The sequence below is a fragment of the Apaloderma vittatum genome, unplaced genomic scaffold (genome assembly GCF_000703405.1).
Source record: "Apaloderma vittatum isolate BGI_N311 unplaced genomic scaffold, ASM70340v1 scaffold20903, whole genome shotgun sequence".
Classification (NCBI taxonomy): domain Eukaryota; kingdom Metazoa; phylum Chordata; class Aves; order Trogoniformes; family Trogonidae; genus Apaloderma; species Apaloderma vittatum.
Genome location: NW_009707818.1, coordinates 2,250 through 74,338, shown reverse-complemented (window position 1 = coordinate 74,338; position 72,089 = coordinate 2,250). Strand labels below are relative to the sequence as shown.

Below are 72,089 nucleotides of genomic sequence, written 5' to 3'. Positions count from 1 at the left end.
AATTTTACGTAAATTACTAGCAAATCACTGTAAAAGGGGGGTGTATAATCTTTTAACTTTTGTATCTAAAAATAGCACAGAAATTGTCAGGTGTGCTTGATTTCTAGAAATCCACCAAGTTCCTAGGATTGTACAAACCCGAATAAATAAGCAATATCTCTCCTGAGTGTGTGACAGTTAACTTTTTGCACCGGTCAATGAATCTGCTTTTAGGATAACACTTGCATCACAGGTTGCTCATGTGCGTTCTCTTGAAAATTCCTGACAATGGTGTAGGTTCATGATGATGCTTGATTCAAAGTTCGGGTTCACAGCAAAGAGAGTCAGTAGTTTCTGTTATTAACCCCAGGGGTTAAAAAGCAACAGAGGAGCCAGTATTTAGGTTGCAAATAATTACGTCCTTCATCTCTAGTTTTAACTAGGAAAGTGGATATGCCAGAAAAATCAAGTCGCAAGAGTTTGTGACCATGAGGTTCACCACTCTGATTTTAAACAGCAGCTGCTGTCTTTCACTAAGTGACAGGAATTCTGGATTCCCCTTGAGCAATGTGTTGCGTTCTGCACCCGCTTCTTTGTGTCTGCTCTAGGGGGAATGGCAGTGGACTCCAGAGATTACTGGCTCTTAAGAAATGTGAAGAAGTGCATGGGATGAGGAGCTTGCTTTTGGAGCATGAGCTTTGAAGGAGTTGGAGGATTATTCCTTCTGTGAAACAGTAGCTTCCTATGTCTGAGCTTACTTGTGAGCATTGTAAAGTGATGACCCAGCACTGGAAATGCTGCTGAGTCAATGTGACCTGCAAGGAGAGCTAAAATTCTCATGTGATCCCAGTAGTTGCAGATTTTCACTCTGTAAGAATCTGTCTAGCATCTGACTTCACAATGTATTGTAAGTGGACAGGCACCGTACCTGTTCTGAACAGCATTAAAGACTGGTGAAATTCCAGGCTTCAGTCATCCAAAGGCTGTCCTTTTTAAAATCACAGTCTTAAATAGTATGAATCCAATTTAGGGGGAAAAAAATAGCATAACAGTAGAAAGTATTTCTCTGAACTAAGAAGTGTTTGCTTTTTCAGTAGAATTACAACTGTAGCGCTTAAGTACTTGTGCTAGGCATGCAGGGTGATGTGCAACATTCCCTGAATGAAGATCTGATTTCAGCAGCCTAGTTTCAGCCAAAATCACATACCTGCTGCCTGGTTCTGGATCCATGCTGTCTGACTGAAAGAAACTGCAGAAGTAGCTGCCTAAATTAGGCCCAAGTTTTCCCTCAAACCTATCAAGTATTTCACTTCCATACCTACATGTGGCTTATTTTTTGCAGCTCTGGGGAGGTAGTTCTTGCAGTCCTTATAATACGATGTTTTCCAGGGCCAAGAGAAATTTTTTCATCTACTTCTATAACACTGCAACTTCCTAAATTATATGTCAGAAAGTAACTGCTTTCTGGACAAGTTAAACATTTGATTTCTGTTGTTGTTTGCTTTACTTGTGGCTTACTTAAATATAATATTATATTTAAATATTACCCCTAATTTAACAAGGAGAAAAGTGAGAGGAGTCATCCTCTTCTGGATTTTACTGTTCACTTACTATTTTTAACTTGAGAACCAGTGGAAAGGAAAAGGAAATATGTTACTGTTTTACATTAAAAAAAGAAAAAAGGAAAGGAAATAGCCATGGTATGATACAGAACTTATTTCGTTTTTTATAAATAAATTGATCCTTAGCTATGATTAATGAACTTAAATGGAAAAGCACTAACTATTCTGACCTCTTGCTCAATGGGATCCTCCCAGTGGGTTTTGAAATACAGTATTTGTTTTCATAGTAGCTATGATTTCTTCTACTTTGACGCGAATTATCTTGCAATTCTTTTGCAAAGAGCTATCTTTTCTCTTGGGAGGTATATGACAAAACTGTTTTTTTCTCTGTTGATGAGATCTGCTTTATAATGTAGGGAGAAGAGAATAATGTCACTAAAAAGTTTTGCAGTTGCACAGTTTTAGGTGCAATTCTGTGATTTTTCATAGCGTATTACCCTAAAGTATTAGTCTGTGAAACTTATCTTTGTGTATCAGTTAAGCCCTCAGACTTTGTTTAGATGAAACAGCAACTGTATTTCCTGTCTTAGAGATATGCATTATACTCTGTAATCTTTACAACTGCAGAGGCTTTATTCAGTTCGTAGTGTGACTTCTTTCTTCAAAGTGGCTGCATGAGTCTTGTTCGGCCATGGCATGGGCGCTCAGGACTATAATGTTTTGGTGTAACTACCTCTAACTTCATCTTTAAGAATGATAAACTGTGGATACAGTGAGTTGTAACTACTTGATTCCGTATGCAGTAGAGGATTCTGTCCACATAGGTGTTCGTCCTGAAGTGGGCAGGTACTCTAAGATCCTGCTTAGATTTGTCTTGATAGCAGTTATTCTCCTGCTATGGATGGTGTCGTTAAAAGTTGAACATGGGTGTAGGTATTAAACGCAGATGTAAGCAGGTGTGAAGTGAGGTGACAGAACCTTAAAAAATGCCAGGAGAGATGGGGAGCTGTTACCATGAATAGAAGACCATTTTCTGTTATGGACTTCTAACTCAAATAAAAGGTTCAGAAAAGTTCTTCTAAATCATGTAATACAATTTAGGATCATTTTGCAAGTTTACAGTTGTTTCACTATGCTCTAGAGAAATGCTGGCAATAGCTTCATTTGGCTGTCTGGAGCAAATACGCCATTTCCTGTCCTTTTTCTTTATGAAGTCTTCTCAATACAAGTTCTCAGATCTGTTAGATATAATCATGCTGAGAAGAGTATGAAAACTTAGAGCTCTTAGGTCCAATTTGATTTAAGTTTTTAATACCTTTTCTTTGTTTGCAAAGAAAAATAGTTATTTTTCAACTAATTAATTTGTAGTTCTTGATGCAGGCATTTAGTGTTTTGGACTACACATCTTACTGTCTCTGTAGAACCTGAGCTTGATGGATTGACTGATGGTGCATGGAGAATTACATTTGTTTCTGAAGTTGCACTTGTGGATTGTGAAGACTAAATATTTACAGTTTGTTTTAAAATATTAAACAACGAGGAGAGACAGTTTACAAGGGCATGTAGTGATAGGACAAGGGGCACTGGTTTTAAACTAGAGCAGGGTAGATTTAGATTAGGCATTGTTCAATATCTCCATCAATGACCTGGATGAGGGGATAGAGTGCCCCCTCAGCAAGTTTGCTGATGATACAAAACTGGGAGAGGTGGCTGACACCCAGGAAGGCTGAGTTGCCACCCAAAGAAATCTGGACAGGCTGGAGAGCTGGGCAAAGGTGAACCTCATGAAGTTCCATAAGGACAGTTGTAGAGTCCTGCATCTAGAGAGGAAAAACACCAGGCACCAGCACAGATTAGGGGACGTCCTGCTGGAAAGCAGCCCCATGGAGAAAGACCTTGGAGTCCTAGTGGAGAGGGAGTTGTCCGTGGGACATCAATGTGCCCAAGAGGGCCAATGGGATCCTGGGGGACATTAAGAAAAGTGTGTCCTGCAGGTCTAGGGAGGTTCTCCTCCCCCTCTGCTCTGCCTTGGTGAGACCACACCCGGAATACTGTGTCCGGTTCTGGGTCCCTCAGTTGGAGAAGGACAGGGACCTACTGAAGAGAGTCCAACAAAGAGCTACGAGGATGCTGAAGGGACTTGAACATCTCTCTTATGAAGAGAGACTGAGAGTACTGGGGCTGTTTAGTCTTGAAAGGAGACGGCTGAGAGGGGATCTTATTAACGTACATAAGTATCTGAGGGGTGGGTGTCCAGAGGAAGGAGACAATCTCTTCTTAGTGGTGCCCAGGAATACAACAATAATGAGTTTAAGTTAGAAGATAGGAAGTTCCATCTCAACATGACGAGAAACTTCTTAACTGTGAGGGTGACAGAGCCCTGGCACAGGCTGCCCGGAGAGGTTGTGGAGTCTCCTTCTCTGGAGACATTTAAAACTTATCTGGACACGTTCCTGTGTGACCTACTGTAGGTGATCCTGCTCATGGCAGGGGGGGTTGGGCTAGGTAACTCTAAAGGTCCCTTCCAACCTAACGCATCCTGTGATTCTATGAATGAAACTTCCTTAATTTGCTATGAAACACTGCTTTGCAGGTGGATTTTATCATGCAAAAACTAATCTTCATTATCAGTTTTTTTTCTTCTTGGAAATTTTGTCTCCATGTTCAGTTAGCATGGTATCGTTCTCAATTTAATTTCCAACATATTTGAATCATTACACTTCATTAGATAAAAACAGAATATAAAAAGAATAAATGTGCTGCATTTCCAAGCCTCAATGTGCTCTGACTTATAATTAATGTTGTAACAGAAACTTGGATAGCAGTTACATATTTTCTTTTACTCCTTGATAGTCTTATCAAGCAGCATTTGTTATAATTGCCATCATCACTTTCAGCTGGCTTAAAATAAGGGGGAAGAAATTATCAAGCAATTTTGAGCACTCTTAGTTAAGTTTTATTTATTTTAATGATTGTTTAAATCATGGTCTGCCAAAAAATCTGGCAAGCTCTGAGATTGATTTGAGTGGTATTGCCTACTGACTACAGGATGGTAATCTTACAAAACATAAAATAGTATGCCTTACTTTGTGAGTCAGAAGCAGGTTATTGACATCCCACCCCACTTCTCTCTCTCTTCCCCTTCCCCTTTATTCCTTTTTTTCTCTTGTAAGTGAATTCTTACACTTTGGAGTTTGGCATTGAAGTGCTATTCCAGTGTGCTGTGTTGTTGCTCTGGTTCATCTCTCACTTGTGTTTGTGTGGGCTGGTATAGTCTCTTTACACTATTTGCCTTGTAGTCTGGGATGTTTCATGCTACTAGTCATTCCAGTTCAGCTATGTAGAGACTGAAAGCACTACTTCCATAAACTTACAGCTCAGAACAAATAATCACATCTTTTGTGTTTAAGCTAGCTGTCCCAGAATGTGAAATGGCTTCTTTTCAAAAGCTTGTTCATGTATATCCATGTGCTTTCTGTGCATAAGATGCGATTTGCCTAAAGAAGCAGTTTCATGGGTCTTACTTCTGTATACCTGAGAAAACCCGTTGGGTTATTCTAGTGGGAAGTAATTTCAGTGATCAGTTTGGTAGTTTCTGAAATAGTGGTGGATCTTTTCTTTGCTCTTTCCTCAAGCAGGAATAGAACAGGTTTTATTTAGGGCCGACAAGTTTTTGCAAATCTGTAGCTGACCACACAGTGAACCAGACTGCTGAGAACCTCAGTGAAGTTATATTTGGCAGCTTGGAGATAACTGCTTGCCTGAGGAGAATTCAGACCATGTAAGTACTTGGTTTAGCCTAGGGGAAAAAGAACCAACATGCAAATAACAGGTCCCATTTAACTTGGGACATTCCATTGTCTCACTGAGCACTGTCCTTTTGGCAGTGGAGTACTGATGGAAAATGGAATAAAAATTATAAAATTAAGATTTTTATTATTTCTCCTTGTGCAGGCCCCTATGTTAGGCCCTTGTCTGTGTAGGGTGATCTTAGAGTCAGTTATTCCATAACAGCTTCCTGGCAAGACATGGATCACCAAGTCACCAAAATCAGAACCCTGCTTTGAAAAATGGTTGAGTTTTCAGTAGTACTGTGGTTCTTCATGGACACATTGTCTTCATAGATCTTGTTTTACCCATGTATTAGTATATTGATTTTTAGTGTTTATAACTGATGGTTAACATGTGACATTAAGAGACCTTCTAAGCTTTAAGGCAAAAATTGCCTCTCCATCTGCAGCTATTGCTTGTATTTGCTGCTGTGTATGTTCTTTTCCACTATATGTTTTGGGATTGTTTTTTTGGTTGTTGATCATGTTAAATAGCACTGGCCCAATTACAGTTTCTTTAGGGTACTCCTTTACTATTAATTTATTATTCTGGAATAGGTGGGTGTGAATGGGAGTTTAAAAATCAAACTATAACAAAGCAAAAACCAAATCAAAGCCCTCACCATTTTCTGATTTTAACAGAGCTTTATTATACTACTGTAGACTTGTGGGTTTCAGAAGATCAATGAATTTTTCCTTTTGCACCGGTGGCTGACATGTAAAAATAAAGAAAGCAAAAGAAATAAAACAGACTTGAGAAATGCTGTTTTCCTCTACTGAAATTACAGTTCAGATGAGATTAAATTATTTGGCTCTTTGCCACATTGAGCCATTTCTGCAATAAGTAGAGCATACTGCTAATGGCCTTTGAAATGTCTGGCAAACAGCTTGGGCTGTTCGAAAGGGCTCTGTCCATGCCTCCAGATTTGAAGGCACATTGCTCCTGTTTTCTAATTACTTTGTAATATAAAGGAGACTCTGCTTTTTTGCTGGGTCCCAGAAAATTTATGCCTCTGTTTTGTTGCGCAAATAATTTGATGTGGTTTGTGACCTGTGGATCCAGATAATGTAGCTTTTGGGGGCTTCACCAGAGCTCATAGCCCAACCAGCTGCCTGGAGTGTGTCCTGCTACCTGGCTGAGCAGTTGTCAGAGAGGAAACCGTGCCACCAGTGCTCAAACCCAACAGCGCAGGGGTGGGAACATTAGGTGGTCTGCCCTGCTCTTTCATAGCACTGTTGGTTGAAACCTTAGTAATTATCTCAATTACTTGTACTACTGCCACTTGTTTCTAATGATTTGTAACCATCCTGGTGGTGATGTACTGATCGAGGTACAAAATATATTAACTGTTATCTTTTGCTACAAATATAATGAAAGAACCTATTTCACTGACTTGCCTGAAAAGCAGAAAGAGCTTTCAGAAGGAAGTAGTGTGCAGAACTTGTGCAAGAGTGATTCAGGAACTCAGATCCTAGTGAATTAAAATGCTGCAGCTTCAATGAGCTGTATATTAGTATGTCATAAAACACCATCCCTTGAAGTAGTCAGTCGTGCGCTGTAGAATTCTAATTGTGAGAAAGAAATGCCTTCCTTCTGCCAGGATTGCCTTGGCTTCAGAAAAGATTGATTCACAAACCACTTTGTAAAAAAAACTTTTGAAAATAGTATCATGTGGAAAAAAAGTAAATGTTTTGTTTGTGTTGCTAGCAACCACTTTAGTCTAACATTTTTATTTGTTAACTGTATTTCTTTTGTGGGTGAGAATTTACAGTATTTCAGGGAAAATATTTTCTAATTGAATCTGATTCAGTTTTTGATCTCAGTAAAAACTTTTTTTATGAAAAGACACCTAGTATAATTGCATTTATTTTAAGCATTAGGTTGTTTGTAGGTAAGGAATTTTTTTGTCATGTTATATATATGTATATGTGTGTGCATGCATATATATATATAAATTGTTTGATTTTTAAGAAGAGCATTAATTTTATTTGACTTTATTAGACTATTATGAGTTTCTTGAATGCAAAATCTTTGATGCCTTTTATCATGGTGATAATTCATATGGAAAAATTTGCTAGGTTTGAGTTTGAAGTAACAACGAATGGTTCTGATGCATCAGCTTTGTAATTACCCTGCATCAGTCAGAGTATGAAATGACATTTGATCAGTTAAAGTGACCTATTCTGAGATGACCTTTACCTATGGAATAAAAATGTCATATTTTAATTATTCATATGTAGTAGAATATATAATATGTAGTACTTACTCTTAAATCCTTCTCTACTGTAATGAATCTGAGTAGTGCTAAACTTGAGAAACCTTAATTTCATGCCCAGAGCATAAACAAGACTAGTAAATTCCCGTTTGTTCTTTTTTTACCTCTGAGAAATAAACTGTCCTTTTTTTCTGTCTATTAATTTGTTCCTTTAAGGAGCGTGAGAGCAAAACAATATATATGAAATGTAGCAATGCTATAGAATCATAGCATCATTTTGATTGAAAAAGACCTTTAAAATCGTTGAAACCAGCAGTTACCTAGCACAACCAGGTTCGCCACTAAACCATGTCCCTGTGGACCTTGTCTACACTTTTTTTCCAGGTATCGTAACTCCACCACTTCAGTGAGAAGCCTGTTCCAAGGTTTGACAGCCCTTTCAGTGAAGAATTTTTTCCTAATATCCACCCTAAACCTTCCCTGGCAGAACTTGAGGCCATTTCATCTTGTCCTACTACTTGTTACTTGTGAGAAGAGCCTTACCTCCACCTCATTACAACCTCCTTTCAGGTAGTTGTAGAGAGTGAAGATGTTTCCCCTCACCTTCCTCTTCTCCAGGCTAAACAGCCCCAGATCCTTCAACCACTCATCGTAAGACGTGTTCTAGACCCTTCACCAGCTTTTTGTTGCCCTTCCTTGGACACACTGCAGCACCTCCATATCTTTAGATCCTCCTTGAAGGCCAAAAACATGTAGTGAGCTGCTGCTTAGCCTGCACAATGTGAAATATGATATTTTCCTAAGTCCTTCCTATACATAAATATTTGATGTTGAACGGCTACTGGCCTAGAGCAGTTACAGCTAATGACTTTTAATAGTAGCATCTTAATTCCTTAACTTCCCAGGTCATCTGCAGCTGCTGTTTCATTATATCCCTCTGTTTAAATTACAGAATTGTAGAATGGTTTGCGTTATAAGGGAGCTTAAAGATCTGGTTCCAACCCCCCTACCATGGGCCAAGACACCTCCCCACCAGACCAGGTTGCTCCAAACCCTGTCCAGCCTGGCCTTGAACACCGCCAGGGATGGGGTTGCCACAGCTTCTCTGGGCAAGCTGTCCCGGTGTCTCACCACATTCATAGTGAAGAACTTCCTAATATCTAATATAAATCCGTGCTACATGTGTATATCCTACACTATATCCCATATATCCAATCTAACTGGATAGAAAGCTGGGAATTGTATTTCTAAATGGAGTCACACAGTGGTTCTTGCAGAGATTTTGACAAAAATGGTTCAAAGGATGTTATGTCCCCCATCTGCTTGGGGTTAAAGATCTGTGCTACTGAACCTGTAAAAGGTTCATGCTCCAGTTGTCTTCCTTGCGTTATAGTTTCATGCAAGAGTTGATTTTGCTTGCTGAGTCCTTGTTAGGGTAGTACCATCTGGAACTGTGGTCCCGAACACTTTACTGTTGTTGGAGGGAGTGTTCTTATGACAAAAGAAGAGGGAAAACACACACACACCCAACAAAGTAAAAAGCCACACCTCTCTAACAAAGTGAAAGTCTCTGCTTACTGTAAAAATTTCAAGGAAATTCAGATGAATACTCGATTTGGTTTTTTTAAGTAGTCCTTTGTGGGGTTTTTATGTGTTTTGAGTTTTTTTGTGTATTTTTTTTATACTTATATAAAATAACGATGTCACAAATGCAGTTTACAATAGTGTAGATTCCTGCATGAAGGCAGAAGTGTTCACTGAGGAGGGCTGAAAGGGCTTACTGTCTGTGTGTGGGACTTCACTCTGTGCTGTCTGTGGAGTAATTTAAGTCTTAAAGGGGCTGGGAGAAGTCTCTTGCTAGTGACGAAATCAAACAGTAAGGAAAGGGACATAGATGTAGATGGATAAAACTCAGTCAAGTTTATTTCACACACATTGCATTACTGAATCTGAGATGATGCTTCTTCCTACATTGAAACAGAAGTTTGGCATTTTTGTTTGGTTTTTTTAGACTCTTTGGTGGAAAGAAATATGCTATTCATATCAAGATAACTTACGGAATTGTTTATGACCCTCTATGTACTTAACAATGCTTGGAATTTTGGCCTTACTGGAGATTTGTCATATTCACTTACCTATATCTTGTGATGCATTGAGTATTTTCATGTTTGTGGGTGAGGCAGTGTACGCAGATGTTTACCACATAGCTCAGATAGGTTAGTTTAGTATGACAGAGGAAAACCTCCAGTCTCTTCTTGAATAGGATGAAATAGCTCAATTTAATGAAGTTTTTATTAAGTCGTCAGATGTTTGGATCTTGAAGATTTTTACAAGTGTCTGTCAATATCTCAAAAGGATGTTGTAAACAAAGGGTGAAAAACCACCCTGAAAACAGTCAGTGGTTGTTCTAAATTAATTCTGTGTTATTACTCACACTGGAAAATTGTTTGTAGTACTTAGTTAGTAACACTTTTATATTTTGCCTTGGTCTAGGCATTATCTCATGCTTATTCGTGTGGTTATACGTTTACTTTCCAGGCAAAAAAATCGTGCAATCATTGAGCTGTTAACTGTCAGAGTACAGCGTATTCAGGTGGAGTCAGACTTAAATTACTGCAAAATGTTGGCATGTTAGTTCCAAGGGTGTATTCAAGAAGCACTTTATAGTTTCCATTACTTTCAAACCTAAAGGTCAATGTTTGAAGCGACATAGCTCCCAAGACAAGTTGTCTTCATATCTGACAGTTATTACTCCAGACATTTCAGTTATGTTTTATTAATTTTTTTAAGAAAGTTGCAGTCTGGGTTTCATGTGTAGGAATATGGTCAGTTGACAGGTAATTTGACAATACTTCCATTATGCAGCCGCTAACAAATAAAGTGGTGAGGTTTTTTTCAGTTTTGGAAGTATTAATCGTTCATATTTTGCAACCTTGGAACTTTTACAGACCATAATATCACAGGCACTCCTGCAAGACTTGCTTTTATTTTGGAGATTTCTGCTAAAAGCAAATTTAACTGGATCTACCTTTCATAGAATTTGTAGAAACTTTCTGGTGGTTTTCAGAAATGTTACATGAGGTCTTTTTTTCATTGTTACGGGGTCATGCAACGCATGCCTTGTGATTAACTGTTCAGAGAAAGAGCTTTATACTCCTACCTTAAAGATTTTTCTTCAGTGAACTTTGGAATAATTTTTGAGGGAAACATGAACATGAATGCAGAATATTTGACAAAATATGCCAACAGGTTAGGTAAAAATTCATTGGCAGGCATCCTTTCATACTTCTGGGACTGTCAAGCCTGAAAGGCAAGTAAGTTGCTATGTGATACTTTTATATGGTAATGACTCATGTTCTTAGCCTCTGTGAAATTCTTTTTGATTTAAGCTATCTTACTAGGCTTTCCCTCTGAAATCTGAATTGTTGTGAACTGTTCATGTGTTTAAGCCCTGATACCTGAATCCAGACGTTAGATTCAGAGTCTATTTTATTAATGCCATAATATAAGTTACATGAAAATCAAGGAAGAAAATGAGTTTAGATTTCTAAGTAAAGCTCATTTCCTAAATCATTTAGGACAGTTTTTTAAAATAATGTGTGTTTTACCCTGCCTTTTAAGGAAACAAAGCTTATGTGATCATGCTGTGTGCCTCTGCTGACTGCTAGTCTCTTACCTGCTTCCCCTTCCCCCCAATAACTTTTGAAACTACTGGCCAATTTCAAACAGATTTGACAGGAGTAAAGCTTGAAGATATCGGGTTCCTACTAGTTTCATGGAAATAGGTGGCTGGATGGAGAAGAGAGCCCCTATTCATATGTCTGCTTTGGAAAAAAAATGTGGAATGAGATCAACTGCATTGTTAGACACTAGCAAATCCTCATGGGAAAGAGAAGTTATGAATGCACTAAATAAGGGAAAAGCTTTGACTGGATTTCTCAGCTTCTTAGACATTAGAGATACAGCACAAGTCATAACCATAGGAAGCCAGCCTTCAGCAGTTCCATTGCTCACAGGCCTGCTTGCTACCCAGTGAGGTAGGAAAGTACCTGATTGTTCCTGGAGCCATTGAATTAATGAGAAAACAGATGAAATAAAGATAGATCTTTTAAGGATATCCTGCTTCAGTTGACTTTGTAAGCTCACTTCAGTAGCAGACTGGTAGCAGAAAGCTGAATGGACACAATTGCCTGAAGTACAGAAGGGAGTGATAAAAGAGGAGCAGCATAAAAGAAGATAAAGTGCTTGGATGTATGCATAAAATGCAAACTTGCCAGGTTTTGCATTTTGAAGTTGTAATTTCATTGCAAATTCAATAAGCTGCTTGAATTGTTTGTTCTTTACATAATCATGACTCTCTTATCACTGTTTGTGGTACTATAACGAATAGTTTCCTGTTCCATATTTATTATTCTAACAAGTAACTAGCACACCTGATTTTTCTGGAACTTTGCCTTTTACTTTTTTGTTCCAATTGTTCAGATGTTTTTAGTGAAGTGGAGCATTTTATCTGATTACCATTGGGAAAAAATTGGAAGAAATACCTAATACTGCAAGTGCTGAGTGCATTTTAATATTCAGTGGATTTTTAGTTTTAAGGCATTCATTTGCATAGTGGTCAAGCACCTTGAGAGATGAGCCTTGCAAATGCTCTGTAGCTTTAGTGAGTTCATGCCTTTTTTGAAATGCATCTCATTTTTACAGAGATATGATTTCATTCTTCTTGATATACATGGCTTTATGTTTGAAGGAGGAGGTGATCTTACGAGTGACGTTTTTAGAGTAAGTTTGGGAAAATGATTACAAAGCACTTCAGGGTAGTGAATCATAGCCTGGACAGATCTTGACCAGACCATATCCCAGCTGTCAAAATTCAGTAGCTAAAGACTACTTAAGCATGGGTGGGATTAAGCTTCTCAGAAGTAGTGAATTGTGTAGATATGTGAAACATGATGTTTCTGAGGAGCTGTAGAGATTAAACAAAGAACTTTTTTAAAGGCTTTAAAGACAGACATATAGATATAATGCCATTCATAATATAAATCAATTTCTTTCTTGCTAAGTAGGTGTCTTCCTGGCATCCACACAACTACTTTTACCTAGCTTACATAGCTCGTGTTTTCATCTTTCTTTTTTTTTTTTTTTAATAAAAAAGGGGGGGGAGGATATTTAAACCATATCTGATGTGCTTGCTATTTTCAATTACTATTTTAAATTCAAAAATTATTGGAAGAATGGTGATTATTGCAGGGTAAGTGTAGTGGAGTGAAATAAAGAAATGAAACATGCAGGTAGACTCAACATTGATGACCTACAAATGCCACGTAAGTTCTATGTCTGTTTTCTGTGTATTTGCAGTCTACCTAGTCATGCTATATATTCAGAATTGCTTGTATATAGTTCTAGTAATTCACAATCAAGAAATGCGAGTTAAAATTAGATAGAAGGTTGTATGATATGAGGAATGGAGAACCTAACATATGTGTAGCCAAAGCTACAACATTGAGCTTTAGTTCAACAGACTAAATACTTACAGAGAAAAATATGTATCTGTGAATAACTGAGTCTAAGCTCCGGAGAAGAAGAGTACCATAAGCTAAGGAAGTGTCTGTCCAAGAGCAAATGGATACAAGTTGGATATGGGTACAAGGAGGCAGCTTAGAAAACAGCTTTCCAATCACACTAGTGAGATAAAGAAATTCTTTTTAAAAAACTCCTATTAATTTGTGAGAGAGTTTATGTGACTTTTTGCAAAGAATTGGCCTTAGAGAGGTCTCAGGAAAATGATATTCATATTTTGGTACAATATCAAAGTCTTCAAAGAAGTCTTCCTCCTCTCTCCCTTGAACAGTGCAGTGGGATTTCAAGTCAAGAGTTTCTTCCTGGAAGGATCTCAAATACGGGGAGCAGAATTACCACCTAGATTGTCCAGACTGAAGGACCAGGCTGACAAGAGTCATATGAAAGTCAGGGCAAAGCCTTGCCCAGGGCCAGGGAAGCCCCTGCAAGAGGATGGGCTGGGGAGCAGCTCTGAAGGTAAGGCCCCGGGTCCTGGTAGGCAGAGAGCTGAGCCCTGTCTGCAGTGGAGGCGAAGCATGCCCTGGGCCGTATCGACCCAAGCACAATTAGCAGAGCACATAAAGGTTATGTCATTATTTATCTGGCAGTTTAATCAGTTTGATACACATCTAGTTTTGGCTTCTCAGCACAGTGGGGACACTGATCAGCTGCAATGACTCCAGTGGAGGACTGTCAGGCTGGTCAGGGGCTGGAGCACTTGCTTTGTGAGGAGAAGATGTGGGACTAGGGCTGCTTTAGCCTGCAAATGAGTTAGCTTCAGATGTAGCCACATGGTCCCTCTAAGAAACTTGTTGAGAAGACAAGGACAGGCAATTTGCAGTGGTGAATGTTAGGAGAATGAGGGACAGCAGGCATAAATTGAAACCACAGTACCTTGTCCAAGAGGATAAAGTGGAAATTTTTTCCAGTGTTGGGACAGGTTGTCTGGAGAGGTTGTGTGGTCTCAGTACTTGGAGGTTTCCAAGACACAACTAGATAAAGCCCTGAGCAACCAGACGTGACCCTGAGCTGGCCCTGCTTTGGGCAAGAGGTTGAATTGGAGACCTCCAGAGGTCCCTCCCAATTAGTGACTCCATGAAGAGTTTTCAGGATGGAAATCTGCTTCAAGTCTGGCCCACACTGCAGTGTACAACTTGTTGAGGGATGGATGGAATAACTTGTAAGTAGCAGAGCCTTCTTCAGCTTTATTTCTGGCTCTTTCCCCCAGATCCAGATATTGCACCAAAAAGGAAACCTGAGACCTCCTTGTGCAGTGTGCCTTCGTCCTTCTCAACCTAGTAAAATACAGCAGCTTCTGTTGCAAACCTGATATAGTGGTATTCCAGCGACTACTGTGGTTGCCCCTGCACAAGTAAATTAAATTTTCCTGGGAACATTCCCAGGCACAGAAGCCAAGTGGTAGGGAGGCAATCTGCGTTCATGCTATTAAACTCTCTCAGCTTCCAGAAGAGAGTGGCTGCATGCAAACTGCCTCTTGGGAGCGGTCCCAGGAGTTCTCCGACTCCTGCGATGTGCTTGAGGAGTGTTTGCTGAGGTGGTCGCTGGCATGGGCCAAGAACACGCTGAGGCCATTCTAATGCTTAGACATGTATGATACTAGTGTGTATTCTAGTACCTGGCGATGTTCCCAATCTCTGCTTTGTTTACTGTACAGATATGACATTCTTGCACTGCAGTTGTTAAGGGGGCCACAGTGCGACGAATCTGTGGGTTTTAGGGTGTGAGAAACAGCAAGGCGCTCTCCAAAATATTTGGGAACCTCTGCCACAGAAAATAAACCAGATGAAATTTCATCAGTCGATGTGGAGCTTAATATGATGGCAGTTAATGTGGGAGGTTTCTGCAGCATGTAGTAAAAACATGAGAAAAATAGCAATCACTTATGTCAGCCGTTTTGCTCTAAAATAGATGTAATGCCTTCACCAAGAAGGAAGACACTTTTTGAGGAGGATGAAGTAATACTTTCCTCATAAATAATATTTCAGGAGGGAAAAGCAAGAGTGGAGAAAGGCAGAATTTTTATCTTAAACTTGATTTTTGTAATTGGTGATCATATTTTTATACTGACTGATGTAACCAACAATATTTCTTGGCTTCCATATTACTTTGTAATTTTTCTAGCTTCCTAGAGTTTGCTGTTACAAAAGCAACTTCTGCTTTCACATTGTCATCACTGTATTGTGCAAGTCTAATGTACTCGTTTTATTACCACACCCAGGGATGTCATGGTTACTGTTGAATGATTTCCCTGGAGATAATAGTGGCACAGCTTTAAAAAACCAAGACCACTCACTGATTGATTTAAGAAATAAAAATGGTATAATGCTTTCCAGATTTAAGCTTGTAACAATACTTTCTTTGTTTAAGTGTCAGCATCATTCATTGGTAGGTCATATTCTTTAACCCTGTACATGAATTTTCATTAACATTTTCCTCTTTTAAGCTCATAGGTATTTTCACAGTGAAAACTTATTTTTGTCAAAGTATTGACTTTATCTTAGCTCAGAGTCTGTTCGCATGTGGAGTAGAAGTAGCAGCTAATATTTAATCTTGAGTAACAAGGCTGGTTCTGGAAATCAGTGTCTGTCTGTCTTGCTAGAGTTCTAGGTCCCAGCTGAGAAAAGAGAGTTGCTGTGTGTATGTTCCACTGCCTGCTATAATGCAAGCATGTAAGGGACATCTTTTTGAACTAATACAACATTCAGTGTTCTTCTTCTCTAATTCTGTGGTAAAATTTCAGTACCAGTCATCACTAGGATAATTTACCTGATAATTTTTAATATCTTGTCCTAGCAGGATTTTCTAGATATAAATTTGTGCAAGTGTTGAAAAATGAGTAAAGCATTTGTTTTGTTTTAGCTGTTGAGATTATTATGATGGCTTTTTGAGCATTGAAAACATATGGTTTCAGACTGTGAGATTTTTATTCATGAAAAACACCCTGGTGGCTCCTCCATCCTCCTCAGTTCCCAAGGATCTAGTTGAACTGGCATTAATAGGTAGCATGGAAAGACCATGTTCTAGTAAGACTGAGCTCTGTCAGAGAAGTATCCCTGCCAGCATAGGTCCTTTCTGGCGTAGGGAAGACATTGAGAGATGCTCAAGTTAGAGCAATGACAAAAGGATCTATTGTTACATGGGTCTGCAGGGCTTTCCTGCTTCAACACGAGGTTCACATCTGCTGACACAAGGTGCACGTCTTGATAAAGACAGAGAGGGACAACACAGCTGCTCCGTGCTCTTGGGCTGCTGTGGAATTTTTTTTACTTCCCTATTGAAAAGACATTGTCTTAGACAATACCTTGCAGGAGGAAGGCTCTGTCTGCAGGGATGTAGATGTTACTAACTGTGCTAATCTGGCTGATGGTTAACACAGTTGGAAATACTATGATTAGAAGCAGAGTGTCAGGATCTCCGAATCCTGCTCTGAAGCTGTAGGAAAAGTGGAAGATGAGTTGTAGATGATTCTGTTATAGACAGTAGGTATTAAAACTCTATTAAGCAGTTTACACATTAAGAATATTTACATTTTAAAATCAGACATGTGTCTGTAAGTGTACTCTCTGTAAAAATTATTTGCTAAATCATTTTCAAAATAGGGAAGGAAAAAACAAAATACCATAGGTTAGGATTTAAATAAAATATAAGTAGAAGAGAGAGATACTACATAGCTACAATAGCCTGTCAGGACAAGAAAGGATAAAAACTGTCTAAGTATGAAATTCCTTAAATATATTTTGGTTAGCAAATATTACTATAAAGGATCATCAGGGTACTTAAATAATACAGAGAGAACTCATGACCAGCAATGCAGATGCAATGAGAGTTTCCAGCATGAATGTTCTTTTTTTCTTATAGACTAGTATGTCATAATGTAAAATTGTTGTTGTTGGAAATTAGCTCACTGTTAGTGTCTAGGTTTGGATTCTGCCTCAGAGGAGAGAGCAGGCACAGCTGTGTAAATGGCTTCTTTCAGCGTCTACCTTTGATACCTACTGCCTTAGATGTGATAACTCTCATTTCTAGTGGAATGTAGTAATGCATAGATTATATAGTTTGATGTTTTAAATGAAAAATTGAAATCCACCACCAGAATAAAGTAGCTTTTATGTAATTTTAGAATTTTCCATAGAAAAATGGGTTGGCTCATATTTTAATGATTTTTTTTTTCCTATATGAAGCATCTTCCTGTAAACATCAGTTACTAGAAGAAAAATTAGTTGGGAAGCTTTTCAGTTTACTTCCAAAAGATTTTCTGTCTTATGGTTGAGATCACTTCTTTCTTCATCTGTAGAAGACAAACAGTGGGCAGGGTGAGAGGTGGTAGAAAAAATGACAGTTTTAAGCTTCTAATTCTTGTTTTTATTTCTAAGCTTAAAAACTGTTCTGATGGATGAGTGTTGAGTGTGATTTCCGATTAAGGGAGCACAAGTTTCTGAATGATTCTGTAATCATCTTCATGTGTCTTTAAAAAAAAAACAAATGAAAAAAACCCCAGTAAACAATAAAACAGATACTGAAGGGCAGGAGTATATCAGTCAGTCTGTTGTCCACTGAGACCTCTAGCAAATCTGCTCATTCTCTGTATAAATGTTTAGTGCTTCAATGTTTTAATGTTTTCTTGAATGATTTGAAAGACAAAGTAGAAAGCACATATGACATCTGCAGATAATACAAAGCTAGAGTGCTGCAGCAGCTGGAAGAATATCGAGAATTATGAATTGATCTAGAGAGCAGCAATGTGCAAGTATTTACAAAATGTAGCTCACCTTGGAAACTATAGTTGTGTTATATGTAAAATTAGGTTGGTGAGATGTTAAATTTTGTAATTATGTAGTAAGCAAATTCTATTTCTCTGGATAGCTAATCCAGTTAACTGTTTCTTAACAGTATCTTGGTCTTTAACCACTTCTACTGAATCTTCCTAGAATTGTTTCCAGTTTCAGTACTGTGGTTTTGGAGATGACGGACAAATAACTGGACTATTTCTTGGTGTGCAATATGTGGAAAAACTAATGGCCCATTTTTTTATTACTTCCCCCCCCGCCCCAACATTCATTTTTAATAGAATTCTGCCTTAATCAGTGCTGCAAATTACATGTCTACTCCAAATTCCAGACCCTTGGATGTAAAAAGTCCACTATTTTGTGCATCTGCTCCTTCAACAGTTTGCTTTGCATTTTGGGATTGCAGCAAGACTCCAGAGCAAAACCATCCTGAGATTTCATTTTCTTTACCTTGTTTTATGAATGGCTTGTGCTTTACCTTGGTGCTTGGAAATTAAATGTATCTGGCTGCCATTAGGGCTTATCAGCACTAAGCACTGGGCTGTTTAAAAAGGTGAATGCCTATCAGTTGTAATTTGCTCAGATAACAACGTTACTATTGTTAGTGCTAACTTTTCTGTTTGTTAAATAGGCAGTGTAATAGCTTGTTCTAACAAATAATACCATGTTGAAGAAACAGCCTAAGAAGACTTTATGGTGCACTTTGTATAGCATTCCCTGTGAAGGAGAAAAGACAAAACTACATATCTGATATCATGTTAATTTTGGTTTAATTAGGGCTGTATCTAAACATCCCATGTTTTTTCTGCACTGAGGTGCTGCAGATAGCTGCAATGTAACCTGGATAATTCATTCCTACAACTATTCTAAGTTAAGACTAGATGACTGGGTGAGGGGAAAAGATACAGATGAATACTTGTTTTGCAGGAGCCTTATGATTTTTTTTTCTTTTCAGTTGATATGTGAGCACTCACCTAATAAATTTAAGCGTTCTAGTGATGGGATTGCTTTGCTTACCTTTTGTGGGCCTCCCATAAGTGGTCCACAGATTGTATGTGTAAGACACAGAAAGCAGTACACTGAAGTTTAATGCAAGAAGTACATAATAGTCAATTTCTTTGTATAAAGACTGAATAAAAGACTAAATTAAAGACTAACCACTGCTGTGTTAGACTTTGATGTCAACACCTAAAAAGATGGCCAAATTCGTTGTGTCCTTTTTAGCAGTGTGGCTGATCTGTCCAGCACCTCCTCTCTGTTGGCTCACACGTTAGCAGCGGCTCATCAGGCTGGCGTGCATCTCTTACTCTGCTCTTTGCAGTGTGACTTCTACTCCTCTCCATTTTGAGGATTCATCAAATAAAGGTAGCATACTCAAAAGCCTGACATATCAGCTTTTATGAAAAGGATGTTTTTTTTGCTGACACATTTTCAGAAGAGATCCATGAAGATGAGGATGTATTTAGTGGTTTTAAAACTCTGTGTTGCACTAGGAGTATCAGTGTATGTAGTGTATTGAAGTAAGAGGCTGAACTGATGTTTGTGTATAACTGCAGTTGCTTTTGAACTGTCTGATGTGTGTTTGGCATGATTTTGGTTGTGAGTGGAATCAGTCAGCTGAAACCTATTGCTATTCGCTTTAACCTGGTTTAAGGTTATTCATATTTTATTCTTTTGGGCTGAATAAGCTGTAATTTAGACAATGGGGCTTTTTTGTCCTGATTAAATCTATTTGCCTATGCCATGTCTCAGTTGATTGTATTACAAGCGTAAGACAAAAAGATGTACTCTTCTTCTTATGTCCTCCACAGTGTAAGTAGGAGATTGTGTTGCCGTTTATCTGTGCTACTGTGTTTCTCTATCTCTGTAGCTAGTATTCAAGTGTGGCATGAATTCTTTATCCATATGGTGTGGTGGTGGCTTGTAAGTGATGAAAAACAGTTTCCTTTACGTAAATGTCGATCTTTGTTAATGCTGTCAAACAGCAAGTGTGATATCCAGGGAATACATATCACTCTGTGGCTTACTGATAATGTAATCTAATTTCCAAAAATAAATTAAATGCATCTTTTCATCTGTAGCCATCAGATGTATGTAAACTAAAGAAAAACAACGTGTTCGAGATAGTACGTGTGAATTTGCAACAAAGATCAATAGCTAATTTGAAATTAAACCTTTGGGTTCTCTACATTTTCTGATAAATTAACTGTGCTAAAGAAGCTCGTAATGGTGTGATGTGTTGTTGCAGAGACTTCCACTGATAAACTAAGTTGAAGGACTATTGTTTCAAACAATGCCTTTAAAATCTTTATGAGCAATTTTTAAAGACATTTTTCAGAAAAACCTTAAGTATAGTAGCAGTAAACTTCACTTTTGAAAAAGTGCTAACAAATGCTACATTTTTTTTCACTATTGTGTTTTATTTATTTATTGCCCAAGTAGAAGAAACTAAGAGGAGGAGAAAAAAATTAGTGAAATCGTGTTTCTGATTTTAATATGTGAGGTGCCATGATAGAGAGAGAGCTCTTTGCTAGCAGATACCCACTTTAAAAAAAAAAAAAAAGATGATGTTGCTTTACAGCAGCTGTATCAGTCTTTTTAATAATTACAGGGTGTGAGAGAAGACCCCTTCTCCTTCCGCGTACCCCTCATCAGTTTGGTGTTTCTGCAGGCATTGCCAATCAAACCCAAGTAATTTTGATGCCTCTTTCCTGAAAGATCTGCTTCTGCTAAAGTTTAAGTTGTCCAGAGTCTGGATGGTGTCATTCAGCCCACTCTTCTCTGGATCTGCTTCCTCAACTACTTTTCTGTCAAGCCAGGCAAATGATGGTGCTTTGAGATGGGGAGAGGCATTAGACAAGCCCCCTACGGCTTTGGTAGGCTCTGTCCGCTGTAGAAGTGTACCTTGAGATACTTCAGATTCCCCATCATCTATCTACTCCAGAGCACCAAAGTCAGGTCCTGCATTGTGGGTTGGCTTCTCTTAAGATAATGTGTGTGACCCTTTTCAAGCAGCCTTAATGTGCTTCAGTTTTCTCAGACTGCCTTGTTGAATATTTTTGTATCTGCATCCACTTTTGCATGATTATAGTTTAACTGATAATATTTTGTGTGTGTGGCTGAGCTATTCCTTCTTTAACACGATAGAAGCAACAGCTTTCTGTTGTTTCTGCCAGACCAGACAGAACAAATCTGTTCAGACCTCCTGTGTATCCTGTACAGCATCCTCATTGCTGAAGAAATACAACTGTTCATTACAGATCACATCATTTAATGTCATTGAATTATTGAGGCTATCTGTTTAATTAAAGGACTTCTTTTATTATTAAGAACTTGCTGTCTGAGCGCTGAAGAGGAAGGCTTGCAGACTAGTTTTCAGCTATCAGGTACATGCAAGTATTGTAGAGACATTTGTAGTGCTACTTTAAATCAAAGGTAATTACTGTTCCTTTGTTTTATCAGTAATGTTTATGTGATTGTATTGCTTCTGTGTGTACTAGAATTGGGCAGATGTCGAGAACGTGTTAGCAATACCATTAAGTTTTTGTTTCCTTTGGTTCTGCATTTCATAAAAAATGCCTTTTATATGAAACCTGTGGTTACACTGTCCTACTACTGATCTTGACTGATTTGTACTAGAGCAGGTTGTTGCTATATCATGTGAAACTTGCTGCAGAGAATCACTTTTCCTACTCATTAGAAAGTACGTTAGTGCTTACATCCTATGTCTATTGAATAAGTGACGATGAAGACATGTTGCATAAATAATTAGCGTGTAGATTATTCCACGTATTCAACAATACTTCTTGTGACAAATTCATTACATCACTTTGAGCTCGAGCTCTCCAGTTCAAACTGGAGAAATACTGTAAAGTATTTTGCTCATTAGGTATATATTCAAGTTTGTTGGAGCGATGTTTGGTGATCTTTCTAGTACAAGTGAAGGAACTCATTCTTTCCTTGTGTCTTAGTTTAGACTTGGGTCTCTGAAGCTACAGAAAGTTTCAAGTCCGGAGGAGGTGATTAAGGAGCTGATTGGTTACTGTCTGGACTGCCTGGGGAGACTGCAGGTGAGAAACGAGCATCTACAAAAAGAAAATGAAAGACTTTTCAGCAACTGGAGCGACGTGGAGAAACGGTAAGTTTAAAGTTCATTTACAGGTGGTATTGAGAAGCTCACAAATACTTAGACTGTCCGTGCAGACTTTACTGATGAGCACTTCTGAAGCCATATACAGAGAGGAGCACACAGATTTTTCTTCTCTTGACAAGTATTTTGAACCCAGTTATCTACAGCCCATGTAGGTGTAGATCTCCTTCCTGTGTCAAAGACACAAAAGGTATTACAAGCTTTTCAGTTAAAGCTGGTTTTAGCTTTATGAAGTAGAAAAAATTATTTACCTTTTTTCTGTAGAATTCTCTCTTTTTTCTGGAAATGTTTTTCCTTTCCTTTATTTCTTATAGCTCTTAGGATTAGCAGTTTCATTTAATTACATTTTTGAGTCAAAAATAATTTGGAAATTGAGTGTGTTTTTTATAGGAAAAATACCATTATTTTGTGAGAAACTTTTATAATTGGCATTGCATTTATGATCTGAATTATCTGCCACTGCGTTCTGTAGTGAAAATATTCTATGCTTATCTCAGCATAAAGCACTTAGCACATACAAGTCAGATATTTATCTTTGTTTTCCTATTGCTTTATCTGAAGGCACACACTGAGGACAATTGATGATAGAATGTGGCTAACTGGCATTAATTTACCTCAGAAAATGGAGCTAACATTTGGGAGGAGTTAGTTTTGTTTCACTCTCATTAAAATGAGTAACAGTTTCTCCTGACAATCTCCCTGACAAGCATATGGTCTTCCTAAGTAGTGTTTTACTGCTTAACAGTTTATTGAACAATAGTGTTTTGTATAACCAGTGTGCTGTAGTGCTTACACGCTAATGTGTAATAGGCATTAGTGCTTGTATCAATTTCCATGGTGGTGTGGCACTTTTTAAAAAGAGTAACTCCAAAGAAAAATAGTAGAAGAGAAAAGCCACGGTTGTCTGACAGCCTTTGCTCTCAGAAGCAGTATATTCAAGCTTCAAAAGGTGATAGTTTTCTTTATGTTTATGTTTCAAATACCTGAAACATGTTTTTTCAGAATAAATATTGTAAATTGTACAGTCACCAAACTTTAGCCATGTCTGCTGAATGGAGAATAAAAATAATTTTCATCCAAGCAGTGATGGGTTTATGATTTGCGTTTGTTTGGGTTTTTTAAAGTCTTTTTGCCACAGCTTAGTCTACCCTGCTGTCTCTTTGTGCTCTTTTGGCTCCAGATGCTGAACCTAGTGTTCTGAGTTTCTTGGAGCTGAACAAAAGCTTTGCCTGTCTTTGTTCGATAGGCAGGATTTCAGGCTTCACATTCTGTATCACTTGCAGTGTTGAGTGGTAAAACATCAAATGTAAAGCATGTGATATCGAGGATTGTGCTTCCTCTCTGCCTGAAGCTAAGGCACATCAGCCCCAGAGTTTCAGCCCCTGCAGTTCCCTTTGCTTAAAATCTCTCTCTTCAGGACCTCATTAGAATTAAAATATAGCATGCAGACTGCCCAGAGCTGTTTTGTTCAGTTTAACCATGAAGCACGGGATGGACTAATTCAATCATCCCACTTCCATTTCCCTACTCTAATTTTCTTCACCATCATGAAGTTTTTGTGCTCACCAGCTTTGGCCTGTGGCTCTCTCAAGGTATAAACTCATTTTGGTTTCGATTCAGTCTGTAAAATGACAAGCAAGTTTGATTCAGGAGGCTGAATCTGCCTGGCAAGCGATCTGTAGGCTGAATACCAGCCCTGATCTGCAGCTGGCAATTCCTCAATATACATGGTCGTTCAGCTGTAAGTGGCTTGCTGTGCCAGGTACAGAAATACCTCCTGCACTCTGAAATTCAGGTTCATGAAAAGGTGGGAGCGGACCAAAAATTCCTTTGAAGAGAAATCCCCTGCATGATCAAACTGTTAAATTCCTTATGCGCAGGAATCTAAGCTGTGTAGTGTCTGAGGTGTCGACAGTGTCTTAGACTGAATCTGTAACTCCCTTAATTTTTATTGTCTTGCCTGTTGTGGTGACCCAGCTGTGGGATTTTACCTGACTGTACATTTTACAGCTTTTAGGACATTACTATATGTATGTGACATCAGTATGATGTGTCATTGGCTAGCTAGACCGTTCAGCACTTGATCTAAAAACATAAATAAGAATTACTAAGATTCTATCTGACAAGATCTAAATAGGGAAGCTATGGAAATTTTCAAAAGGATTATTCTGAAAATACTGCAAGTGGGTGCCTGGAGGTGAGTGAGTGTGTGTGTGCACACCTCAGGGACAGATGACTTGAAATATCAGGGCAGAATAGCTATTGTTTTTGTTTCATATAGATAATTAAGATGAAAAGTAATAATAATCTTTAGCAAAATAATTCCTTGGCCCATAAACCACAAGTTAAATTTCTGATCTGGGTGTGGTATGTATTTTGTATCAAACATCTAAAATTTGTGTAGACAAGCCAAAATATCATTTAATTTATGTTGTGGTCAACTTTAGCGACAATATATTTTAACCACAAACAGCTTATAAAAATGCAGGCCTTGTAGTTTGGTGCTTGAAACTGATGCTTCAGCATTAGCTCATCAGGATTCAATACCATTGCCAATGTTGGGGGAAGGGTGAATCTGAAATGTAATACAGTGGTGCCATAAGACTAGTAATTTTTTTAGAGCACTAAGGACAAGGACAAATCGCAGAGATGTTGAATTTTTCCTTTCTAGTACTGGAAAAATATATAAATGCCATTAAGTGACATAGTTCTTGTTAACCTCTGTGAAGCGTGTGTGATTGCTCTGCATTTCAGCAGCATTTGAGAACTGGTCAGTTACCTTATTTTCTCAATTACTAGTTGTAACCATTCCTAATACTAGTTGCTTTCAGTAGGCTGTGCAAACTTTCTTATGACTCTCAACTTAGGTGTGTCTGACACATTAAAAGCATTGCCGTTATGTAACAGAGATATCTAAGAATATAAAAATCAGAAAGCACGTGCAAGTAAAACTTGCACCACTCTACCATTAACTTCCATTTTTTTGCGTGTTTCTGAAAGTTGTCTATGAGATGAGCAGCTTCTTTATTTGGCCAGAGGAGGTGGTATGTTAGTGAGACTAATCCCATACAGGCACAAGCATGTGAAGAATTGCAATTAAAGTTTGTATTTGTTACTGGTGAGGTATTGGAAAGAAACTCAGCCAGCTTTGCTTAGTGGTCACGTAATTCAGGTAATGCATGCCTCATTGAATCCTAAAAGCTATGCAGTGTTACACACACACATACATTTGGCATAATTAATGCCTCCCTCTTCCCAAGCAGGAAAAGATTGTTGCTTTTTGCTATTCTGTTTTTATGTATCATCTTATACCCTATGATAGTATATTTTTAAACGCTCATAAGTTGCAAATACAACTGTGATGTAATGCTGTTTTACATTGATTGAATGTTGCGCCAAATTAATATCTTATCCATGTCTGGAGAATGAGTTTATATCTGGATTACTTTACACAACAGGAAAAAAAAATATCAAAAAGATGTTCACTAAATGAAATCTTATAAGGTTAACTGATGGCATACTACTAATTGACTTTTTCTACAGGGAAGAGTTAATATTCTAATCTATGCACATAATCAGTATGTATATTTCAAGATGCTAATATTTTACTCCAGGGACTGAAGAAATTGGCTAGTCTTGTAATAGATTCCTATAGTGTGCTGCCTAATGTCCAGGCAGCACCATCTTAACTTCACAGAGAGTGTACAGTTATGCGGATGTTCATCATTGGATGTCTTTGCAGGGTTCAAGGGCCTCACTGCAGTTATCCTATATGGTACCTTTTTGACCAAGTCACCAAAATATCTCAGTGTAACTGTTTAAAACAATCTCAGCTGCCCTGACACAAACCAGTCTGTTGGCAAAGTCAAGGCATAGTACTAAGCATTTTCTTCCATATTATTTTGTGAGAGGAGACTGGACTTTTCTTTGGACTTGATAAAGACAAGATTACCATATTTTACACAAAATCCTTGTTTTCTGTTTTTATGTATACAAACATAATTAGTTTGAAGCATGTAAATGGCAATTTACCCAACAGCTGTATTTATTTATTTTTATCCTTTTTTTTTTAAATGGCTGAATTCTACTTGATAAATGGGAGGAAGTTCCTGTCCTTACCTTTCTCCTTCCATGAGCTGGTCAAGGGTACATTGCATTAAGGTTGATGATTCTTTGTGAATTGTCTGTTTGTTCCCCAATAAACAGTTAACTTTGCTTTCATAGGTGGAAAGTCTCCTGGTAGTTGATTAGTACATACGATCTTTCATTGAGGAATTATTGAACTGATCTATATGGTAATGATGTTCTGCTATTTGCATTTAAATTAGATGAATTATTTATCAACTATCAAGCATATCCCTAAAGCATTGCACAGTATGCTTAATACTTCTTCTTACGTCACGTATGGTTTTGATCTATGAACAAAATAATCTGTATTTATACAGGAAGTCTGTTGCAATTTCTTATCCTATAAATTAGTATGTTAAAAATCTGTTATGTGTTTAACAACAAAAGAAGCCTTCTAAACTTTTTTACAACCTTGAACAGGTTGATGAAAAGAAGTTTGTAAGTTCGGACTATGTGCTATAAGACTAGTTTCCATGATCACTAAGATTATCAAGATAATTTATTTGTTTGTTACGAAAACAGCTGATAAAATATTTGTGGTTTAACTCAAAAACTAAAAAGTTGTGAAATACAAGAAGTAAATATAAGATTGCAATTGCTATAAGTTGCTTCATCTATTGTGCTCATCTGTGCTTTTATTCCAGTTTTACTTTGCTTAGGAGATAGCATACTTCCATATTCTAAATTTTATATATCGGTTGTGCTTTGCTTTCTTGACATAGACCTATTTACAGGTGCACATTAAACCTTTAAAAACCTGAAGAATATTTACTCTGAAGATATTAAGAGCTTTTAAAACTCTTTTTATATATATATTTTTTGTTTAGTCCTCTACCAAGTAATTGTTCAGGGAAAGTAAAAAAAAAAATCAGCCTAATGGTGGCTGCAAATGTACCAAGATTCCATCTCTGTATTCGTGTAATTCAAAATTAGAATTATTAGCAATGTGTTTGTCTGAGGGCCTGTAAGGGACTAGGGGTTACAGTTGTCAAAATGTGTTGCTGCATTGTCCTCCTGAGCTTTGCCAGGATCTAGTTTCTCCACCTTGCCAGCTCAACAGAGCAAGAGCTGCGAGGCTGCTGATGGAGAGTGCTCAGGCAAGAGTCTGTATCACCCCCATCTGCCTCAGGAATCCTGGCAAGGAACGAGTTTTGGAGCTGCTCCTGTTGCCCAGAGTATTTGCTGATCATCTCAGCCCAATCTAGAGTCGAGTCGCTGATTTCTTATTTCTTTCTTTTGCCCATTCAAGTATTTTTCAAGTCAGAGCGTGTGGTCCAGATTTGAGACCTGTCAAGCTTAATCGTATCTCTTTGTAATCTCATTGTGTGTACCCAGCTAAGCTATGCCCACTATGGTGAGCTCGGCGTTGAAACTAAAGAACACTTGCGTATTTAAATTTTAGATATCTCAGATGCGTGAGTGCAAGCACCAATTGAAAAAGCACGAAGAGAAAATTTTCCTTTCCCCTTTTGGTAGCAAAGTTCCCTGCAGTTTTCTGTGGGGAAAAAAAAAGTTTTCTTCTGGCCTATTTCAGAAACAAGATGCTAGATGAGTTGTGCGTGGTTTTGTGTGGGGATTTCTGTATTAGAAAGACTGGCTTTGCTACAGAATTCTCTTCCAGGAAACACAGAGTTTTTATAAGACATGGTGTAATGGTTAATTTTGCATTGTAGGCTGGAAAAATGTGTGGAAGCTAAAGAAGAACTAGAGGCAGATCTTTATAATCGGTTTATTTTGGTGCTGAATGAAAAGAAGGCAAAGATAAGAAACTTACAGAAGTTGTTGAATGAAGCTAAAGAATCTGCAGCAGATGCCAAAAGTACAAGGTATTTCTTATTTTTTCTGCATTATTTGGTATTATATCTTATGCATAGTTTAGTTTAGTTTCCATTTCTTTGGCCGTAGTGATGATTCTTCCTGGCTATGTGCTTGATTATCCAAAACAATAGTTAGTCATGAAAGCAGAGGATTTTTTGTGGTGTCACTGCAAACAGCAGCATACTGTTTTGGATTCAATGTATTCAATGAATCTGTCCTCTTCCTTCTTCTGTTAGTTTGCAGTTGATTTTTCAGTCAGATTACATCTCAGCCATTTCCGTAGGTGGTACTTGCATATGCATTCTCCCTGAATTACTTGATTTCTTTTGTCCTTTTGGAAACAAGAACATAAAAATGTAATGTTTTTATATACTTTTTATTTCAAAAAATATCCAGAGAAGACATCATTCTAATGCTACAATACACCTAAATTTGTTTACATTTTTCATCCTATTTTTTTAGTATCCTGACTTATCTTTTATTGTCTGTTCTTGCATGTGAATATGCCGAGCTGTTCAGCACAGGGACTCTTTAAGTTGAAGTGTATCACCTTTCATTGCCTGATTTTATTTTTTTTAATGTTTTTTGTAGGGACAGTATAGCTACCACTCAGCTGGCTACAGGAAGAGAAGATGACTATGATGGCAGCACTGATGAGGAAAGTGAAAATTTAACACGGGTCTCATTGCCATCAGGTAAGACGGAATGTATTGTCTTTGGGGAATATCATGGACAGGCCAGTCTCTTTTTGTGAATAAACTTTAATGAAGACAAAATATTACCTGACAAATTGCTCTGTGACAAGCCAACCTGCAAGCCTTAAAAATATCTCTCTTGAAGCAGAGGATAATACTGGCATTTTCAAATTAGAGAGAGGAAGTTAAAAAGCATGTTGTACAAGTGAAGATACTGTAATTTCTTCCAAAATGACAAATTGCATACTTTGCAGAAGTAATGATGGTCTAACAATATCTAACCCATCAACAATTTCATTTTGAATTTTAGGAATCATGATGTATATGCAATGATTGCTAAAATATAAAATGTAGCTCCTGACAGTTTCCCTTTTTAAATGAAGGGAAAAGAGAGGAGGTTTAACAGCTATAAAAAGACCTGTGTGCATAAATGGAATAAAAATTTATTTATAGCAGAATTATTTTTAATTTTTCAGTGATTTTTCTTTTCTTCCATCATGAAGATGCCCAAGAAGCTTAATCTGACTAGTTTTTCCAGGACTACAGACTTGTAAAGCATATGGGATACAACAATTGCCTGTGCTACAATATAAGATATTTAATTGTGAATCATACAGATTTTGGCAAACTAGTAGGAGTATGCAGGACGAATGCTATCAAAGTTTTAAAACTGCATTGACACTTCCGTGATTGCTATTATAAACTTCCCACCAGGTCTGCAAAGTTTCCTGTGGATTCTCTCACTGGAGTTTTCTATTTCTACCATAGGTAAAGGTAATCAAGACAACAACTTATTGCAACTATTTACTGTGCATTCTGGGAACCAGAAGTGTTCAAGACCCTGATACCAGTGGTGTTCACCTTTGTAACTCATATGAGCCTGTTTGTTGTGGACTTTCTAATATAATATGAAGTAGGCAAATACAGAAAGTTGCATTTATGGAAAGAAAGCATTCTGCATTGTACTCTATATGTTCTTCTGTATGTTCAGTTCAGAATCCTTTCCAGTGGTCAGTTCAAATAGTGTGGGGAGAAATACTTCATGTTTAGCAAAAAGGCAAAGGAGGTGCAAGGTGTTGATTTTTTCGCTAGATTCATTAGGCCTTAAATAGCTCTGTGAGAGTTTTGAGTCAGGCATATGTATTTAAAAAATGAAAACAGCCCCCCACTGCTCTGCTCAGGCACTCATGAGGGACTGGATTGATCAATGTTACAGGAAAAAAATTGCATCTGTTCTGTTTTGGGTGGGGTTTTTTTGACTTGCAAACAAAAATGTGCTTTCTGTTGCCTTTGAGGCATACAATACCAAGAATTTCAGTCATGACTAAAGAGTTCTTTCAACTGCAAAATTTGCATATAATATGAAGACTATAAACTTAATCCTCTGGGTGAGATACTTGAGTTTTTCAGGGTAATTCTTGAATCTGCACAATGAGTATCACTTAGGTCAATTGATACTCTGCCTGTGTATACAGCTTTCTGTTTCTGTGAACAGCAGAAAAGGACAGATAGGAGCTGGATATCTTAGTGTGGTCTAGGATTTTCATGTGCAAAGAGGAGGTCTGAGGCAGACTATGTCTCTGTGAAGAAGGCCGTGATTCAGGGTTAAGTGGCATGAGAGGATAATGAAGCTCATAGCTATATCAAGCCTCAAGGACTGTAAGGCATAAAAGATAATACAGATGATGTTTGATTTTTACATTTTTTTTTCCTTCTGGATCTAGAATGTCATTGTGTGGGTAGCAAGAGTCAATAAGAATTAAAGGAGTTTTGAGGATGTTGGTGAGAGCCACACTCAGGAGAGACTATCATAATTTAAAACCTACTTTTGAGGAAAGTGAAGGCAAATGTGTACATGGACATATATACCCATGCTAAGCATGCATGTGCATGTGTGCATGTCCAAAACCAGCAAGAACCTGATCCTGGTTGTCTTAAATGAAAAGTAGGAACTGCAGGAGATGGCTGAAGAAAGTCACATGATATAAAGGCAAAGGATCTCAGGCCAGGATGTAGAAAGCCAAGGACCAGTGTTTGAGTCAGTTGAGAACATATGTGCAGATTCTATTGTGCAATGATAAAATAATCAGTAGTAATTGAAAAAGCAGCCATATTCAGTAAGTGCTTTTGTTCTAGGGCAAAACTAGATGTAGTTATGTCGCAATGTACTTTCATTCTAGCAACTAAGGGGAACATGAAACAGCAGCTTTGAAATCTGAATTTCTTAAAATTAACTGGTCAGGGTATGTTGAACTGCAGAGTTTAAAAAAGTGCCTAGATTTTTTTCCTAGCTACCAGTAATCATGTTTGGGTTGTGGTTTTGGTTTTTTTTTCTGGATTTCTTGGAGGATTTCTTGGACTTGTTTCTTGGGGATTTGGAAAAAAAATCTGAAATGGCACATTTGGTTATGGGTGTATCAGTCTTGTGTTGATCTGATACAAATGTTGGAAGAGGACTCAATGAAGAAAACTTTAAGAAAAGGTATAAGAATGGTTAATTCCAATCTTTGTAACGGTGCAGTAAATGGAAGTTGAAAACTAGGTACTCATGTCTTCTGTGATAAGATTAGCAGCTGGCTGATGAAGGTAAAATTAGTGAAGAGACTGACCTCTCTAAGATACCATGCTGCACCACATTTTAATCAGGAAATTGGAACATGTATTCTTAAATGAGGTAATATGTCTAACTCAAAATATAAATGGAAAGTTACCAGTCCTTGTATCTGAGGAGTTAAAATTAAAGATATATATAATGGATATAAATCAGTTTGCATTTTGTGATACACCAACTATGATCAAAACACATGCATCCTAACACAGTATAGTATGATGGATTTCCAGTCCTTTGACAGCTGTGCTTCCCTTGAGAATGCCAACAATGTCTCAAGCTTTGCTTTGCCTAGCTCCTTCTGCCACATGAAGCTGGGTCCCTCCAGGGGTTGTCATCACCTTCCCCACAGCGACCCATATGATGAAACTGCAGGGAAAGATGTTAGTTACTGAAATGTGTAATAGATATGAAGGAGGTAGGAGATAAGCAGTGGAAGAAATTGTTTTACAATTAATTATTGTTGTTTTCAGGTATGATGCTATTGTATGTGACTGCCTGTAGATAAAACAGGGCTACTGGGCACCAGTCCATCATCACTGGATTAAATGAAATTTTATGTTCTGTGTTTCTTGTATGGAGATACCTCATATTATGTATATCCTCAGACTTTAAGCGCTCATACTTTTCTGCGTGTTTGATGATGAGGACAGTTTTGAAATTGTTTCTAATAAACTTACTATAGAGCCTAAAATAAATAGGAGCAAGCATCTTGCAGTTTTCCACTGTTGTACTATGCAAATGTTCTCATACCCTTCATGCAAGTTCCTGCCTCGAGGATTACATGTTGTGCCTTCAGGAGGCTGTGGCCCTTTAAATTTAATTAATTCTCTTGTGTAGGCCAAACCACCGATGGCTTGATGCTGCTGGTTAATAAGCTTTGATCAAAGTTATCAAAAAAAATGCCTATTATTACAGCACCCGACTGGGCTGTGCAGTAAAAGTTCCATCTGTGAAGGCTTCTCTTTTAAAATCCAGTTTAAAGAGTTTGAGAACTTGGCCATTTTAATTGACTTCAGGCTTAAATTATAATTTTTTTTTTTGTCAAGCTATAATTGGAAATGGTTCATCCCAAGGCATAATCTCACGTCCCTTTTGCTTACAGCTGTAGATACTTTTTTTCCCTGAAATTTGATACTGACCTTTTTTCTTTTTCTTCACTCTAACCTGATGATTTTATGCCTGTGAAACACTTGCGGTTGCCAAACTATTTTCCTTCTGTATCATACCAGATGCCATGGTAAAAATGCATTTACAGCACAAATATCAATGTTTCATGTCCCCTTAAAAATCTTGTTACTAATATTGCGTACCTAACTAAGAGGGATTAATATGGTATTACTTTAATTATTAATATGAAAATTATTAAAACTGCTTATACCTCTGCATACAACTTTGTATTGTATGTGCTTTAGTATATAAGGTGATGTAGCTGAATTTTGTTGCCTCTGGATGAGACATCATTTATTCAGTGAAGTGAAATGATGATTATTGTAATGTAATAGATTTATGCTTTGCTGCTGATCTCTGTATCTGGTGAGTAATCAAAAAAGTGGAGTACCTAATGACCACATTGCAGGTTAGGTGCAGCAGCACTGACTGATAGGTTTATTGGTGTATTATCCAATGTGACATATGGAGGAACTTTATTTCCTTGGTGCACTGTAAAATTTCTTGAAGCGTAATTAAAGCTCTGCTTAAATCATCAAATTAACTGTCTTTATCAGATTTGTGTTAAATTGTAGGACTCCAATTTTAGAATTGTTTCTGGTCCAAGCTGGAAATTCCAGGCTTAATGCACTGCCGCGAATAGTGAATTTGGGTTTTTTCCACTTAAAACCAAAGCTAGTTTAGACAGTTCAACAATTGTGAACAACAGTGGACTTATTTCAGGGTTTTTTCTTTGGATTTAATATATCCATACAAAGAGGAACAAATAGCACAAGACCAAAACAGAACAAAATCAATATCAAAACTAAAGAAGTGGTACCTGTATGATTTTTGTCTTTGTCCATGAATAAACAAATTTTCCCCCTAAGGAAGTGAACTCTCCATGTATTTGTTCCTAGCTTGCTGGAATTTTAATATTCTCTTCAAAATGATTTGTGCGTTGCTACGGCCTGAGAGCCTGAAAGTATTAAACAGCATTACGAAGAGATAACAAATCCTTATTGTATTTATGTGGAGTACCAACATGTGCCTGTGGGACATGTAAAGGAAATGTAGAGCCTCCTTCTGTTCTTGCTCATATTTCACACCAATTTGACATGTACCCAACAGGCTGTAATTAGAGCAGAGCTGAACATAAATTCTGTAAGTCACGGTGCTTTTGCACTGAGCATGCACATTCTGATACTAGTTTCCTTTGCAAAATCCTGTAACTTGACCATCTGCAAGACAGCACTAACTCAGTCCTCTTCATCACGGACTACAGGAGACCTGTTTCAGCACCCGTTTGTTGAGAGTTTAATTCATCAATTGTGAAACTATAGCATTAGTGGTGCTGGAGCAGTGCCGTGAACAGCCCTGCTCTGCTTCATCCTCCTTCAATAAATGGTTAAAGAACAATTGCTTATCAGGTAAATAGGAAACTTCCGTCAGTTATCAATAGCATGCCTGGGATAATCCCCATTCTAACACTTTTGTTCATTCTTGTACTTCTAAGTTACAGACTCAGTGTATTTGTTTACTACCCAGAATAATAGTCCTTTGGGGATCTATTGTAATTAAAAGAACTAACATTAATTATTATTCTTATACCACAGCGTGCTTCAGTACCTGTATTATGGACCATAGAAATTACCGTATATAATGTACAGTGATGACATCTATGCAAACCTCCACTGAAAACACTTTATCATACGGTTTCATTATGAACTTCATGCCACATGCCTACTCTAAACAGCTCTTTGAGTTGCAGGTCATAAATGGGTTTACCAGAAAGTACAGTCAAGAATTTTACTTTTCCTGGGGGTTATTTTGGAAAGATAAAACTGAGACAGACTATTTTTTTTTTTATTTTTATTGGTAGATGATGTTTTACATTATTGTGAGTGTTATAGTGTAACTACTTATAGTGTGAATAATAATAAAGTCTAATTTAATGGGAATTCTTTTATTTTTGTGTTCAGTTGACAGTGTTTATTATGATAGTTTTCTTGTGCGTGTTTACAAGGACGTGTATTGGCTTTTGGTGTCTGGATGATTTTATAGATATATGATTCAGAGAGAAAGAAAAGGCAAATAATATTTAAGTATACTTCATAGTATACTGAAAACAAATAAAACGATTCACATGCAAGTTACACAGTGCATTTGTATTCCCTTCCTTCTTGGAAACATGGATATACTTTAGAAGAGTGGATCTTGGGTTTAGCGGTGTCAGCTCTTGGAGAAGTATCCTTTTATCATAAAGAAGTATTGAGAAGAATGGTTCCTACAGGGCTACTGATAGCAACATTCTATAATTCTAAACATTAGGATAGAAGCTCTTTTCTTCAATTATTGAATAGGCTGCATATCAGTGGCAACCAAAAGCCTGGATATTGCAGTTTCTTGCAGACCAGGGAGTCTTGCATTCAGTGAGCAGCACATTCAATCTAAGTTTTCTGGCGTGAGTTTTCTGCAGCTGTTGGCCATTTTATAAGAGCTCTTCTCACTATAAGTTTAACATTTTGTAAGTTGTCTCCTTAAACTTTGTGTTTCTTGTGTGTTTGTCATGGCTGATAGTGAGCAACTAATCAAAAGTTTCTACTGCTGTTTACTCACACTGATTTTTATCTTTTTATTGCACAGTAACAAGCTCCCACTTCTGCATTTTGAGTGTTGTCTCTCTGACAAAATGCTTGAAGGGCATTTACTCTAGCCACTTGTGTAACATTCACTGTAATAATTATCTTAATTACTTCCCAACTGTATTACAATGTCTCATTCAAGCAAACAGCCGATCTTGATTAAGAGCTGGGTTGCTGAAGATTGCACTATAACCTATGGTTGTTTCCTTGATTTATTACTTTTCCAGGTTAAAGCATGCATCCTTGATTTTAAGTTGAAATTCTCCCAAGTAAACTTCACGCTGGGAGTTCGACAGGTCTTTGCTAGATTTAAGAGTTGGTTTCCCTGTTTGGGTTTGGTTCCTGTGGCCCTTTTTTAGTTTTTTCAAACCTATTGAGTACTTCATTGGAAACAGCTTGCATCTAAAGAATCGTCAAAATCTTCATACTATATAAAATAAGATTAGAAAAGGATTGCACTTGCTTTTAATCCTTTAAAAAGTATTTGATTAAGAAGAAGAAAATCCATTTACTCTGTGGGCTAAAAGTCAGGAATGTAATATTCCCCTAAACTTTTTGTGTATTCATTTTTTTCTTTTTTTTTTTTTTTTTAATTTAACTTCATCCCACCTCTCCTCTTCTGTCCTGCTTACTTTTGTTGTTTATATCCATCTCAGGTAATAGATGCTGTCATAAAATCACTTTTCAGCTTATCCTTTAGCTTTTATTCTTAAAATAGTGTATAGATCAATCTAAAAGACAGTGAGGATGAGGTGATAAAAATGTGTTAGAAAAAAGTTGCTTTAATTAATAGAAATCCTAAATGATAGCTCTGATACATAAATTTTATGGAAATCATTTGGCATGATGCCATATTTCTCGGAAAGCTATATTTCGTTGAGTTTTGTACTGGAAAGCTGAGATATTCCTTTTCATCTTTAGGATGAAAGGCCCTCCTCTAGGTCCCTTTTCTTCAGTCTCCGTGACGTGGCATTCGTAACATGAGTTTCTTGTAGAATATTAGGTATTTGTAAAACTTAAAAGGGAAAAAATGGCTTTAAAATAATTGAGAGACAATAAGCAAACGATGTCTTTAATTATTACTCCAGCTTTTTATAGTGAGTTTCACTATATTATGCTTGGTTTTAAAAATTAACCTGAGCTCCTTTATGTACAGCAGGCCAAATGATCTCATAAAGAAGTTATCAGTTACAAAGCCTGTGTTCAAGGAGATCAAACATTAAGTTACACACTCTGAGAGACAGCTTCTTCACATGTGACCTGACGGAGGAGAGACATTTTCAAGACTGGAGCTGTCAGGAGCATATTATAGGGTTTTTGACTTACTCTGTAAATTAAAGAGAACAAAAGATATAATACCAAAGCAAAAGTATCATAAACTCTGTCTTCTGATTTTTTTTAAATGGGTGGAGAGTAGAACCCAGTTTATCTGAAACAGGGAGAGGATGTATTTCCTCATGCTTACAAATGCCTCATTTTATATACATAGTTGTTTATATGTTTGGTTTATTATACTCTAGTATGACACGTATAACGTAACAACTGCTAACTCTCTATCAGGAGCAAAATGGCAATTCATGAGGTGTGAGCTTTACACATGCGTAGAAAGATAAGTGCAAAACTCACTCTCTAATATTTTGCAGTGTGTGTTCTGAAACAGAATAATTTTTACTGTAGTTAGATAAAATGTGTGTGTGGAAGCTGTGTGTTCACATAAAATGATAATATGGATCTGTGCATCCTGAATGTGACTCTCCTGTCTCAGAAGCTGAAGTTCTAACTTTTCTTTTAAAGTGGTAGATATAAATAAAAGCATGATCAGAGGTGGATTATACTTTTTGCACTTTTCATCCTCAGTTCAAAAGTCTCTACCTAGTGACAGCTTTTCTGGTATTCCTTTGAGGGAGCAGCAAGCAGGTGTGATCTTGATCACCTGGGACTAATCATCCTACTGAAGTCACTGGGACTGCTGTGCAAACCTAGATATAGTAATTCACCTTTGCCGAGAATATATCCCTGTAGTCAAGCTGCTAACCTTTTCTTCCCTTTTAGCTTATAAAAATGTCATTAATAGCTCATAACCTGTTTCCAATTCTGTCAGCGTGTGAAAAAACACACTATCACTTTTTTTCATGCAAATAAAATTTGGGTGCTCAGTGATATGCTCAGTATGCATTGTTCTAGAAATTTGTGCAGACATTTGGATATCTAAATATAAATCAAAACAGGTACTTATTTTTAACTGTCTTTAAGGAATGTGGATTAAAATACAGGACTTAGTCCTGTGTATAGGTGTCAACTGTGTCCAAAGTTAGTATAATTAAAATGACAAAAGCACATTAGTGTATGCTTATATGTACCAGTATTTTGGACCATATTAAGAATATAATAAAAAATTTAAATTGCTAGTTATTCCTTAATGGCACTTCTTAACTTTCCTTAACCAAGTAACTACCTCAATTGTTTGAAAAACACAATCAAAATTAATTAATCTGCATTATTGCTGTCCAGGGCAGAAAATCAGTTAATATGCCTATTTCAAAAGTCTCCTACTTCTTTGCCAGGACATTCCTTTGTTTAGTTTTTTATTTAGTGAAAATATTAAACTTTCTGAGCAAAAAATTGAATAAGCACCTCGCTGGCACCTGTGCTGATAGCTAATAGGCTCATTTCAAGTATGACCACAGTAACTTCCATGTTTTCATTAATTAATTTCCCATAGTTTGGGTAATTATTGCATAAAACTGATTCAAGCAAGACCAAAATTCTCAAATCCTCTGTGCTCAAACTTCTGCAGATCAAGCTGTTGTGTTCAATTTTGGCCATCTTCGGAAAACAGTATGACTTGAGTGCGGAGAAGAGTAAATTCAAGTTGGGGAGGAGGAACTGTTTGGGAAAAGTGTAGAATTCAGGAATATAAGGATAGACTAAACTTAATATAAAGTTGTATTTATCACCAGCATTTTATGTTGATGTAACTTTTCTTACTCAGATCTAATACTGCACAAATCCCTCGTAATTACGCTTTTGACAGTAAAATATTGGTTTGTATTCACACCACCACCTTTTTGCAAATCAGGGGAGCATTCTTTATAATTTTTATGCTTGCCACCACATTCATCTCTGTCATCCTTCTCTCACCATGTGCCTTTTTTTGCCTGCTGCCTTGTCATTATTGAACTGATTTATTGGCAGCAAATGAATTTTTATCTTTGTAAGAAACCTATTTATTTCAAATGGAAAATTAAACTCAACTAGTAGGAGGTCATCTCCCAGCAGTGCTTTGGATGCTAAGCTCAGCTCTGCTCCCAGCAGTGGAGATTTTGGATCTTCTAGTTCTGTTTACCTGGCTAAACTATAAGTTTTGCTTATACAGTGCTGTCCCTAGATTTCCGTTTGCTAATCCTGCAGACTGCAAGCAACTCAAATTCAATAAGGCGAAAGCAATCCTTGTTTGGCATCAGCCATACTGTGAGCTGTTGTCTCAGGCAGGAAAACATAGCTCTTTAATCTATAGCCATGAGTTGAATTCTCACAAGGATATTCATTACTTAGTTTCCTGGGAGAGAAGGGTCAGGTCATGAGTATCTGATTGCCAGCAATTTCCTTAAGACCTTTCCTGGGAAACATGTGAGGCAGGCAGTCCAAAGGCTTTGGAGTAGGAGTGGAGAAACACTGTGTGAAAGAAAGAGATTAACCTGTTTTTATCCAAACTTTAGGAGTTCTTGCATAAGGGTGACGTTGGCATTCTAGATGCTCTCAGTTGCTTAAGGTTATTTTAATTCTTTTTCTACCATTTCCTTGTTTTGTGGATGCAGCTCGTGTGCTGAAGACAGTAATGTAGTTTAAAAGAAAATAAGCAAAAATTTAAATGCAAAATACAGCTGTTGTCTGTTCCCTACTCAAAAGTAGTTTACCTCATTGAACCTCACCAAATATTAACTTCTTCAGTTACATATAAAGCTTGGTCTGTTTTAGGAACTGTATCATTAACTATATGGTTCACTAGTAGCTCATCACTACTGCTGAAACCATCAAAACGTTTTTCTGTGCAATCTTTAGATTCAAACATGACTTTCAGGATTTTGAAGCAGGTGAAAGCTTCACTGCTCTGTCTTCTTTCTTTAGGAGGAAAAGCACATTTTAAAAACACTTACTCAAGTGGAGTCACCTTGTGGTGCAGGTGACACGAAAGGAATATGTCTCACAGCAAGAGGAAATAGTGTTGGGACACGTCTCCATGAAGTGAGACACTGGTTTCTAGCACCGTTGATCGGAGTATGCTAAGAGAAGTGCAAATGAAGCGGATAGGTAGCAAAATGTATGCCTTCATATATCAAGCAACATGTGTAGTACTGTATGACAGAGAATCTAACTACTATATTGTGTGCAGTAAGAACGAGCATTCAAAGCAGAGAATCCCACATGCAGCCTTGGAAAAATCTCATGGAAGTGTTGGTTTTCCAAAGCAGTTGTCTTTTGTGAACCGCTACATGTCCTTTGTTAATTAAGATACTTTGGTTTTGGTTTCTAATGACTCCAGTTTTCTAAATGGTAAAGGTTTGCAGCATTTTTTTACGATAGCCAGAAACACCATATTGATATGGGAAAGTAAAAAAAAAAAAAAAATAAAGGCTGCACAGTATGAACAGGACACTTCTAAGTAAATAATTTCCTTGGCAAATTTGTTTCTAAAAAATCCTCTGTAATCCACAAAACAAAATTACGGATATCTCTCCAATGCCTATGGTTTTTACCTGCCTGCTTTTCTCTGTGCGTAATTGCAACACAGCATTCAACAGTTCATTTTATGTATAGTCCTAATTCTAAACAAAGCTTAGTTACAAGGGCTTTCACTTGACAAAAATCACCTGCCTCTCCATTTGCCATGAAACATCACTTATATTAATTGCATGACATCATCCTTCATCTGTATCCAAAGATTAATCCTCATCCACAGCTTATTCAGACACTGCTTCTTGGTAGCACGAAGAACAATCAGTTCATTACTTATTCCTTGGCAGAGGTCTGTCACTTACTCAATTTTCTTTAACTGAGACTGAGTGTAGCCTGCCTGAAGACTCAGCTCCCTGATTTCTTCACTTGACAACAGCAAATCTGAGTCACAATTCCCAGTGCTCACTTGTTTTAAACCATGAAGCAAAGTGTGCTTAATAAACCTCCCTGCAAAAGAGTGATGCTTGTTTGTGTGGCCACTCGCTGAGAAATGATCCTTTTTGCAGGTGATTAAAAAACATGTTGATACTTGTCCTCCAGTCAAAGCTGCTTGTAAATTACATGTGGTTTGATTTTGGTTATGTTCAGCAAAAAGGCCAACTCAAATATTGTCACTTACCTTGATTTTAAAAAGAAATTGCTCCCTGGCATAGCTTAGCACTGTTCCTTAAAAGAAGTGTAGCAGGTGAGTTATCGCGCCCAAATTAACCATTGACTTTAGGTCTCTTTTTGAGTTATCAGAGACAGATGCTTGAGTAACTGGGGGATGATTTATTACAGACTTACAGCAGGTAAAACTCATGTCTTGCATTGTTAGAGCAGCATATAAGAACTGAGTGGTGAATTTTCAGGAATATTACTGAATTGGCTAGTTGACCTACTGCAGAGCAATGGAAGTACATGGCCATGGGGGGTCAAAAGAAATGTAACACATGCCTCACATGCAGAGGAGGAACAGTACAGAAGACTACCTTCCACGTAAGAAAGTCGAAAGATTTAGGGGTAAATAGAGGAGAAAGGAGAAAAAAGTATGAATAGTCAAATTTTGAGAAAGTGTCACAGGAACAGAAGTGCCCTTACTGCTGATCTAATTGAACGCCTTTGGGTGTTGGTGTAATCGCAAGGGAAGGGTGATGTTAGGTTAGGCAAATGCCTTCTTGTTTTTTTGATAATTATGGTAGCTGAAATGCCATGGCTTTGGACAAGTACAGCTGCAGTTGCTTTTTTATTGGACTGTTTGATAGCCAAGACTTTGAGCCTGTTTAAAAAGCTAAACCAACAGTGATAGAGCAGCTCCACTTCTGACATTGAATTACAGAGAAAATGAGAAACTTGGGAATTTTCTGATAGATGTAAAATGCAAATCGACCTTTAGATTAAGTGAATTTTCATTCACTACACTGTGTTGTCGTTCATTTCCATATGATGTGCCTTATTTTTATTTTACTTCTTTGTTTTTTTCATGTCCCCCTGTGTTTAAAATGATTTTATTAACCAGTGAAGTTTAGGAATGTGTACTTCCAAGTGTTTGTAAGTTTTGAGAATATTAACATATCACCAGACAAGCACAAATTGGCATCAAGATGGAGGACAAAAATACACATCTTGTCCGAGTGCCCAGGAGGTATAAGCTCCTACTGTGCACTTGGCTTTTGCAGATGAATTTTCTCGTATGAGCATGTTTTATCTTTTCATCAAAGTAGGGTAGAGAGAGCTGTTGTTTTTGGTTTGTGCTTTCTTTTATTCCCCCACCCCGAAATTTGTATTTTATATTTTCAAGAAAGAGTTGAGACTTAGAGCTTTTAGGGAGATGTGGAAAGTGCTTCTGCCCACCAAGGACTTGATAAAGATTTTTGGCACTTGTGATATGAATGCATTCATCTTTTCCCTGTGATCAGAGATGGAGATGGATTGTAAATGATGGGAATGTGATCTTCAGTTTCCCACCTGCCTGCATCTAAACTGATTTTTTTGAGAAAAATATCAAAGGTGTTGCACAGCTAACCATTACATTGAGCAGCTGACCCCAATTATTGCAGGCTCATGACACTGACTATATCAGACCAAGGGTAAAATCCGATCTGAGTCCTATTATGTCAGAAGTCTCTTGCCTGTGAAACAGAGGAGGGATTAGAAGATTCTCACTGAAGGATTTTTAAGGGCTATTAGTGTTTTCAAGTTATTAAGAATAACTTAAGATATTTAGACCATGAGGTTGATATCAGTCATTTTCACAAAACATCAGCAAGGTCAAAACTGTGATTGGCCTTTCATTTCAGTGCTTGTGTGAATGAATTACATTACTTTCTAGGTTATTGAACTGCTACTGATGGTTTATTCTCTACTCGATTACAGCGCTTGATTCGGGAACTGCCTAGTGAAAAAGAAACCACCTTCTTTCCAAACCTGTGAATATCAAAAAACTGCTTAAATGACTAAGAACTTCCTGGTCAGTTTTGTAAACTTAATTAAATGTTAATAATCTAGGAAGATATTAGACAGCAAATCATGTTACTTTTGGAACAAGCATCATTCTCACTGCCGCTTGAAAGGGGAGTCCTCCATCTCACGCTGTACCTTTGAGGAGGTACTAAACAGGCTTTGGAGAGCTAAGGGTAGGAGGTGATTTATTGCTTCCCTGCTTATCCACCAAGACAGGATAACTAAGGATTGAAGAAATACATCTCACTGTAGGTGGTATATCATCCCCCAGTCTATGCCTTGCTTGTGAGATTTGGGGGATTTAAGTTACTTTTATGTGCAGAGAAAGGCCAGCTCTGCAAATTTCTTTGAAGTGGTGTAACACTGAAGAGCTGTGCTGAGCATCCGGATAAGCAGACACTTTCAGGAGATGTTTATATTTTATGGCTAAGATACATTACTTTAAATAGTTTTCTAAAGCTGCAGCCCTAGGAGGGTTATCTCTCTGGCCTACCGAGGAGAATTTTCTCTGCATGAACAATGCAAAATTGCCTTAAAACAACTCTCTACTAAATTCCCCCCAGGCAGGAGACTGTCAGTCAGCAAGTCTCTGTTCAGCTGTAAGGGAAGGGAGGGAGAGGTTGGGCACAGGGAGACCACCATGCCTGGAGGGGGTTGTGCCTTCGTGGGGCAAGGGGACTAGCCACAGTGCCTATCTGCTGGTAATACATTTGTGGTACAGATCTGGGATTTTACAGCTCTTTTACAAATTTGAAGGGAGGAACCATGCCTGTTTCTGCAGCTCCGTCTTTCTGTGTCAGTGAGTTGTAGGAGGAAAGGACAGATTAAGTTGTATTTTAATTTTGTTTTCTTTTTATAAAATAGAATGTCAGACAGGACAAAGTGGCCCTGCTTTTAGGTGAGTGTGAGCTATTTCCCTCTTCATTCCCCTCTCTTTAGTGTGGCTTGCTAAAATGCTGTAGCACAGGAGAAAAGTAAAATCACATTTGTTAACAGTAGCCATTGCTTCAGTCAGTCTTGACCCTTATCTTGGTGACAGTGTATTGACCCTGACCTCTGCCATATATCTGTATCCTGTGTCTGGGATAGGAAACTAGAAGGCAAAACAAAAAACAATCCTTTCCTTCCAGCAGTCTGGTGTCTCATGAACTGCCCATGTCTCCTTATTACTCAGGCTGGATCCATGCTGCTGCTGTTGCCATTCAGAAATACACTGACACTTTAATTCACGGCTGTGTCTTGGAATAAATTGTCCCCTTGTTGCACATGAATCTGAGGATCTTTAAAATCCCTGACTGGGAGAAAGCAACACTTTGAACCACTGAGCTCATGTGGTGATTTATGGTAGGAGAGATTCTGAACACTGTTTCTGGTAAAGAGAGGTGGCTTTATTTCCCTTAGATATCCCTGGATAACAAGATCAACACAGTTCTTGTTATTAGTAAAAATAGTTTTAGTGGGATTAACAGGTGTTCCTGTAGTAAAGTCTACTGAGACTAAATCATGAAGGTATGTAGCATTTCCCTTTTTGTGCCACCAAAACAAAAGGCTCAGAAATGGCTGATTTGATACATGACTAGGCAGCCTAACAGTAGCCAAGGGACCAGCTAGCTGCATGGGGTGGGAGCCCATTGTAGCATCCGGGAATGTCCTCCTCAAACCGGTCTGGCCACTTGACTCTGACTTTTCCAAGACTGAGAAAGATTTATTTTATTCAAATGCAATTCTGGGATAGGTATGGTGTGAGTTAAAACTGAATGTTTTAAAGAATAGTCATGCTGATGCTGTTTTCCTTGCTAATTCAGAGCTTGTGGGGAAAAGAGGAATCTACTGTAAGCCCTTTTGTATATTTAAAATAAAAAACAACACACAGTGTGACTATGTACAGCTTTTACTAGAGAAAAAAAGTCCAAGAAGGATTCCAGGTGTTTCTCAGGTAATGATATTATTCAGCTGCCTTTTCAAGAAATAAAATTTAAGATGACTATATTCATGCACAGCATGCAGTTAGCCTCTTGCTTTGTTTTGTGGATTTCGCCAGCAAGCTAGACCAGAATAATACTCTGAATTCTCAATTGGTGTAATTCATTATAGTTCCATTAACTTCCAGAGAGGCTACTCTGGTTTATTCTGGCTCTGTTTCTGGCTAAAGTGTTCAATTCTGAATATGTAATAAAAGTGTTAGTCATCTTAACAGCCGTTATTCACATTAGTATTTTGTGCCCAGTCCTGGATGTTTTAATGTGTTTTTTGTTGATTAACAAAGAGGGTGTTGTGCGTTAACAGGGTATACATGGGCAAAGATTAGATGTATCCTTCTCTGCTTTTGAACTTTATTCTGATGTTTTTACTCGTCTGCATAGCTTTCTCCTCCACGAGTAATCTAATAAGAGCTGGTCTTCCTGGGAGGCATGCTGCCAAAGTAACAGTCAGTACCAGCAACTGTGGGACTGAGGGCAGTACTGTGAAGATTTGACTGCTTAAAATTGAGCAGACAAGGAAGGAAAACATTTTCTAAATATCTGATATGGAACTCTGTGTGGTTTTACTTTTGATTTTTTTTTAAAGTCAGCTGTGCCAGTATAATAGTGATTAATCCTTTCCAATAAAATAAATTACAGGTTCTCAGCCATCTTTTTAGACAAGTATTATGATAGAAACAATATTAGTTAAAGGCAAAAATTCTGGCATTAAATAATACGAACTATTTCTAAGGATCAAACTGTCAAATATAGAATGATTTAGGATAGCTGGAGTACTTGTAAGATGTAGCCTGTAATGTGAGAATATAAAATATCAAGACTTTCTGTTGTATGTTTCTTTTGTTTTTTGGAAGAGTGAAAAATCAAATGATACAATATTTTCTGCTTATGGAACCTTGTTATGACTTTCTGTCATCCCACACATCAGCAAGTTAACCTAGTGGCCTTATTTTGATTTTACTGTTAGTGAATTTACTTACGTGAGTCTTTGTAGCCTGAAGCATATCTTGGTTCTTCAGAAACTATCATAAAATCATGCACGCTTTCTAACATCTTAAGCAAATTTTGCTGGAAATAACCTGCTAACATTTTTTTTTGAAGACGTCAGGTTTTTATAGTATTTCATCACTAGAATTCAGTATGTGGTTTATATCACAGTGATCATCCTTTCATATTCTCCCTGCAGCACAATGCCAGAGGAAACACTCTTTTTCAGTCTAAATCAGTCTGCTAAATTGTCTGCTGATTCTAGCATAGTGATTTTTTTTTTCTTAATTTCAAGCAGTGTATATGTCATTTACTCCTCTTTTCTTTGTAAGTGTGGGAGCAGTTTTTGGAACCGTTGGTTACGCACAAGTTTTTAATCTGCCCTTGCCATTTGCTGAATTCATTTTTGGATGCCTTCACAGTTCACTCATTAGATCAATGTTGCTGTGCTGCCTTTCTGCTTTTTCGACACCTCTTTTATTTCACAAATAATCAAAGTCTCTTTTTCTTGCACAAAGAGTAGAAGAAATCATTAATCTCCATGCATTTATTTGTATTTGTATTTGTATTGAATGATCTGCACACATATTTTTCTTTTCATTGTGTAAAGGAGGAAAGGACTGGTGGGGAGAGTGTGTATTTGCACCCTATGTATTTAAATCCAATTTTCTCTAAGCTACAGGGAGACTGTATTATTTATAATGAAACCACCTTACCGTTACAATGACTGTTATTTTGGAGTAATGTCAGGAAGTGTTTAAATCTCCACAGGGCCTTAATAATTCGAATTATTTTTGGTGGTAAAGGTGTATGAGGATTTCCCAGAATAATGAATTTAGAAAATGCATCAAATATAGAAAAGTATTTTCTTCTTCCATATAGATATTTTGAGCTTGCATGAAATATTAAGCAACCCTAAATTATCTCTGTAAGGAGATATCTATTTTTTTTAGAATCACTGCATGTTGATGGAGGGGTAGACAAATTGTGTGAAGCTTTGACAGCCCAAGCTGTGTTCTACCCTAAATAATTTCTCAGGCTGCTGCACACTGCAAAAGGCTAGTCTGAATACCAGAAAGGCTTCATAGTAAGCTCTTGTGTTGGAAGAAAATAACATGTTTCCTAGGCATGATCACATGGGTTTTTGTGTTATCAAGTGGATTTGGTGATTTAGGTAATCAAAAAGCCCTCCATTCCCATTTTAATAAAGAATTTGTGTGGTGCCTCATGGCCCCAGTGACTTGTAGGGACATAGGCTGGAGAAGGATACATGGAATATTAGCACAGCTCAGGGCGTGATACTGTTTTTTGTTACTGAGAAAAAGAGGATTTGCCATATGGAAAGACTATCCCAGAGTTAGTGGATCCCAGGGGAACAAAGCCTGTTCCATATAACGAGTCTGGCTGTGACTGTTCCCATCGCACCACACCATTACTTCATCTTGCATCCTGGCTGTGCATCTCTATTGTGTGATTACCTGGGGGCCAGGCTATTTACCCCAGTCTTCTGCCATTCACCTTCACCCTTCAAAATTTCCCTGAATGTCTTCCAGCTTGTCAATAACAATGTGTTTCATAGATGATTTCATGATGTAGATTAAAGCTTCTGAAGCCAAACTCCTTTCTAACTGCACCTTCAGCTGTTGTCTGTTAGTGGTGACCTGTGCATATGTGTACAGCCCAGCCAGATCAGGAGAGCCCTGCACATGTCCAGGGACCTGATGAAGAAAAACAGTCCAGGTCAGAATGTAAGCACAGGTCTTGAATCCTGTCATTAGTTTTATGATGCATTTGTGGTGAATAATAAATGCATAAAACTTAAAATTATGCTATGAATGTGTCTTATGGACTGTATTGTGTTAAAAAACATCTAAATAGAAGTTGTTGTAGGTTGAGCCAGCCTCTTGATTCTGACCGAGATGCACAGATTGATGATTTTTTGTTCACTGTACATTGTCTTGTAGTTGGTCAGATTTCATGTTCATTGCTCAGTAAATGCTATAATAAACATTAATGTTTTGCTACTCACATAGTACTTATTGAGGTCTCTAGATTTCTTTAAATATATTCTCAGAACCTCTTAGAGTAACCAAAATTACCTGTAGCATTTTCCAGAGCAAAATTATCCTGTGATGTTGGTTGAAATTGTGCCAGTGCATCTGAGAGAAAAAACGTTAATGTCATGTCTGACACATGCACCTTCTATGTTCATCATTTCTGAATCCATTATAAAGACCTTAATGGCAGCTGTATATAAAGACATGCCATAATGACATCTTAAATGCTATCTTTAAATTCACAGCATGAAAAGCCTTTTAGAAACACTGTATGAAAAAAGCAGGTAGCTTACAGCAATTTGTGGATAACATTCATTGTATGTCTTTTACTTAGTGGAGGTTTTATATTAATTCCAGTGGAAATTAATGGATCCAGAGAGCTAATGGTATAAATAGAACTTGGTTCCTAGTGAGTGACATTTGAGACCTTGTGTCAGCTTGCTTATTTCACAGCAAACATATGAAAATGTATGCCAGAATTTGGAGTTTATCAGCTAGTTGTACAAAATCAAGAATTATACAGTAGAAATATATGATCTAAAGCAGATTGAATTTGGGAAAAATGTATATACGTACAAAACCACAATATAGATATTCTAAAAATCCCTTTTGTAGCAACGTTATTTGGAAAGGGCGTGAGCTTCTCATGAAACAATCCTTTATAGGAAAGAAGTTCAGATATTTTAATAATTCTGTCAAGGTCACTGTATAGTCACTTTCTGGGCAGTGACCTCTTTTTTACCACAATATGATCCGTTTGTCTCGAATCAGGCTAAAGGCAGAAAGAAGAGAGTAGATGGAAATGAAGGCAGTACAAAGTCTCATGGGATTCACGCAAAATTTTTAATAATCATCTCTGAAGCCCAGTGGATGCTGGAGCAAAGCATGGATTTTATAAGGATGTCTCCCGGAGTCAAATCTAACTTCCCAGTATTTCACTTAAGTATTGAATACTTTGGGCAGTGGTTTATTGTTGAAAAGGTTTACTTTAAACAAAAATTATATTAAAAAAGACCCTCAGTTTTGATCCACAAGTGTCTAAATTTATTTTGCTATTTACACAGTTTGTAATGTTGATATGACCTTTAATCCTGTCATTAGTACTGTTTGATTGTATTAATTAGGCTTTGTTCTTTCAACTGTTTCCTGTTAACATTGATTGGAAGATTGTAGTAACACTTCATAATCTTTCAGGTGCTGAAGAATTGTATTGGCCATTCATTCCTCAGTGCCAATATATTTTATAAAGTCAAGTAAACATTACTCATTGTTTACACACAAAAAGTATTCATCAAGTTCACTGGCAGGATCAGGAACAGATCCCCTGTGTCCCACTGACTACAGTGCAGGTTCCTGCATGTTGAATGACTTTGAAAATTGTTTGTGGTTTGGGACGTCAGAAGAAGGTTGCAAGTTTGGGAGAAAATTATTAAACTTAGTTTCTGCTTGTAGATTCCAAAATCACAGAGTCATAGAATCTTTGGGTTGGAAAAGACCTTTAAGGTCATCGTGTCCAACCATTAACCCAGCAATGACAGGTCCACCACTGAACCATGTCCCTGAGCACCTCATCTGCAGGTCATCTAAATACCTCCAGGAACGGTGACTCCACCGCTTCCCTGGGCAGCCTGTTCCAGTGCTTGACAACCCTTTCAGTGAAGTATTTTTTCCTAATGTCCAATCTAAACCACCCCTGGCACAACTTGAGGCCATTTCCTCTTATCCCATTGCTTGTTACTTGGGAGAAGATTTTATCCATGCTTAGTTACCAAAGTCTTACTTTCATATGAGCAAGTCACAAATATTCCCTAGGAACATGATGAAATTAAATAATTTCACACTAACTACTGACTTTTAGTTACTGCAACCATATACAGAATTAAAATCAGTAACTAAAGGTAAAAAGCATGTAATTTTTTTGAGTAAGCAGCCACCCTTGGCTGCTTCCAGTACTGTTGTTAGTGTAGTAGAACCACTGTGTAAACTGCAGAACATGTTCCATTTCCGTTTTGCTTATTTAATTGCTTTCTCAACATTTTTTGCTTTTATGATGAAATTTTAAATGATTAGGCTCTATCCAGTCATTAATTATGTACATTCACATCTAAGGACAGTTTTAATGTAGCTGTTTCGTGTTCCAAGGTTAAAATTGCATATCTTTGTGAAGCAACATAGAGCTTGTATCACTAACTTTTAAAGTAAATTATTTGAAAGCTTGGAATTTGTCTTTTCATCTCTAAGAGAAAACAGATAGGACCATATATTTATGTTGTCATATAAATAAGTAGCAAAATAGCTCTGATCTGAATGTGGTATTGGTTTAAACATTCTTGTAATGCCTTACTAATATATAGTGAATTGTGGGCATGCAAAATTCCTTTTAAATAGATCTTTATTTTAGATTTTTCCAGCTGAGACTTTTGCTCATCAAAGTAGAAGTATCTGTACTAAAAAAACATGGAAGTTGTATTATAATTGAATAAAATCTTAAGACAGCCTAGAAGATACCAGACAACGAAGTTATTGGTAGAAGTAATTTATCCACCATAAAATGCCATCACTATGAAAACATAGTTTTTCTAGAGTTATTGCAACCTGTGGCATCCCTGAGGTTGCACTGATTTCCTCAAAAATTGTTTAATGGGGAAAGAAGTCATTGTCATGGCAAAACAGTCTAAGCTCCATCTATTCCAAAGCACTGGGTTGTGACTTCAGGGCACTGGGTAGGTTATGGCGTGAGCGCAGCTCACACTTGTTCTTCAAGGTACCTTCAGTACACAAAGGCAGATCCCTCTGGCCTCATGATCCCTTCAGGGTTCTTAGTGAATAAAATATGTGTGTCAAGATTATGATCTTCTAAACCAGCAAGCGCATAAATTATGTACATTTCCAGGAGAAGGTCTAGATAATCTTAAAGTTGTTCAAGCACAAGGGCAACCCAGTGCTTTCTCCAGAGAAATAAAAAATAGATTTAAAAAGTCAAAAGGCTTTCTTATTTACCATCACTGATAAATATTTTACCATCCAAGAGATACTGATTTTGAGTGAAAAAGTTAGCACAGGAGTAACTATAGTTTTAACAAATGCAGGCCTGAGGCGTTTGAGACTTACTCTTAGTATTGATTCAGAAGCCCAGTTTCAAAGTGCTCATATGCCACTTCATCTTCACGTTCTAAATAGCATTACGGGTGACCATTTTACATAAAGATTAACAAAATAAACTGTTACTGGTTTGAAATCAGTAAGTAATAAAAGTACCATTACTCCAACTCATCTTTAGGACTAGCTTCCAAACATGAGGCTCCCCATCCACACAGCGAGGGACTGGGTGTAATAATAAGTATTTTCTGACATATGGAGTAACCATAGAGGTGGTACTTGGAATCCCACTGCTGTCACGTGCCAGGGCCTGGATCAGCTGGGCAGGCTTAGCAAAATAAGCTGTAGGCACAGAAGAATTTATTCGATGAAAAATGATGCCAGTTGGAATTCTGGGCATGAGGTATATATTTTATATAGCTGGTGAGAAATGGCTTTGGGCTTCACCACCTCACATTGGATTGAAGGATCACAGCCCAGAAATTTTTTCCAAAGCTTTTCTTAGCTCCATTTTTTTAATTCTTCCAGCTCTCTGTTTTGTTGTTTTGTTTACTTGATTTGCATGCTGCATAATGTCTCCTGGGGATGCTGTTCAGAAGCCTCCTACCTCCACCCTGGGTGGTACAGATGATCCAAATAGGACATCAAGGGAGTCCAGAGAATGACTCCAGCAAACAGTCACACCCGGGACAGTGAGCTCATCTAAACCTTTTCAGATGATGACTTTTTTCAATGCTCTTGCCTGAACTTGGATATGCTGGTGTGCTGGACAATGACACATCCAACCATGGTACACAAAAATCACCCTCATTGGGCAGCGCTCATACAGTTTCAATAAGATCCGAGGTCAGGGGTGGAGAAGGATTTCTAAAAATGTCGGTAATGAATCTGGAGTTCCAGTGGATCATTGGGAAGCTGGAGCATGCTGTTGCTGAGCAGCCGACCTTGTCACCAAACAGCCTTTGGCTGGTTGAAAACCACCCCAGCATCTGATCGCCAGCATTGCCATTGCTTCTGTCAAGCACCCATAAAAAATAAAGCAGGGAAAGCAACTTTAATTGTTAGTAGGTTGCAAGTGTCAAAACTGTCAGCTCTTAGCTTTCACCACTTCATAATGGAGCCTCTACATGACCCACATCAGCAAAAATGTGATCACATTACAAAGCTTTCTGTTTGTATTCTAAGGTACTAATTTTTAGGGGCTGGAGACAGTATGTATATATAATATACAGCTGTGTACTGTGAGGAGTTTTGTTTGCTCACTTCCTGGTAAAGCATAATCTTTGACAGTGTTTATAACCAGTGATTTTCTTAGAATTATGGCTTTTCTAAAGTGTTTTTAGCAATGGACATAATTATGGATTATTGAGAATTAACATCTCATCTGATGAAGTGCATATGGTTCTTTGTAATATCTCATATTAAAGTACTTTTAAAAGAGAGATTTCTTTCAGAGATCATGGCTTTGATGATTAAAATTAAATCAGCTCCTTCAAAATGCAGATGTTTGTAAAAATGCATTCTTTTTTCCTCTCTGATATTGTGATATATGAAACGAATCTTTTTCATGCTACCTGACCAAGCTTATTATTTGCTTGTCGAATCTACTGATCTTTTTTGCCATCTAGTTTCAAGACAATATGAAATGATAACAGATGAGCACCTGAGTTTTCTCCAATAAATAAGCATTGAGAAGGAAACCATATGTCACCCAGATTTTTATTACAATATGATAAATTTTCCTGCAGGTTTGAAATAAGCTTTTTTAGTTAAAGAATTGTACTTAAAAAGCTTTTGAAAAAGGGTAACATCAGGAGAAGAATAGGCCTTGCACATAGTAAAGTCTGTATGTTAAGACTTAGGATGCTTTGTCAGTGGTAATACAGTCTAGCAGTGTGAAATGTAAACTTCCTTAGTGAACGGAATACAATTTATAAATTTTGTATAGATGGGACTAGACTTTTTTCTGGAGTTGTTTTAAAATGTGTCTTCATAAACACTTCCCATGGAGATATTTTTTATAAAAATAAATGTTAATAACTGACAGAGAATGTATAGAAGTTCAGTCTCAACTGCCTTTAGGCCCTAGAGGATTATGGTACAGTAAACTCAAATTCATACAAAGAATGAAATGTAAAGTAGAATGGAATAACAGGAATGGAGAATGGATGTTCCTGTTTTCCTAAAATTAAAATAGTGACATATCCCTGTTACTTTCACTGAAGTATATGTGTGAACTGTAAATACTGATGTTTAATTTTGGATCTCAGAGTGATCTAAATGGATCTATTTTTTTTTAATAATGTTTGATTATAGCCAGCATGTGTATATACAGGATAACTTCATGTAGGTAAAAGTGGTGTTTCCTAAATTGCCTGTCAAGAATGACTTAATCCTTTGCAGGAATTGCCTCCATCAGTGAGACACATCATTTCCATACCCATTCATTTAGGAGACTCTCTGCTGAGAATGTGAAAGAGATGCTAATTTTTATCATCTATGGTGATCCCTTAGGAATTAGACTGAGATTGAGAAATCATGTAATTACTGAAATTGCTCTATAGTCAAGGATTAAAATGATGAGTTCTGCTTCCTTACTTTATTTTTTCCCCGTCTTTCTTTCACAGCTTTGGGAGCAGCTGTCTTCAGGGAGTCCTGGTGCTCTTTCAGTGATCATTTTGTGACCACTTTCTCTTCTTTCAGTTGGGTTTATCTGCTACCAATGCTGTGCAAGAGCAGAAGCAGGAGTGGCAGTAATTCTGTGTGTAGCCTTGTTGTTTCCCAGAGAAACTATCCTAGAGAAAATGGCAGCATCCTTGAGAAAGGAACTGATTTTAGGTTAAATCATCCACTTCATTAAAGAAACAGCAGAATTTGGAAGATCAGTTGAGTATGCAGCAGAACATGCTGCCTGTAGTTAAGAAAAATTCAACCAGCAAATTCTGTTCTCTTACCAGAGGAGGTCTGAGGGGAATTTAGAGGACCTATAATAGCATTAATATCTGAAAACCTGAACAAATTTTCGTAAGTCCTTATGACACTGATGAAAATAATTATAATAATTTTCATTTAGAACAGTAATTAAAATTGACAGGCTGTCATGCTGCTCTGGATAAAATCTCCAGGACAGGAGATAATGGTTAGTCCTTTCCTTTGGAATAAATGCCTATATCTATTACAAACCTTTCTTATTTCATTCCAATCCAAAAATAAGCAATTTTTCAAAATAACTTCAATTTCTTTACTGTGAGCAAAGCAAGTTTTCTATGCTATTTATGTTTTATTTGGTGGTAAATACCAGAGATGTGAATGTTTTGTGAATTCATTTAACAGTGATGATTGGTTTTAAAATTTTATTGTGTTACGTCCTGATAATTCAATGCTGTAAATCTGATAGCAGATTCTCTTCTCCTGGAGTGACTGGTTTACCTAGAATCAATCCTGTGCATTATAAGCAGTGGGATTAATTCCATAAGGTCTCTGGCTGTAGGGCTACATTTGCAAAGGACACATTCCATTCTAATGTAATTTAGCATGCTGAGAAATACAAACATTGAGAGAGAAAAAGATATTTTTATCAAAAGATATTTTTATCAAAGGAATACAAACATTGGGAGAGAAAAAGATATTTTTATCAAAGGAAACAAATTACCACTATTTAAGATAACAAAAAACGTGATACACTTGGAAGTTACCAATAGGATAGAAATATAAGCAGATGAGAACAGTGATTTATTCTTTTAAGTACAAAAAACAACATCCAAGCTCTGCTTTCGCCCATATTGCATTAGTAGCAATATATCATTAGAGTCCATGGCTTTAATCTGGACCTACACAGGATAGTTTACCTGAGCAAATATACTATCTCTGACGAGATGTTTTAGGTGATAGGAATTAAGTAGCAATGTTCAGGTTTGTTGATCCTTTGTTACATCTTAAATGTATCCTAACAGAGTGAACAAAAGTGAAGGCATGTCTGTCACTGTCTGTCCTATATGTGAAATCTCATGAACTACTACTTTTTTCTTCTTGCCTGCAGTACGCCTTTCAGGATACCAGACTTTGAGGGTATGCTTTCTATCTCTGTAAAGTTAGGTCATTGTAAACAAACAGACTTCTCTACACTTAGAGTCCTTCTAATAATTTGTTGCTTGCTTTGTTCCCTGTGTATTTTCTTATGGCAAAGCTAAGCTTTTAGTGCTGCTTTTAGTCCTTTACTGAGGGTAGAGGTTGTACTAAGGAGGTGGATTCTGTTTTTTCAGTAAGTACAGCACTGTCATTAACAATTAGACAAGCCGAAACTGTAGGATTTTTGTTACAAGTGATGATACACAGAGAATCACAGGACCACTGAATGTTAAGGCTTGTAAGGGACCTCGGAAGATGATCTAGTCCAACCTCCCTTTCAGAGCAGGATCACCTAGAGTAGGTCGAAGGTAGGTAGGCCTTTTTTCAGACTGAGAAGAGAATGTGATAGGTTTGAAGATATTTTTAAGTAATTGATTTATTGATATAAAAACAAAGTAATGCAAAATTCTATTTTAGAATATAGCAGGACTAGCTGTCTTTAACCAAGCTACAAGAAACTAATTTTAAAATGTCTGTAGTTCTCAGAGATCATGATGCTCTGTCAGTAGACTAAACAATGCCAGGATCAGATATTGATGCTAGCAACTGAGTAGAGCTGTCTGCCCCCTTTCATTGCTCACACCTTCTCCACAATGGTTTTGCTCTGTGCCAGCTCAGCCAGGTGGTTGCCTGGACAGAGACTCACTGGTCAGAGACTGCTGCCAGAAAAGACCTTGGAAGAGGCAGTGCTGTTCTCTGTGGGTGCAAGGTGTTGGGTACCAAATGTCTTCATAAAGGGTAGAGGCACTTTTCCATACTAGATGAAAGGCATTTTCTGTTTCCAGGCACCCAGAGTTATGGGACTATATTGATTTAATTTCTTCCTGAATCTTCCAAAGCAATGACAGCTGGATTTAGTTTTCAGTTTAAATTATTTGATAGCATATCCTTTCTTACTTGAAAACTTCCCCTACCCACTAAGTAATGCCACTCTCCAAAACAAACAACAAAAAAATGCATCAAGAGTTTTTATTTAAAGTCTTTAATATTCTTAGCACAAATATTCTTTTAGTTCTTGAACTATTATTCCCTTTTTTGCCCTCTTATCAATCTTGTTTCTTGTAGTTATTCAGCTGTAGAAGGCATGTTATATGTTTGGAACATTTCATTTTCCAGGTTGTTTGATTAACTGGCTTTCATTAAACAATACTCTTGCTTGCATTTTAATTGATACTATTCTTCTCAAAAGTACAACAATCGTTCATATTGTATTACATAGTATCAAAGTAAGAAATTCAATTTCATAAGAAGTCAAGGAACTTTACTTCCTTAAAATAGTGATAAATTTAGAGAGGAAAGATTTTCAGAATGAAAAAGTTGATTTATGTTCAAGACTGTCTCTCATTTTTTCAAATGATTTTGTGTCAGCAGTGAATAATATTTTGCTGAAGCTTTCTTTGGCTTTTACTCAACTGCTAAAAATAAGTTCATTAATGGGAATTACTTTTGGACAGCAGTAGTGGGTGTGTGTTTGACGATGATGCATGATACTTTGAACTTCAAGTGTATACTGTGTTTTCGTTATCAGTTCTAACCTAAAAGAAGCAAATAAACCAAACAAAAAAAAACCCCAAGCCTATGTTGCTCAACCGTTTTCTGTGAAATAGAAAGGTGAACATTTCCCTTCCATTTTTCTCACTCAGACACTATTGGGGCTGTTGTAGAAGACAAGCAGGGTTTGTGTCTAAACAATAAATTATGCTGAGCATGAGGACCATGAGTACCATTGCATATTACACAAGTAAAAGCACAGAGACATTATTTTTTTCAGCATCTGCATTTTTTAGGTAACGTATATGCAGCTAACCTCTGAATCTGCTTTTTGGGAGGAGAATAGCAACAAGGAGGGATCAGAGTTACGGCAGTAAAAGTATTCAGATTTGTTTGGTTCTAGAACTGCCACGTCACCACTAAACCATGTCCCTAAGCACCTCATCTACATGGCTTTTAAACACCTCCAGGAATGGTGACTCCACCACTGCCCTGGGCAGCCTCTTCCAATGCTGAATGACCCTTTCAGTGAAGAATTTCTTCCCAGTCTCCAGCCTAAAACTCCCATGGCACAACTTGCAGCCATTTCCTCTAGTCTTATCACTTGCTGCTAGGGAGAAAAGGATGACACCCTCCTATCTCCAACCTCCTTAGTTAAGAGAGAATTAAGGTCTCCCCTCGGCCTCTTTTTCTCCAGTCTAAACAAGCCCAGTTCCTTCAGCCGCTCCTCATAGGACTTGTGTTCCAGACATTTCATGAGCCCTGTTGCCCTTCTCTAGGCCCGCTTCAGCACCTCAATGTCCTTTTCGTAATGTGGGGCCCAAAACTGAACACAGGGTTTGAGATGCAGCTTCACCAGTGCCAAGTACAGGACAATCCCTGCCCTGCTGCTGCTGGCCACACTATTTCTGATACAAGCCAGGATGCCATTGGCCTTCTTGGCCATCTAGGCAACATTTTTTTGAGAAAGAGTGAAAATGTTACTTGTGGGTTGCATGTTTTCTGTCAGATTCATTTTCAGGAGATGTGAATAACAACAGTGAAAGGCATGAAGAAATAGGACTCATATCTAAAATTATGGTGTCTTTCATCCATGTGAAGATTAAACCTTCCTAAAACACACAGAAAGTAATATTGAGGGAAGTTACCGTAATAGCATTAGCTTCAGTCACCGCATTATTATTTAATATATTTCAGGTGAAATGTGTGCTATTCTGGATATCATTATCCTGAAAATTCAAAGTAATTAAAGATTTTATTTTTAAAGCAATCTATAGGATGTTGATAGCTGGAGTATAAATGTCTACATATTTACGGAGTGCACTAATAGCAAGGAAAGGGAGGGTTTTAGTTTAAGGAAGGATCTAATTCTCTTGACATTTGAGCTTCAGGTAGATAACTGTCAAAGCACAGAGAAGGATTGGGGTTTTTAAGTGTAGGCAATGTGTTTTTATAAATTTACCTGGTAATATACATGTTAACCCTATGTGATATCATAGTTTATGCATTAAGGATCAAAATTAAAATCATAGGTAAACGAACCTGGACAAAGCCTACTTTTCTTGCCTTCAGCAGAGGAATCAGTGAAAACCTGGACAGCTTATCCCCAGTTTTACATCGCGAGGTTTTTTTCTTTCGGACTGCAGTCTCTCTTTATCACTTTGAGAGTTTCAGTCTAAACTAGGACCATCTGTTCCGCAGGTAGAGCAGTAAGCAAGTAGTACTGCTTTTTATGCATTGGTTTGTTCCAGATGGGTGGTTTCTTGCCTTACTGACATCAGGTAGTCCGTCAGTCTTTCTGCATCTTCAGGGAGTCTCCAGCAGAATCTGTGAGGATTTACTGCCTGCAGGTCTGTGATAGCAAAATGACTAGTACGTTACAAAATACAGTGCACGATCACAGCAATAAGCTTCTCTCAAGGATTTATCCTAATAAATATTGAATTATTTTTTGTGTGTGTACTTGTGTATTGCTGTGCATACTGCAGACCAGAAGTCTTAACAAAGCCATAGAGTAAGCAGAACTCTCAAGCTCCTTTCCCTGTGCCACATGCACATGTCTCTCAGTTTTTCTGTAGGTAACAAAGAACTAATTTTGGGTAAGTGAAACTGGGCTCTGTAGGCTACCTCTGTAGTTCCTTTAGATACTACAAGGAAGAATAAGGAGACGGTCATTATATTTCTGGTTTATAACTGCCCATCATTCTCTCCATTGACTACAAAGGTTGTAAAGTGAAGCTTGTCTTTCCAGTTTAACTTTGGTCTTTTTGAATTTCACTTTATGTCATCTGTTTTGTTGTCAAATCTGAACACAGCAGTATGGAGATGTCAATAAATATAAACAAAAAATAATTTCAGAATTGTCTTGTAATACTTCACACTTAAGTTTTTCTCAGCTTTGGCCTTTTTCTTTTTGGCAGCATCAGAACGAAGAGATTCCCTTCTGGGTAGCCCTGATGTCATTGATACTGCTCTGAGAAGAAAACGAAGACAAAGGACAGCAAAGTCTGCTGGGACAGCAGCTAAGATAGCTACTTATGAGACAGAACTGCCAGCCAAGGAAAAGTAAGCATTTTTCAAATGTTTTGAAATGTTTTTTATATCTACAGATGTCAGGGGATTTTGTGGTTTGGGTTTTTTTCATGTTTTCATATGCATATTTCTTATTCATATTTCAGGCTGTTTTGTTGCATTCTGTGCAGTCATTTACAGTAATTTTACTGAACTTTGAATAGATGTGAATGATTAAATCGTCAGGCCTAATGACTTACTGATTTTAAGACACCTCTAAAGTGACAATTGTAAGTTTGTTTTCTTTAATTGACTTTGATAACTTTAAGCAAATAAGCCTACTAAAATGGTGTTCTGAAGGTCACCATATAACCTTTCAGGCAAAGAAGGATGCACTTAGAGCAAGTCTCAAACTAAGACAGACAGCTACAGCTGTGTCACAGAAAGTAGTACTGTTATGAGTGTCTTTTTTCACAGTGAGGGGACTCCAGCACAGGAGCAGGTTGCCCAGAGAGGTAGCCGAGTCTCCATCTGAGTATTCAAACCCTGACTGGGCATGGTCCTGGAAAACCTGCTCTGTTTCTCAAGGGAGGTTGTGCTACTCCATCTCCAGAAGTCCCTTCTAACCTCACCATCCTGTGATTCTGTCCTTGTAAAGTCAGTGAAAATTTTTAATACACCATAATACCATTTTAATACCATTTTTAATAGACCAGAATAGACTTCTTTTGAAAATATGATCAGTGAGGAGGAAAGTGAATTCACTTATAGACACAAGGGGGTCAGAATATATAACGCTTTATAAAAGTCTTTTTCTTCTTAAGTCACTTGACTTTTGGAAATATTTTCACATGCTATGAGAGGTGCTTACCTATGCATAGAATTACCTCAGAGCTGCAATATGATCAGTGATATTTTCTTCAAAACCTGATCCTTCTTTTAAGAACTATATTAAGTAAGGTTTGAAAATGCTTGATTTCCCTTTTTATCTGTAACACCTAATGGATAAAAAACTGTTTAAATGGACAGAGACACAAGTAGACCACAAAGATATTTCCCATTATTAGCAAAGATTTCTGCTTATATCAGCAAGAGAATTATCTTATCTTGATGTAGGATGCTGTGGCTTGATGCCAGCTAGGAATGTTTAAATTTGCAATCTTGTTTTATTAGTAAAAAAAACCTGTATTTTTTAAAAATGGTCTGTGAAAGTGCCAACTTCTGCTCTTCTGTTCTTTTAGAGTCTAGTATATTGCAGTGAACAATGCCCTTTTCTCATTGTCTGATTTTGGGTGTCTGGCTGTCTTTGCCTGAAATACAATTTCACTGTTTTTAGTTTAGATTGTGGGAGGAAAACCTACAGAGGCAAATAATTGCAAAAAATAATGTAAAGGCCTTGGGCTGAGTAATCTTCAGCATATGAATATCTGAGTCCCGTATGTAGAGGAAGGCCTAAGAGAATATTGATATTTTTGTTTTAATTCCTTTATGTATGGTAAATTTTAGAAAAAACAAAGCAACTTTATGTTTTTCCTACTGTGCAAGGCATTTCTAATGCTTACAAAATGAAGTCAGAGCTAAATCTCAGGAGTGGCTCTTCTTTGCTATAACATAATTGATCGTATTTTGAGGCTTACCATATGAACATCAATTCCATCACTCTCCACCCCAGTTTTTCTTTTTCAATTGAGTGTGTATTGATGGTGTAAACAACAGCTTTGCACTACAGGTCACAGCATTGCTCAGCGTGTCATCCCTTCCAGTACTGTGAAAGTGCATCTGACACTGAAAGATCTGTGTTTCTCTATGATCCCATGGTGAATTGAGAAATCATTGCAACATAGCTTGATGGTGAAACATGATCTTTAATGCCTTCTTTAGTTAAAAATACAGTGGCAGTGCTAATTCTCCAATTAGATAAGAAGACAGTAGATTTCCCCACTTATGTGGAACATTGCAAAAACCTGAACTGTAATAATTTCCATTTTGCTGATTATTCTTCTGTGTCCCTGCTTAGTTCTTGGGTTTTGAACTTCATATCAAGTCATTTGTGAACTGCTAATCAACCTTTCAGTCAATTTGCTTGGCTAATAATTTTCACTTCTCTTCAGTCTGACTTGTACATCTCTTAGGGAGGTGTAGAATTAGTGTTATAACCCAGTTCAAAAATATAGATGTTCCTTTTTATGAAACCTCTTTGGTATTTTGTACTGGCAAAATTCTAGATCCTACACAGTGAGATCTTAAACTGATGGTTCACTGGGCTCCTGCCCAAAATGCTTTCCAGTATCGTGTCACTAATCTGATCAAACCACCCCAGCCTGCTGCGGCGACAGGGAGGAGGTGAGGAAGTCAACCTCTGAATCGTTCACCTTTGGAAAGGCTCCATCGCAAACATGGAGGATGTACAGCCCTTGAAAGCATGTCATGCTTTTCTGTTTGGCAAGAGGATCAAATGACAGATTGTGATCACATTTGCAAATACACAAATGAATTCTTATTTCTGAGCTCTCCTTCACAGACCTGCAGAAAGATTGGATTCTTTACTCATAATGTAAATACTTCAGGGTGCTATCACATAAAATCATATCACTTGGTTCCTGCTTTTAAGAAATTAAAACTTATTTATAATTATTTTCCTTTTGCAAATCTTGATGACATCATCAGTGCTTGTTTCATATTTGCCAGGCAATGAAAGGCCAGTTACAAATGAAAAGTCAAGAGCGTAATAGTGTCTTTCTACTGTTGCATTGTAAGTCGATTGATACAAGATCCTAAATCAGAAGAAGAAACACCTCTTTACTGAAGGAGACCATGCAAGTTTTTCTTTTCTTTCCAGCATTCATACTGTTTTGGAAATGCAGTGTTTCAACCCAGGCATTGTTATCACATAGCAGAACTTACAGCTTCACTTTTGTTAATTTCTCCTAAGAGTTTAAAGCATGGTAAGAAAATACCGGTTTTGCTTAAAGTTAAAAGCATCTAAAGTAAATATTGAGTCATGAGAGATGAAAGGATTCCATCTCCACAAATACTTTAGATTTATGGATGTTGAGTCTAGTTATGTAGCAATACTCTAGTCCTTTGGAATCAAAATATATTCTTAGATATGACCATGAATACTGAGAAGAATGCAAATAAAGATTTGTTTAAGATGGAATTAGAGCAAAAGGAGTGCTGCCTTTCTCATGCTTTGTGTGTGGGTGCAGTGGCAGGAAAAGGAGTTGAATTGTATTTATCTGCAGAGACATCTAGTATTACTGAGAAAATTTATTCAAGAACTAAATCAACATTTTTAATGAAACTTGGAAATATGCTTTGGATAATGTTAAGCTTAGTGAAAGTAGTATAGACATGAGATCAGCAACTGAACTAGGATTTATGGAACAGGGTTTGCTAAATGAACTGTTTCATTATTTGCTGAGATAAAGATGTTCTTTAGGATAAAGTAGAAACTGAGGTTCATCCAGCTCTCTAGCAGATTTTTTTTTTTCAAATCCAAGATATCCAATGAAGGGAAATGCAGACAGATGTTACTTATAGTTGGTAACAGTCAAACTATGGATTGCAATTTACACATTATTTAAAATGTGACAATGAATGGTTCTTACAGTTCAAAACATGATTGAGTTAAGAAATAAAATTATTCTGATTCCAATGAACTGTAATGGTACTGCTGAAGCTTTAACTGCAACTTAATATCTGGCAGTTTCCTAAGGTGCAAAGCAGAGATAATATGTAAGTCAAGTTAAGATGCAAATTCTGCTTTTCATAATTTACATTTCATACTTAGAGGAGAAAAATTAATAAGAACAGTCCCAATCCACAGTTAGAAATCATGCTTATTGATGCATTACCAAATCTCTCAGGGGACTGCATATGAATAACACTATTAGCTATGTAGAATATGCATTCAGTGTAGAGGCTTAAGTGTATGGGCTGTCAGGCTGAAACTTAAAAATAATTGGATGTTGCTATAATAATTTCACTTTGAAATTATTGGAACCTATTTGAAAGAAGATAGTACCTACTGAAGATCTCTTTTTTAATATGTATCATTGCATAAATTAAACATAGTCATTGGATACAGAACACCTTGTGTCTCTATAACTGAACCAAAAGCAGATCAGGAAAAAGCTTCCTACTCTGGTACAACTTGCAACTATTACTTTGTTTCCACAAGTAAAAATCTATGTTTCTGCTTTAGTTTATCAAAATTGGTTTTATTTAAAGATGTAAGAAAAGCAAAACCTTTTTTTCTGTCTGTTATTTCTAACTAATAAAGGATCTAGATTTACGGTCCTCATTCACAAATGGGTGTCCAAGGTGCAAGGGTTTACTGGAAAAGACTCAAAATTTCCTTAAGGTATTCTATATGTTTCAAAATGTAATCCGTTCAGCTGATGTATAGTGTTTATAAATTCTTTGCTATCGAACGTGTACACACTGTTGAGGATACGTATAATCACAGAAGTGGATGAGGGAAAGCATCTTATATATAGAAAAACCTTATTCTGAATGCAAATATGCTGGATTCTCTTGAGAATAAGAGTAGAAGCAATAAAAATGTTATTACAGAAAAAATGCTTTGTGATTCTGAGAAACAAGTGTTAAGAAATACTTTAAATTCAATTGACTGAGAAATAACAGGTATTATTTGCTTGCCTTTTTGTATAAAGAAATATTTTTTCTATAAAGAAAAGTTTACACCAAGCTCTGTGACTCCAACTTAGTTTTCTTGACAAAAGATTCAATGTCATATGTTTGTCTAGTTTTGTAAACTTGGTGTTGCTGTTACTGTGCTTTTCTTTTTTTTAATTGAAATTTTATATTTGCTGACTTAATACTTCATGCTTGACTAATAAAACTGAGTGACTGTCAGAATCAGAGCTATATTTAGACTGAAGGAAAGAGATGCTTTCCCTTAACCTCAGTATGTTTGGTTTTGCTGAAATATTGAGATCCAGTCATTTCCACGTTGAATTTGACAGGGTCTTTACCACCAGTAATTTAAATACCTTTTTACATATGGATGCTGCGCTTCTAAAGAGCTAAAGGTTTTCGCCATATATCTAGGAGTCCTCAGAAGCATCCATAAGAAGTAAAAAAATCATATTTATATTGCTGACTGGGTATTTGGAAGTGCTGGGAGTTGCCTGGGGTGTTTTGTGCCATCTGCATTGCCATTACATTCTCTATCAGAAGACGTCAATGAGAGGATGTAATTTTTCTTAAAATATGATTGTTAAGGTCCTCACGCTCAATGTGTGTTCTCAACTCAAGAGTCTGGTTAAAGTTAGTCGCACATGTAATTGTAGTTAATATCAGCTGCATAGTTTTTGCTTATTAATGATAAATTTGAGGTTTTCTTATTTTCATACACATCTCTTTCTGTACCTTCAAAAGGTTTTACAGTCTTCATAGGTGTATATAATGTATTTGAAAGGAAAGCTCTTAGCTTTATATTCCAATACCATAATAAACTGGACTTGTCTTTCTTTTGATAACCTTCCACCCCTTCAAAAGTACTCAGAGCCTGTGGTGTGCCAGGAATCCCCTTGGGATTGTTGCTCAGCATTTGTTTAATTTATTACTTGAGGTTCTTGTGTTTAAAAAGTCTTAATGCAAGTTTTGTTTAAAATGTGGTTTGCCACCACCAGTGATTCAGGTAGCGAAAACAGATTTGTCCTTGAACTTAGCATTCTCAGGGGGTTGCACATAAATATCAGTATTACTGTCTCACAATAAGTAATTCTTTCTCTTAAACATTTAACCAAGTGAAATTTGGATTCTAGTGAAAATGATACCACAACCTTCCATGATCCAGAGGGGGTATAAAGTTTACACCACAATTGCCTCCTTTTTTAAAAAAAACATATATTCCAGAGTTCAGGTTGACGTGTTGCTTTTTTGTTCATGAAGTGTATTTATTTAATGCAATCAGAGAGAAGTTGCATAGCCTTGCATAGCGTGACAAAGCACTATGATCACTGGTATGTCAGTGAGTTGATGTGGTGTCTTTGTACAGGAGTAGTAATCCCATTTCTGCCATAATAAATTTATGGAATGCAGTGTTTAGAAAGTTTTTCATAATGACTCATTCATGCTGAGATATAAACAGGTTAAGAAGTGGCCAGTTGGGTTCATTTGAGATTCTTAATGTGAGAGTCAAGTCAAAATTTTTTGTGTTTCATTAATGTTCAGCATTTTCTTACACTTTGGATCGCTTCTTTCTTTCTGTTTTTTGCCCTCATGTTGGCGGCAACAGTTGGTCACTGGTTGTACCAGACAGATTGTTTTGACTCACCTGTGCAAATGTTAAAAATTGTACTGTAATTTTCTGTGACCTCATGGGAGCTTTGACAAGTGATACACATCTCCTAAACAGTCACCTGTGAATATGTAAGGTGGCAACAGAGTGGAGTAGAAAGAAAAGCTGTGTTTAATACCTGTGTTGTATGACTTGTGGCTGTACAAAAATGGGGTGTCATCAGGAGAAAGAAGGATAGAAGCCTGAGATTACAATGCATAGCAAAATTTGAGGGGAAAAAAATGCAAAAAAATGGAGTAATTCCATATCCAACTGGAAAGAATAAGGCAGAAAAAATACAACACAGTACAGTTGCTTTTTGGTTGGTAGCACCCTAGCTTTCTGTGCAGCGAGTGTCTTTGTTTTAACTGAGCGGTGGATAATTAGGCTTCCTTTTCCACTGCACATGTGGGAAGGGGTGATTTATTTCCATGGGAAGTGCAAGGAATTGGTATCTGCAATCACCATTTCTCCTGACTCCCCAGGGAAAGAACGGAAAATATGAGACCTGAAAGCCCGGGGCAGGGAAAAATGAACATTATCTGCCGACCTCTGAGGTCACAATTTCTCCTGGGCAAAGTCACTCAGCTCTCTAGTTTGTAGCACATCTCACCAATTTTTGTCACTAGTAATAGCCTAATAATTGACCGCTGATGGAGAAGTTATTGCTCACTAAGACTGACAGGGCTCTACCCTGTGTTTTCTCAGAGCATGTTCTTTAGAGCAGGATTTTATTGCTGTGACAAATCTAGTGAGATATATGTCTCGAACGATTAATCTGCAATGTATTCCAGTGAAACTGGTAGCTGTGAGATTTTAAAAGAATAGCTTAAAAATAGGAAACAATATCATATTCCATTACCTTCCTGGTAAATTTTTGTTGTTTTCTTTTCCTTGCCTTTCTAACAAAGTTTTTATAATGGAATGATATTTGCACTAAATTGCCTCTCTTAGCTAGGTTGTGGGTTGTTGTAGTTTAATTTACCACACTACGGATTAGTTTTGTTAAATACTGTGATCCCAGCTGGAGTATTTTAATGTGGGAGGCAAAAGAATCCCTGCTCAGGAGTAAATTACAGTAAGAAAGAGGAAAGATTGTATGTGGTTGAGATAACTGGCAGTGCAGGAATATTTGTTGGCTTTTGATGTAGACCAAGCTAGGATATTTTAAGTCTTCTAGGGGAAGGGGTGAGAAATAAGAAAAGGCGATTGCATTAAAAACAACAAAGAAAGCAGGCAATATTTGAAATTCCTTTTACATTCTTGTGATTAGTGTTTGGCAGCAAAGGTGCACTCTCTATGAACACTTCTGTAAAGGGCTCTTGATGCTTGTGTCAGTTAAGCCTCCATTTCCTAAATCAGGTCTTCAAGCAGAATTATTTTCATGTTACTTTTAATAGGAGGAAGCAGGTAATGTTGATGCCTTAGATTCTGATTATACATGTTGGCAGGAGATTAAGACTAGACTGATAGAAAGCCTCAGTAACCATGCTTTCCAGCACAGTCTTAATGTCAAAGACAGACAGCATGGAAGAGAATGAGATGAAAGATTGGCTATATTAATTAGATAAAGCTGCCTCAAATAGTTGTTTTTATTGTTCACCAAAATGATCATGAAGTATTTGTTCTTTATTGGATTAAATTAGAGTATTCTATATAGCACAACTGCCTGTTAAGACCGGTAATCCATAACTCATTGTGAACCCCAGGAAATATTCTGGAGATCCTACACACAAAAATACATTGAAGCTCAGGGTTCAGAAAGTGATTTCACAAACACTTGCAAATGCCCCTACTCCGCTGAGATGATTGCTCAGCTTCTGCCAAGTTCAGTGCACTTTTCAAAAATCAGATTCACAGCGTGAAGCTATTAATCTTTTTAGTTTTGTTTGTATTTGTCCTTTTTCTGTGCTTAACTTTTTACCAATGAATCATCCTTTCTGCCTCCCTCTGCCCACCCCAAAATGTCCAACCTCAGCAAAACGGGCTAAAAAGCTGCCATGTGGAATTACCAAAAATTTTCAGTATCTCTATGCTAATATAAGTGATTAATCCTCTGTATAAAAACCACAAAAGTAAATCCATGGGACTTGTTTTTCCAGTAGTGATTTTGTTCCTCAGACTGTGAAGGCTGTGTCTAGATTGCCTATTTGTATAGGCAATTGCTTAATTTCACTGATTCCTGTTGACTGTGAAGGCCCACATCCGGCGAGGAGGAAAGATTATACCTGCTAGACTTTCTGTGTATAATTTATAGCAGAGAGTACATTCAGTAATATTTCCTGTAGCTTTCTCTCCTTCCCTGTCTTTTGTGGCAGCTTTGTTAGATCCACTGTTTTGTAGTTGCAAGGGATGATGTTGAAGCTGAATAAGATAAAGATATCAGGGCATTTTCTGTTCCAGAATGCTTGAAATCTAGTGCAAAAACACAGGAAAACCAAGGAGATAAAGACTCCAATTAAACAGACGTGCTGAGTTTTGGTTTAATTCTGTATGTTTTGCCTCATAAAGTAGGTTGGTTCAAAATGTTCAAAATGACTTGGAGAAGGAGCAAGCAAAGGTCCGAAGAGGGGTACAGAAAAGGGTTAGAGATGACAGTAGGCACATTACTGAGCATAGAGATGAGAGGGAATGTTGTGAAGAGGCAATGATTTGTGCAGTTGTTTTCCTATTTATCACATATATATGTTTCCCAAAGGTAATACATTAAGCACTTGTAGTCCATGGCAATGGATTTTCAATAATAGCTAGAGCATTGCCAAATCTGGTCTGTGTGGATAAATATTCATAAATTTATATGCTGTGACTAATACATATGGTATGAGCAAATGCACTTTCATGGTTGGTTGAGAGGACTCATCTGTCTCTATCAACTTGTATCAGGATTCAGCATGACATTAATCAGTATCCTTTTTGATGAGTTCTGCCATCTGTGGAAGGGTATATAGCACATGATTATGCATCAGTCTAAAAACTTGTAGAATAAGATTTAGACAAATCTTATATTATGTCTCTCTTAAAATAATTTAACTACCCATTCAGTCTCCTTGAATGTAAATAAAAAACAGGACGTTGTTAGAAGCTGCAAGAGGTACAGAATTAGCTTAATACAATTCTTATTTACATAGAACACTGCTGGAGGACTTCCTCGATTACCTAATAACAGTTAAAAAAAATCCGTCTATTCAGCTGTCAAACAATTTATAACACTTTTCATGTAGCTATTGCATCATTAAAGCTTGTACAGTAATTTTTAAATTAATTGTGTGCTTGCATTTTTTTCAGATCGCTAACCAGATAGCTATTATAATATATTATAACTACAATTTGTTATAATTATTATTATAATATTATAACTATTATAAGTGGACTTGGTATAAAAATGAAGGAAAGTGGTCAGTGTTGTAATGCACATTAATTAGCAGAAGTGAGATAAAAGGCTGTTTTGAAAATTAGCTCATTGATTCAAAAGACATCAAGTACTAGGTTGAATTCAAATGTTATGATAGTGTAGCCATTGACATCAGTATTTCATTCTGTATCTTTAGAATGAACACAGTAATAATGACTAAAACTGAGGAAATGTGCATGTAAACACTGCTGTTTGATGAGGAGGGTGTTTCATTCTAGAAATAGATGAGATTTCTAATGTGCTTCTTTAAAAGCTGGTAATTTTTGAAGAGTAGAGAAATAAGTATTTTGTATACCACTTCTGCCACTTATGTAGGTAACAGAAAAATAATTTCACATCAAAGCAAAGAGGCATGTCTGTTGAATATGTTAAATTAAAAAAAGGTATCTCTAACCTTGTTCTTCTAGAAAAGATAAAGGACGTATTTACCTTCAGAAAATAATTTGTGAGAAGGTTGTTGAAAAAACTAGTAATTGTAGGAAAAGCTTGGAAAAATTTTCGTTTAAGTTTTAGAATAGCTATCACAAAGACTGCTTCACTGAATGTAGCAAAAGTTGGGAAAGAAGATGAGTCTTTTTTTTCCAGATTAAGAAGTTAACCCCATACAATTTAAAATTATCTAGTTCTCAATTATTATTTGTCCACTTTATTCACATTGTAGTATGCCCCACTCCACTCCTCAGATTCCTAAACAACACTTCAGAATATTTTCACAGGAGTTATATTTTGCTCATTGGAATATGAGCAAAATATTTGCACCATTGGAATATGGTGCATTATTCATCATTTCAGTGTTCCAGTGCAACTTGCTAAACCTGGAAGTCGCACAAGTGTAAAACTGAAGTAAATTGATGATAGATCGTACCATTTAGTTTCTAGTGGTGTTGAGAACCATCCAGACTATTATCGCTTTTGTCCCTCTGGATTTGCTCCCTGAATAACTATTAAACTACCTGAACAAAATTCTACTTCTATTAAAGTTTCCTGAAAAATTATATATTTTTATAAAGAAACTCCTCAAGCCTTCAGGCTAATAATAAAACATTTCTACTAATTGTATTCCTTCTGGATTTGCTGCTGATTGCAAATACATAATTATTTTTATGCTCAGGTGCTGTATCACTGTAAGTTTCTGCTGAATCATCAGGTTAAATAAGAATCCCTCAGTATGTAAATATTCCCCTTTATTTGTATATCTGTGTAACTACAGCATTTTCTGAAGATATTCAATGAGAAAAAAAAAAAAAGATTATACCCAGTTGTGTTGACAAGATTCAAAGTTATATAATCTAAGCAGCTGTTTCAGTTAAAGTAAAAACATATTTGGAAACGCAAACAGAACTCCAGATAAAAATAAAATGTCATCAGGATATGATGAGTTCCCTCTTGATGCTAGTGTAAGCAAAACTTCCAGAACAGTATCCCCTGACCAGTGATAATGATGTGGGTAAGAGCAGGATCAGAGGGGAGCAAAACAATCTTTCTACAGTATATATCAACTTTGTGCCATGGAGTACATGTTGTACTTCCCAAAAGTGGGAAGAACAGTGCTTGGTTGGGCCAGTGAGCCACTGAGAAGCAATGTCCTGTTTGCCGCTTTGCGAGCAGGGGTGGCTGATGAGTCTGACACAGATACGTACTTACTGATCCTGCTGCTCACTAGCTGACCAGCGTGACCACAGCTCTCACGGTGGTCCTACAGTTGCACCACATCGGTTGTATCTGGTTGGCACCTTTAGGTGGTGGTGGCTGAAAGCGGGGAGGTAATGGGCAAGGTTGTCATCCTCAGTGGGAGGGTGAGAAAATTAGAAGCTCTTTTGTATATAGCAGACTTAGAAAAATTCTGTCAAGGCCAGTTTATGAAATAAATGGAAAGGGAATTGTAAGAGCTGGAGAGGTTGTAGCAAGATGGCATTTAGTGTTAGAGGGGTATAGTGTTGCCAACCTGAGTCTTCATTCTCTCTTTTGTGTAAGACCTCTCAGTCTTCTATTTGTCTTCCTACTTTATCCTATGCAGCATAAGACTGGAGAGGTGTATAACGATGTCATTCTGCATGCCTGATATCCATCTACACTTTTTCTGCTCTAAATAATACCAAATCAACCATCACATCCTAGGACAAAGGTATGAATTCTCGTTAGACTGTTTATTCAGTATGACTTGGTGAAGGATGTTGCCAGCGGCCACAACCGTAGGTTCACAGTGTGTCTGATGAAATACGGTGAAAGGTTGAGATGTTTCTGATGCTCTTATAACTTTTTCTTATACTAGATTTACAAAAAAAATATTCATGTTACCCTAAGACAGTGTTAGCCAGACACTCCTCTTTTTCTGTTTTTCAAGGTTTCTTGCATACAACTCCCACTTCTGCACTGACTCCTGTGTCCTGACACGTTCTCCTTTTGCCAAGTTAAAAAATCAGAAAATATTTCTTCATTAGTCCTAACATTTCTGTTGCTGAGATCGCTTTGCAAAACTGGCTCACATGTAGAAAGTATACTGAGTATGATAATATGTATAATTGCCTATATAGCTCCCGATGTGAGCATTTGCCTGATCAAAATTTTTGTAGCTAGGAAGATAAAGAAGACTGCAAAATATCCTGAAAGTGCTGTTCAAATGCCTGCAAAGTTAGCCCAACTTTCAAATCAGTGGCAAATCTCCTTTAAGAACAAAGTTGACCCACACTGAGTACTTGAGAGGAATTTTCCAAACACCATTTGTGCTTCATGATATATCAACCAAAAGATATATTTCTATTCAATAGAGAAATATGTACATGAAATAAAATGCTAATGTGAGCAACATTTGTATTATTAAAGTTCAGTATCAGTTTTTAAAGATAGTAAACAGACTTGAATGTTGTTGGCCAGGTAAGTTTGCATATCCTATAAAAGCCTTTCAAGTGACTTGAGTCTTCCCAAATCCAAGTTGGCTTTTCATATTTTTATTTCACATCTTCACTTTTTTACTAGATTTTCCTGTCTTGAGTAATATATAAGCATATAAAGAGCTCACCTGGCATTTATTTGAATGCTGCTACCTTGCCACTAAAAAATTGAGCCTCAGTTAGGACTTCCATATCATTAGTATTAAAATATCTGTCACACCTAAAATTGCTGTCCTTAGCAGGGCACAGACACTCCAAAGGTAATTGAGTTCTCTGCTTTTAAATATACGCGTCAGGTGAGTGATGTTAAGTGCCTTTCATCTTGAAAACTTTCCAGTTTTAGATTTGTTAGACTCCAATTAGACATGGAATTCATAAAATGAACCAAAGGGGAGCCTAACATTGCATAAAGGTGCACTTGTGTGTAGATTAACTTGCTATCACCTGACATCTCCAAATAGTATTCTTCCATTGTATGTTCATATAAAAGTAGGTTGTCTCTGTTAGAACAAAACATGACTACTTTAATATATGTGAAGAAACAAGGGAGAAAAGAGAAGTCACATTGTTTTACTGAGCATTTTCACATAAACATTTAGATGTACAGGGGGGAAACACAAATTTAAGATCCACAGCTGCAAGGTTTTTCTTGAGGCAGCTCATAACCTTGCGAGTAGCATCCTGAAGTAGCTTTTGGAATCTAGTCTACTCCATTTAGGTCTGGCCCAAGATAAAGTAGGTCCTATCTGCCAGACGTATCAGCCTGTATGATTCGTAGGGATAACTGGCAAAAGTAGGTAGCTTGGCAGAACTGTGAAAAATAATCTGATTTATCTAGCTCAGATTCAGCACGGTCTCCGTTAAACGCTGCTTAGTCCTTCATGAGACTTTAGGG

General features: G+C 37.2%; 1 protein-coding gene across 1 annotated transcript; it reads left to right on the top strand.

Moving 5' to 3' along the window:
• Nucleotides 1-21,925: 21,925 nt before the first annotated feature.
• On the top strand, nucleotides 21,926-61,310 carry XRCC4 (X-ray repair complementing defective repair in Chinese hamster cells 4; the record flags this gene model as incomplete). The annotated part of the gene is made up of 5 exons (XM_009866352.1): nucleotides 21,926-22,092; nucleotides 27,906-28,058; nucleotides 28,642-28,745; nucleotides 58,491-58,635; nucleotides 61,280-61,310. Coding segments are annotated over 5 exons (600 nt in total), but the record flags the coding sequence as incomplete, so codon positions are not given.
• Between the last annotated feature and the right edge of the window lie 10,779 nt (nucleotides 61,311-72,089).